The following is a 72,089-nucleotide window of genomic DNA, read 5'->3' as shown; positions in this document are numbered from 1 at the left end:
TTTATTTCAACCAATACTTGGCTATTTTCATCCCCTCATCCCAATTTTCCAGTTTATTTCATTCAGGCAAATAATGGGCAGGTCAAGTGTCTGAACTAGCGGTCATGAATCCTTGCTGCCCTCAGCTCCCTGCTATTTGGTGCTTTTCAGCACTGTATATTTGGTTTGCTTCCTTGTTCTCTCCTGACAATGCAGTTTTCCCGCTAAGGTAAAAATGGCTTGTTTTAGCTATGTTGAAGTGGTGCAGTTCCCCACAGAGCAGGACCCAGCACTGTAGGGTTGTGTGGGTTACACCAGACATTAGGGCCTGATTTTCAGAAATGCTGAGCTCCAGTGAAAGTCAACGGAACAGCTGGTGCTCTGCATCTTTAAGAAGCTGCCCAGCCCTGCCCTGAGTGGTGGGGAGTGCACAGTCTCGGAGGAGGAGCTCTACTCCGAAAAGCGGCGCTGTGAGGATGGCATTGCGGGTTTCAGTTTTCTTCCCTCTTATTGACTCCACGACCAGCTTCACCCTGTTTACAGGCAGTGATGGTCTTTCTTGCTGCCTGTCCTGCTGAGATTGGTCAAACCAAGCTGGGCCATTTCTGCCTTCCACATCACCAGCCAGAGAGTCACCATGGATCTGAGCTGGCACTTCTGTCAGTTGAGGCAGAAGAGAGGCCAGCATGCTCCCCTGCATCTCTAGTGGCCCACAGGGCTCACATGTGTTACAAACAAATAAAATCAACCTAGTCCTTTGCAGTACAGTCAGTGCAGAGGGAGCAGCCAGCTCGGGTCAGAAACTGATCATTCTGAGTCACTTTTCTGGCCTTACTGTGAGGTTCAGGGTCGATCCACAGCTGGTATAAAACAGGGCAGTTCCACTGAAGTCAACAAAGTGGCACAGGTTTACAGCAGCTGAGGCTCTGCCCCTTGAGCCCTATGCCTCCTTTTGCCAGTGACGAGGCAAGTGTTACTTTCACGATTGCTAGCTGCTTAACCCACCGCATTTCAAAGCGAAGCACACAACATAACGCAGGCAGGTCAGCACGGATTTTGCTCGAATAAGGAGGCGAGTCGCAGAAAGACAGACTGGTGCAAGCAATTGCATGATGTCAATGCATTGTCCCATACCTTGAAGTTTAGCAGCAGCCGTTTCTCCTCCTGTTTCTATTCAAATATCCTTATGAACAGACAGCCAATGATAAAGAGGAGAACATGGCTGTGAATGGCTCTGCGCTGACAGACTCTGTAATGGGAGCTGCAGACCCCAGCTGCGTGCACTGTAAAATTCTCTTTGACACTACCAGAGTCTGTGTTCTGCTCAAAGCCCTGGAAAGTTTTCAGAATTTTTCAGACAGTATCATATTAAGTTACCCGAAGTATTTCAAAGAGGGTGTTCACTTGCCTAAAATTTTGTTAGAGTTAATAAAAAGTGGCAGAATTGGACAGAAAGCCAAGCATACGCACTTGTGAAAAGAAAAAGTGGCCAGTCAACAAAAATGTGACCCAACGGAGGACAAAGCAATAGAAATTATTCTGAAACGTCTGCAGTGTGGGGATGGGTGGAGGAGGGGGCAATGCAGAGTGCAGGGAGTGAGGAGGAAGCGGGGGGCAGGGGGAGGGCTCAGCTTGTGTAATTCAAAAGCCGTCCTTTGTTCCTTCTAACTGCTGCCATTTCTTAGGATATGTCTCTATGCAATGAAAAACCCTTTGGGCTAGTGGGGTTCGGGCTAAGGGACCCTTTCATTGCAGTGCCCACGTTCTGGCTCAGGCTGCAGCCCGACCTCTGGGACCGTCCCACCTCACAGGCCTGACCTCATTGGTTTATTTAGATTTAAATAACTCCAGTTAGTTATGGGTGCCCCGACAATTAAACTCAATGCTCGTAGGAATAGCTACGTACACGGACCCCGCAAGTAAAGTCACCCGATCTGTATTTTAAAGAAAGGGGTTTTGGAACAGTGCTAGCTCTGACTACGCTAACGCACGAAGACTAGGAGGGGAGCTGCAGGAAGGGCTGGCTGCACTCAGTGTGAACCCATCTGAGATGCTAGGCACACGCTTGGGGCAGCGAGCCCATCCCACCGCTGCGGGCGGCTATCCTCCATTTTTAGTGCACTAGCTCAGTCAGAGCTAGCATGGGTATGACTCCTTCAGCTCGTAGTCTCCCCCCCTTCCCATAGACGTATCCTCAAATCGCTGGGCCTAGGGTGACTAGACGTCCCAACAAAATCGGGACTGTCCCAACATTCAGTTGTTTGTCCCACGGTGCTCCGGCTTTTCTTTTTTTTTTTTCTTGGGCCCTGCCCCCCCCCCCCCCATGTGTCCTGATATTTTATTCTTGTCATCTGGTCACCCTAGCTGAGCCCCAGGCCCCCATCCTCCTTTCGTCTGAGCTGTCTTGTTAGATTGTAAGATTTCCGGGACAGGGACTCTCTCTTAGTTTGTGTACATGCCGTGGCTGGCTAGCACAAGGGCCAAGATATTGGCTGGGGCCTTCAGCATACTAAAACCAGACACATGATAACAGTAATAAGCAGGGCCTGTCTTAAGATGAGAAATGAAAGGACTGATAGCACTCTGAGATACCACAGGCCTGATCCAAACCCTTTTTAACCTTTCTATTGGACTTCAGAGCAGGCCCTAAGAGTCGTCTATTTTGTCTGACCATAGTCACTGTACAGAGCAGCAGACTAGGAATGTACTTGCCCCTAGAGGTGGTCTCTCCAGAACAGGGTTGAGATGCACTGGCAGGGAAATGTGGGGAAGTTTGCCCTGTCCTCAACCAGACTGTACCTGCTCTCCAGGATTGACAGTCTGGCACCTTTCAGCAGCACTAAATAAAAGTTGGTGGGGAGAGGAGGAGGGGATTCTTTTATTTTACTTTAAAGAGCCAGAGACCAGAATTAAATTTTATGTTATTTTTAAAGTCAGACACACATTTGCAACACCGAGCCAAGTCAAATGTTAAATTACCACTAGCAGCTAAAAAGAAAACTATGATAAAAAAATGTTCTCACCAATAATTAAATTAAGTTTCTTAAAGTTACTTCATTTCTAGATACACAAATGGGACTATGAAGATTTGCTAATTTTCTGAGTTTTAGTTTATTTGTGAGATGCTAACAACACTTTTCTGCCCTGAAAAACTTTTCTTCATCTCCCCTTGTCACAGAGGGACCTTTAGAAGTATGAGTGGGCAGTAAATCCCAGTGTTGCAGTATGCCAGTCATATTATTCCCCTTACTATCGTTATTTGTGAGCCCCCAAAAGCCTGCCTGGCACTTCGCAGAGACAAGAAAGAAAAAGTCCCTACCCTGAAGGGCTTGCAAACGAAACTAGACATGCATGAGGAACTGCAACACAGAAAGCTTAACTTAGGGCATCTAAATGGGAGCTGAACTTTTTTGAAAATCTGGCCTTATGCCACTTGCGTAAGGTGACATAAAAATTCTGCCAAACCAGGAGTTGAACCTAGATCTTCTGAAACCCAAGACAATGCTTTAACCACAAGAACTGCCCTGCTACACAGTGAGTAGATCTGCAGAGTACGACGTTTCCGCCTAATTTTAAGAACTCCCACTGCCTATTTGCTGCAGAAATGTTGCATTTTCAAAAACCCTTTAGTGATACTAGAAATGGAAAACCAGCAACCCATCTTTTCTTACTTTATGTTAGTGTTGCCACCGCCCTCTACTGATTGGAATCGGAACGGATTAAGCATGTGCCCTGGGAACTATACTGCTATCCGGTAACAGGAATTCTGGTCTAGTTGATGTAGTAAGGGCCAGTGCTTCGGCAGCAGGATGATCTCCATGCTCTATCTGCTGTGACCATGAAGTTCCAAGAGGGCATGCTGTGTAGCACAGTCACCCCGGTGAGGTTGCCTGAATGGCCACAATTTGTGATTGTGTATTACATGTTTTACACACACACACACACACACACACACACACACACACACCCTCATAACTTTTAAAAGCCACTATCTGCTACCCATGTAGCCCAGAAACGTTAACACACACTAACGTACAGCAGTATGAACAAGGCTGCCCTAATAATGTGCCTCTCTGGATTCTTGTCATGCTGCCCTAGTGATATTCGGCTCAGTAATGAAGGTGGCAGGAATCCTAAGAAAGGAAGAACAGAGAAAATAGCAAACACACTTGGAATAATGTGGAGTTGCCATGAAGCATCACAGTTTCACTTACAGGAATTTAGAGAAGTTTGATTTTTCCTCTTACCGCTCCCCCCCCCCCCCCGTGGTCCTGCTTGTTGTAGCAGGAGCAGCAGAGTCAGTCAATGGGAGCAAACAGAGCGAAGGCCATTGGTGCACAGCTGAGCACGGCTTCCTAAAAGGTTGTAGAGGACTGTCCATCATCAGGTTCAAGTCAAAGTCACACTTCATCTATTAGACCTGGCTTTTCCAGCCTTGGGAATCAGAAGGCTGTTTATAGCATCAGGGGGAACAGGGACATCACTTCACAGCTCAGAGCCATCCTTATTTAGGATGGGATTGTCAAATCACCAAAGGGTAGTCGGGTGGGCTGGGGAGGCGTCTACCTCCTGGGACCTGAGAAGAGCCCATACAAATGACTCAAGAAGATACAATGCAGTTGGAAGTGGCAAGGAAGATAAAGATACAGGTGGGAGCAGCAGAGGTCGAGGTGAGGGGGCTATGAAACAAGGCATCAAGGAAGGAGCCCATGCTCTTCAGGGGAGCAAAGCTGAGTCGCTCCAGAGAACTTGTCTCTGGGGATATTGCAGTGTGGGTGAAAAAAGGGAGGAAAGGACAAAGCAAAAGAGGTGGGACCTTTCATTGTGGAGGAAGAAGGGGGGTGAGGAATAGCACAGGCTCTCTCCCCACCCTCAGCTCTGATAATGCATCACAGTTCTCTCCTCCATCCAGGGGCACTGGAACTACAGTGCACCGTGGCTTGAAGTAATAGCAGCAACTGAATGCACAGCTTCCATCATACACAGCATTTATACTTTGGGTCAATGGCTTTCAGCACCCCTGCCTCCATCATGCCTCTATTCCAATCCTGCCCTCCACCACCACAACCTACAGCACGTCCTACTAGCCCAGCCCGGGGGTTTCTCATTTGTGCCTTTTGCTGAATATACTGGGCAGATTTATACTGAACAATTTATAGACATCATAAAAACTAGCTGCATACTATACAACAGGCAGTGGAATCAGGCTAATGCCCGCAGGTCAGGTGAGGCACATTATCCTGACTCAGATTATAGCCAGAAGGGTGCAAGATCCCAAGACCTTGAATTCCCCTGTGCAAACCTGGAATGAAAGGAAAGAGTCTGGAAGACAGAATTATGAGATTTTCATCTCAGTCTTTTTTTGGAGGTTGATAAAAGGGACCAGAGCAGGACTCTTGGCAACAGGGGGTGAGATACTAGGGAGATACACCAACATGCTTATTCCACTTCCCATTGTAAAAACAAAGCGCCTGTCGAAAGGCAGCAGGGATGGGACAAGTCGGAACCTTCCATCCACCCTTCCTCCAAAATGCTGGCCGTTTGGATACAATGGAACCCAGGTCTGAACCATCCCTGCTTGGGGAGCCAATTGCAGAGGGAAGAGGCAAAGTAGGTGTCCAAGGTACCATTACGCTAGCTTCACTCCTGCTGCAGACATGGCGCTAGCTACCAATGGACGTGACACGAGACAGCCGATATGGGCCAAGCGGCAGGATTCAGTCCCAGATCCAGAGCCCTGCCCCCCATAACACTAGAGCGTCTGTGATCCCAGCACCCTAGTTTAAGCCCATCTCTGACGGTAAATGAAATGAGATGGAGGAAGGGTGCAACTAATGGACATGCATATCCCTCTGTCCTGCGGACAGAGCCAAAACCAGGAGGTCAGAAGCTATTTCAGCGTCACAGCTGCAGAGTACTGAACAGGTTAGATGGGTGGTTGCTGTGTTCCTTTGTCCACGGGGGCCTGTGTGAGCTAGTGGGCACAGGCGCTGTGACCCACTTCCAAAGCAAACCCTTTCTGAGGACCTGGGGGCGATAAGGACTCAGTCTGCTTGAGAGGGGAAACGCATACTCTGAAGGGATAACAGGAAGCAAGGGAGTGGCCTGCTACAGCAGCAAGCAAGGAGGGAAGTGAATTTCAGCAGAGGAAACAGAGCAGCTTTCTGTTCTAGTGCAAAGGCAATGATTTATTTGAATAAAAGTAGGGCTTTCTTGCTATCTTCTTTCCTGCCCCTCTCAGCGTTGGCAGGCTCACGTGGCTATATTCTGTTTGCACAAGGCAAAGGGCCCAGCCGTACCAGCACCGTCTGCTGTTGCCAGAGCTCAGTGCACACACCAGTTCCTCCAGCATTTTCCAGTCGATCACCGGAGTACAGCCCTTCCCCCAGCTTGGTCCTGTGCGGGAACCTTTGCACTCCGTGCTCTCAGCAGAGCAGCCCCACGGCGAGGCCATCAGGCAGTGCAGCCCATCGGAGTCTCAGCTGATGGTTTACACTCGTGCAAACTCGATGCACAATGTGAGCATTCTGACTGGCTAGTATGTTGTACCCACACTGCACAGGACACTGTGCAGCAGCAGAAATGACGAGATACGGGGCAGGGCTGTAGACAATCAGACCTACTGAATATATTAATATCTTCAGCTTGGGGGCCATTCGGAGGAGGGCTAAAGTGAGACCTGCCTGGTGCCAAGGCCTCTGGCACTGGGGTGAATTCCACCCTTACTCATTCCATCTTGCACAGTCACCTGATGGAATTCATGATCCAAAGAATTCAGCCACCCTGTCTCAGTTAGAATTCGTTCCATGAGGTCAAGATGGCTGGACTGGTGTGTCTAACGGGACAAAGCTACAGAAGCAGAGGAATACGTGAAGACTCTTTCCTCTTTCCTGTAGACGCTCCCTAGTTCCTGTTTTAGTGATTTGTGAGATTATTTTTTAAATCTTGGCATTTGTTTGGAGTCCTCTGTAATAGACACAGATAATGTTTAATTTACTTTAATTAAAGATATTGTGTTTTAGTGGGTTTTCTGTCAGTTCCCATAACTCATTTTGATGGGAACCCATTGGATTTTAATGGGAAACCTATTAGATGAACATATTGTGATCTTTAATGAAGCTGATGTGCGATTATACAGGGAACCACCTAAAGGTAATTAAAACCTATTGAGGCCACTAAGGAATAAAGTGAAATGAAGTTAGTCTTGTTTAAGACAATTAATGTAGACAATGATCTGAGAACAAATTAAATGATCCTTGATGAAGAGAAGCAGCGCAGGTGGCTACCCCAGAAAATATAGGACACACGAGCAAGGCTTAAGAAAAAAACAAAAAACATAATAATGGAAATATATTTGTTTATATTACAAGTCAGGCCTTCCCAGGGAAGCTCAATCTTTTCCTTTTCTGGATGGCATCAGTTCCCGATCCACTCACTCACTTCATTTAGAACATATTCAGGGTTTCAGGAGAGGGTTTGCACCCAGCTAACAGTAAGCACAGAAGCTTATAAAGGAATATTGCCAAGTGGTGAATGCACAGAACTGGAAGGTAGGAGGGCTTGAGTGAGATGTGAGTGGTGCCTGGGCCTTGCGCTGGCCCTCTGTCACAGTGGATGCAGTTCCCGGCCTTGTGCAGATAATAAACATGACTTTTGCAGAGTCTCAGAATGCTAAGACGAAATGATGGCTGCTCTCCCTGCACACAGGTTCCACTGGGGAGTGTGTGCAGGGATCGCAGAGGTCAGCATCTGTCCTTGTCATCTCTAAACTCTCTGCCTACAAAATGCTGCTGCAGCTGCTCCGTGGTGTTCGTGTCTCGGCAGTCTCGGCAGGTGATATTGCATACATGACAAAGTAGACATATTTTCACGCCTGTGAGGCTTTTTCTGGCATTGGTTTTGCACTGAGGGTCCGTCTACTCTGCAGCAAGAGTAGACTTACCAGAGCTAGCTTCGATCTAGCTCACTTGAACAAAAATATCCGTGAAGCTGACGGACAACACGCGGCAGCCTGGGCTAGCTCCTCGAGTAGAGACCCAGGGTCCCAGATGGGGATGTCCAGTCCCTGCTGCTGCCTGAGCTGCCACTGCCTCACTGCTACTGTTTTTGGATCTAGCTCAATTGAAGCTCACACAGGCTGTAGTCACACACCTGATCGCAGCGCAGACATGCCCAGAGAAGGGCAAGCGGGTGCCCAAATTCAGGACAGTGGACTTGAAGTGGTAATAGTGAGGCACAGCCTCTCACCATAACAAACCACATCGAGTCAGATGTTCTCCCAGGATTATTTTGAAGAGCTTCAAGGTAATTGCAAACCATCACACCAAACCACACCCAGCCGCTACTGTAAGTCAGATGACTCACGTAGACCCAACGCTGCTGTCAGTGACCTGCGTGACACCAGGACATACCGTGCTTTGATGCAGAAAGGTCCAAGCAGTAACATAATTAACTGTAGGTATTGTCCACTAAGTGTTGTTTAACAAATCTGATCCCTGTTCACCAGCCTCGACAATGAGGCTGCCTCCCCATCCGCTGGCAGAGGTGTTTGCCAAGATTTTAGAATTCAACAATGAAATGGGTCTGCAACTAAAACATTTATCTGGCAGTTTTCCCTCTTTAAGTCAAAGTGTTAGGTTGGCACACTGCACTGCAGGTGGCGATTTGCCAGAGGAAAGCATGTGTTGGAAAACCTTGCTCAATATTATAGCAATCTCGTGCTTGTGCGCCTCAGACAACTCTAGGAGGAACATGCCAGCAGGGCTAGCAGCAGCCAGCCCCCCAGGCAAGTGGTGAACAAGGCTCAATGGTGGCTCAGAGCAATCAAAAAGCAAGGGGCTGCCTAAAGCCACTCTCCATGGAGCAAGGTGGATGCTGGGAAAAAAACCCATTGGTGTGAGTGACACGCAGTGTTTCCACTGATCTGCATTAGCATTATGGGCACCTCAAAAAGAGCGAGATTTGTAGGGGATATTGAGGCAAAGACATGTTATCGATTCACAATTATTTCCCAAGATTGGCTACAAGTTGCTTGGAAGCAGCCCAGATTTCAGACAGTTCTGCTGGGCTATTTAGTTGCAGGTGGACAGTGCCCGAGAGATTAGGGGGTATTTACATGGAACACATGATTTGTGAAGACTCCCTTACCAAAGATGAATAGTCACCTGTGTAACCTTCTTCCCCACTAGGCAATGCAAGTGGAGCCTGGGTTCAGAAGTCAGGATGCTCTTGACCTGCTCTGTGGCATTGTCCTGTTAGTAGCAATTAGAGCTCAGGTAATCAAGCTCTGAGCATCATGCTTCCGCCTGTACACAGAGGGAGTCATGGCTTCTCTAAGATCACTTCCAGCGAAGTCAAGGAAGAAGTAAGGATGAAAACAGGAAGATGAAAAAGGGAATTATTGTATAAAGCAAACAAGATCAATCACCACCTTTCACATCCCCAGTGAGTCAGGTCCCTGAGGCCTCAGTCCAGGACCCTGGTGGTTTCAGTCGAATGTGCATGCACCACAGAGTCCTGAGAGCTCTGCTTTTCTTTATGCCTAGTGCTGGCAGGTGAGGGAGACTGGAAGGTGCAACAGATAACACATCGTCTTAAACCATAGCAGGAATTCAAACAATGGTAACAAGCGCTTCCCAGAAATGCACAGGCCAGTGCAGAGATCCAGTGCCAAAGTTCAGGGCGTTTGAGTCCTATAGAAAGCAGAGTCCTGTGAACAGGGTGTCTCTCCCTTCGGGGTGCCCTGAGCCTTACTAGAAATCTAGACAATCTTCTGGGGGGTACTTGTAAAAGGAAGTTCTCCATCACTTGAAGTCTCTACACAGAGGTTGGATGGCTCTTTCTAAAGGAACTGCTCTAGTTCAACCACAAATTATTGGGCTCAATGCAGGAATTACTGGGTGAAATACAATGGCCCTTGTTATGCAGCAGGTCAAACTGGGGATCTTAAAGGTCCCATATGGCCTCTCAGTCTACGAATCTACCAAAAGCAGTGCAGTGCAATACAGTTACAGGGCAGCTGGGAGCCTCAGAAATAGGGGTTTCTCGGGAACAGGAACACACTGGTCAGATCACAGTGATCAGTCCATATTCAATTCCCAACAGGAGCTAAAGTATAATTTTTTAAAGGCGTTGTTCATTTTTTCAAGCTATTTTCCAACCACAGGATACATGCCCATAAATGCCCGGCTATGTCACACATCAAATAAAAGCCCTGGATTAAGTTGCCATTCCTTTTCTCATTACATTTGCAAAATTAAAGATGTCAACAGTCATAGCCTAGGGCGTCAAGCATATATTTACACACAAAAAAGTCAAGACCAGACATTCACGAAGGAGAGTCATCCAGCTGATCCCTAAATCCAGTCAATACTGGCAGCTAGCAGCTTCTCTACATTCATTGACTTCTGTCCCTGTTTGACAACTAGAGAAACAGAGTACTTCTTAAAGCCAGCTAGTTAATAGAAGATAAAACTGAGCAATACCGTCTGCTGCCGCTGGAGAACATTGCCTGGTTGCAGCTCTACTGGGGAAGAGTCAGGATTGGGGATGTTCTTACGTGGAAGTCAGTGCCATGTGCAAGAAGCACAGTTTTAAGTCTGTAGTTCCAGGCCCTCAAGTTTGGGGTTGTGTTTTTAAACTCCAATATTCAGGGGAGCTATTATGCACTCACACCACTTTATAGGCGCATACAACCTTCACTTCACTGTAACAAAGCTTTTGGAAGCAAGCTGGTATGAAAGATGTTCTGTAAATACAAATGACGATTGTTTACTGTGCAGCACTCACAGAGCTCAGCCAAAAGCAGGCTGGATGGTCTAACCTGGTGCAATTAGAGCAGAAATGATTTCCAAGTAAAAGATGCACAGAAATTGGTTTGGGTTTTCTAGCATCGTCATCTTCTAGGTCTTGTGGTTTTTAAAAAAAATACCAACTGAGCAGACTTCACACAGGAAACCTCAGTGCTGGGCAGCTCATGTTCCTGCACAACCGTCTGCAAGCAATAAAGCCACTGCTCTCTGGAGTAGCACAGAAGCAAATCCTGGAATCTAGCACACCTCAGTGGAAGTCAGCAGAAGAGCCCCAGTATCACAGCTCCCCAGCCTGGTATAGCAACTGCTCTAGCTATCAGCGAGAGCACAGGAGCCTTTTAGTGTCACAGGCAACCACCTAGAGAAATGGGTCGGAGGGTGAAATTCCTGGGCAACGGGTATGCCACAGGAACCCCCGCTTCACCTTCTTTTTTTTAAAAGAGTGCAAGGATTAGCAGGGGAAAGCAATGTAGCTATGATTACTATTTCACCCTTATTAATAATCTTTTGTCGGTCTAACTGCTTCAACCTTGCTGACGTCAGGAACTGTTGGGCATCGGTTTGTGATGTAGAGCGCATAGTTTTACAAGTTTGCTTGGGGAAAAAATACGTAAAAGTTAATATTATGTATGTGCCAGTAATGCAGAGTGGTCCTTCTGTCGCACTTCAAAACGCATCCATCCAAATATAACCAAATGCAATATACGTGCCCACAAACCTCCCAAGAGATCAGAGCCTGATTCCTATTTTTCTAACTACTCCCTCCTACACGCTAATAAAGACACGTCTGGTTGGGGGTGGGGGAAGATCTTGTCATTTTGTTTTTTGGCTTTTGGAAAAACACCAGAGGCCACCAAACGGCAGGTACAGGATTTGAAAATATTTCTCAGATGGAGGGCTTCCCTTCTCCCCTCCACTAGGGTTACCATACGTCCGGATTTTCCCGGACATGTCCGGCTTTTGGAGGCTCAAATCCCCGTCCGGGGGGAAATCCCCAAAAGCCGGGCATGTCCGGGAAAATCGGGAGGCTCGGCCGGGGCCTCTTTGTGCGGGGCCGGGGTCGCGGGGCCGGGGGCATGGTGCCGGGCCGGGAGCCGGGCCGGGCGCGCAGTGCCGGGCCGGGGGCCAGGCCGGGCCAGGGTCGCAGTGCCGGGCCGGTCCCGCGGGACCAGGGGCGCGGGGCCGGTCCGGGCCCGCGGGGCCGGGGAGCCGGGCCGGGGCCGGGGGGCTGGGAGCCGGGAGCCGGGGGTGGTCGGCCGGGACCGCGCCTCCTCCCCCCCACACACTCCCCGTTACCTGCTTCAGGCTTCCCGCGAATTAAATGTTCGCGGGAAGCAGGGGAGGGGGCGGAGACTTTGGGAGGGGCGGAGTTGGGGCGGGGGGGCAGGGGCGGGGCTGGGGGCAGGGCCCCCGGGAGTGTCCTCCATTAGGAGGCACAAAATATGGTAACCCTACCCTTCACGCTTCCCTCGAAAAGCTTTATTTTCTCTTCTCCTCCCCACAACCTTTGAAAATCCTTTGATTTTAATGCCCTACTGCCCCTCTGACTGGTTCAGTAACTCATTTGCCTTCAACATTTTTACATGTCTTATAGGAAACCCAACAACCAGTTTCATACAACTTCAGGAGCCCCTCCCAGGTACTCTGCATGGCTAGGACTCCTGAACAGCATTTCAGGTTTTGGAGCTACATGTGGATAACTCAAGCAGATCAGAGGTGTAGAGACATGGCAAAACTGGAATGCAGAAGGGAGGGGAAACTGGAGAAGGGTTGTTTTTTGTCCTTTATTGTGTAGCTAATCTCCACTAGACAGTCGTTGATCATAGTTATAAGCAGGATCTGAAACCATCAGCCAGAGTGAATTGATAGCACAGAATCCATGTAGTAATGTCCTATACATGATGCCAGTCTAACGTATATAAATATGGGGTACACTAAAGTTATTTTTGGATGGATTTTTTTGATGTGTGCTGAGTATAAGGGAATTACACTTAGCCTGCAAGAACCATTTCGAACCAGTCCGAGCTGGATGAACCCACAATGGACCTTCCCAGCTACTACTATCAAGCCAGAACTATTTCTAACCTTCTACGACCATCCCAACCAGCACCACATTGAGCCTCTACTCTCCTGAGACACACTATTCCTCTCCACTAGCATAACACACAAATCACACTTGTGTATCACATTAGCACTGCAATAGCCTATTTTCATCCTGATCCCCACACTTACTCCTGGCTCTAAATTGTTCTTTATAAAGAGATCTGCAGGGACCTTGTTATTTTTATTGCTGCCATAAGGCAGATCTACAGGAGAGAAGGAAAGTGTTTAGAAAGATAGCAAGGGCCCGGAAGGCTGCCTGCCTGCATGTCAGTGAGGGCCTCGCTGCAGGGGCCAGGTGACCCAGGTGCTTGCTTAGGTGAGCACTAATCAGCTCAGCTTGCAAAATGTGCATCAGAAAATAAAATACAGACGCCGCCTAACACCACCGTTAACCTGTTCGGAGATCTCCTTCTGCCAGCAGAGGCAGAACAGTGATTTACAATCTCCTCAGAGAGAGTCCTGGAGTGATGATCTTGGCCCTCTACTCCTCTGGGGTTGGGTGCCTTAGATATAGGAGAAAGAGCACGTCCACACACTGAGCACATCCAGAGAGGGCTTCTTGCTAAGAGGAGCTTCCCCACAGCCTATTCTTACATCCCAGGTGACAAGCTCTTTAAATCAAGGCACTGCAAGTTGACAGAATAGAATGACACGTCAACACTGCCAGGCTGTGTGCACAGCACCCACTAAACTCCCAAACCCCTGTCCCAGGATGCACTAGACCAGAGGTCGGCAACGTTTGGCACGCGGCTCGCCAGGGTAAGCACCCTGGCGGGCCGGGCCAGTTTTATTTACCTGCTGACGCAGCGGGTTCAGCCGATCGCTGCCCCCACTGGCCACGGTTCGCCGTCCCGGGCCAACGGGGGCGCGAGAAGCCGCAGCCAGCACATCGCTCGCCCGCGCTGCTTCTCGCCGCCCCCATTGGGCCGTGACGGCGAACCGCGGCCAGTGGGGGCCGCGATCGGCTGAACCTGCCGCATCAGCAGGTAAATAAAACTGGCCCGGCCCGCCAGGGTGCTTACCCTGGTGAGCCGCGTGCCGAACGTTGCCGACCTCTGCACTAGACTGAGTTTACGACCTGGGAAAGGCCCTCTGGAACCCATTTCTTTGGTTGTTCAAAAAGCTGTAGTCAAGAATCTGGAGGGGAAGCCCCTAAGAAACGGTGTATCTATCAGGATTGCTCACATGCCACTGATTGCCTGTTTAGATTCAACTCTTCCCATGCAGAGCCCTACATCCAGCCCATTAGTTTTCTCCAGCTGGAAGGACAAAGGGGTTAATATTTTATGTAACATTGGGAAACAGTATGACACCTTTTAGAGGGGAAAAGGTGTTGCATCAGCGAGTATTGAAACAAAGTCCAGCTTGAAGAGATTGCAATGCAAATCTACAGAGCCTGCAAACACGGCTTTTTTAATCAGCAGGCAGGATCACTGCTACTGCAGGTGATGCAAGGTACTCAGCACTCTCCTACAGGTGAAGAGTGCATGGCCTTGAACATACTCCCAGCATGGAGAGCAAGATACGGAGACTCATACATACATGGCAAGGAAGAGCACGACCACCATCTGTCAAGACTCAAACAGGATAAAAAGTTTTTCCAAAAACAGCTAGAGATAGACAAGAATCTCAATGGATGGTGCGGAATTTTAGTAATATATTGACCCAGGAGAAATGCTGATCCGTTGGCAGAGCCAATGAGTTGCTGAAACAAATCGAGCAGCTCCTGAGTTAATTGGTGATAATGTCTCACTGAAAACAGGCCCTCAACACTTTGTACACTAGAAGGGCATGGCCTGGAAGTGGATCTATTTCCAAATCATTAGTTAATAATGTTGAACTAGAAAGTGTTATGGGCAGGGGGAAAAATCAGTCAGAACTGGGACAGCAGGTGTCGGAGACCCCCAGGACTTGTGCCCAAAATAAAACCAAACACTAGGTTTGAGCAGAACGTGTTTAAGCATGCCCATCCTTGGGGCTCCAAGCCTCTTGCTGAGTGGAGCTGGCAGAAACATTTGCAGCTGAAGTTTTCCATCAGAAATTGCTGTATCGTCAAAATGTAAATCTGACATGTGAACATATTGATTTCAACAAAACTTCATATGGAAAAGTTGTGTAACAATTCATTTAGACTCATTTCATTCGGATTCATTTCATGTATATTATTAATTTTATGATTTAATATTCATATTTAGTAGGGTTTTCACATTATCAACGTGAAATATTTTGATAAGCTCATTTCAACGTTTCAGTCAGTAAAATATTTCAAGATTTCATCCTTTTGACATAATTTGGGACAAAAACAAAATCCAAGGTGTGGTAATACCGTAATTTCCTGAAGAATGTAAATTCTGAACAGTTGTTGCTGAGAAACTAAAGGCCTAGCGTCTTGAGAGGAGATTGTGCAGCAGCAGCAGCTTAGACAGGAGAGTGCACGGCGCTAACCAATGAGGCTGGTGTATGATGCCAATATGGAAACTAAAGCTCCGGCAAACAGTTCATCTCCCTGGTGAGCAACCAAGCTTGGTAGCTCACTGCTGTTTGCTTTGTAAGCTCCCTTGTCATTGCCACAAGGCCAAAACACACACATCCAGTTCCCTCACCATTGCTGCAAGACTTAATACCCCTTCCAGGTTCTCTCTTGGCATGGAGAATTCACCAGTTTGGTTCAAGCAGTGAATGTAGCTTTTCATATCGCAGGCCCATCACTTTCAGCAAAATGGCAACTCATTCTTCACAGCATCTCCTGACTGCACCGGATTGACAGGACAAGCTCTCAGACATCTCTGTGTAACCCAGAAGGGCTGGTCTCGGAAATTAGCATTGAGTCATTCTGCTGCCATTATCTCAGAGCTTCTTTTAAGATCTTAAAAGGCAGTGATTGATCTGCCCATTGCAATGGGCCTAACTAATATTTCATTACCTATCCCCACTAAAAATGTTGTTTGATTTAGGTTCAAAGAGCTCATTATTTAGTTTTTCCCAGACAGGAAAAAAAAGTATCAAATTCAGAATAGCTCAGCATTTGATATTTTCTTAATTACAATTCGCCAAGTTTCAGTTGGTGTACAACTGAATCGGAGATCTTGCTCATTACCAGTTGTATAAAATAATTTCCACTGCACTGTTAATTAGTGCCAAAAAATAACCTAAGGAATTCATACTGGATAAAACTACAAGCACACGTGGAGGACAAGAAACAGATAGCTAAAGAACCAGCCTTTAGTGAAACTGTCCTCGTCTGAGAATTTCTAGGGATTCATGAACCTCAGAAGGATAGAAGTTTTAGGGGAACGAACTTAGCTAGAAAAATCTCAGGAACAGACTCCCTTTTTTAAATTAAATTCAGGGTCCTTACAGGAGTACTGGGCTACTAACAGCCCTTCCTCTGTACTCAAGCACACATTCTGACCACGTGAGCAGGAGAGAGAGAGACAGACAGCAGTTTGGCAATGGCTCAGAGACTATCCACAGACCTATGGAGCTGAACCTCAGCTGGTGTGAATTATCATAGCTCCATGGAGTTATAATTTACCCCAGCTGAAGGTCTATAAACTCCAAGGTTGTTACCCAGGCTTCTTCTAGGGAAGAAAACCCTTGTAGTTTTATGCACCAAGCTATGACGTATGACCATTAAAGTAATCTTGCCTCTTCTATAATGGCCTCATCTTGGCCAGTGCTGCCATTCCATCACATGAACCTTTGGTTTGGAGGCAGAAGTGCAGGTGCAAGGGCTGGGTTTTATTGTGTGTGTGTTCTTGGGTTTGGGCTTGTTCAACAAGTTGGCTGAACTATTTTGAACCTTTAGGTTGAATTTTTTTTGGAATGTTCAGAACAATTCTGATTTCCATCCATACGAAATTCACACATCCCTACTTTTAAAAATATACTTCTGCAGTTTTTAAACTTGTCCAGTTGTCGTCCCCTCCAATGAGGAATAAAAACAAGTATAAATGAAGTATACATTCTCTAAGACCTCTTCCAGCAGCTCGGCAAGAAATACAGCCAATTGGGATGCATTAAAACCAATGATAGCCCCAGACTGTTTAAAGAGAAGTCAGGTACCAATAACCAAATATGTTGCTGTAAAATTTATTGGTCTGTCTGGATCAAACTGTATTTGCCATCTTAGTGCAGCCAGGAAACGATCTCCCATTCCTTTGAACCTGAATGCCTTGTGCTTCATGACTCGCCGTTCCTCCCAAATCTAGTGAGATCTGCAACTACGAAATCTTTCTATGTTCTCAGCCAAGTCTTTCGTATAGTAGAACAATCAGAAAGACCAGGACCCGCCAGTGCAGTCTCCTACGGTACACGCTCCTTTATTAAATTGCCTTTCATCTTCAAAGGCTTCTATTTATGCCTCCTTTCCCCACTCCACTCCTGTCCTCTGGCCAATTTTCAATCAGCCAATTCCTCCCCTTCCCAACTCCCCACCTTTAGACATTAACCTCCGATGTGGGACCCTGTCAAACACCGTCTGAAGATCCAAGCCTCTCCTGGCTGTTGCTTTGCCTCTTGTCTACACTGACAGGAATGTGTGTTCTAAAAAGGACATTTCCAAAAGTTAGTGAGGCAGAAAAAGTCCTTTCCGGAAGCCACACTGGCTATCTTTGGTCAAGCTGTGCTTTTCTCAACATGCCACCTTTAATCTATTAAACCATTTTCTAAGACTTCCCTTCACCTGAAGGGAAATGAACTTGTCTGCAAGACCCTGGTGCATGTCTAGGTCGATCCTTAAATAATGGTGGGAGGTTGGATGCCTTCCACCTTTGAGGAATCTCCTGCAAAATACTCCAGCTTTGTGAAGTGCCTGCAAAAACCTTTCCAATTTAGAGCAGCAGTTCCTTTAACCTTTCTAATAAGAGAACCGTAGGGTAGGAGGGATTGGTCCCAACCGTATACTACATGCTTTCCAGCTCTGGTCCCTGCAAGCTTCATTTTCTACGCTCTCTTTTCTTTTCAGGAATAAAGTCTGGTTTCCACCTTCCTACTTAAAACTTTGGTCCGGGTGGCTCTTCTCCAATTCAGATGTATTCTCCCTGCTGATAGCTCAGCCTGACATTTCCCTTTGCCTCTTTCACATTTGTCTCTTCCACGTCCACTAGATTTAAAAAAAAAAAAAATGTAGCTTCCATCTTTGCAGCTAGCCCTCTCCTTCCTGCTGAAATGTAGACTCCACCAGCACTCTCTCATCTAACTCAGCTCCATTGCTAACATGTCCCCAATTATCAAAGAATCCCATATATCCTGTTCTGCGTGAGCATCCGTACACCATTATCCTGCTGCTCAATTCATAGCCTCTACCTAGAAAAGGCAGTAAACCTGTCTGAACAGACCACTTTACATCCACATTGACTCTCCCTGGTCTCCAGAGGAGATATCTGAAACCTCAGCTTCACTATCTCCTTTGCCTTGTGTCATTCATACAGATGTATACACACACAGAATGGCTTCACTCCTTGCATGCTCGATGAGGAGATGAAGTAGCAATCTCATATTGCATCCACAGCCACATAAACAGGCATTTTCCCAGGCCGGCATGTTGCCTTGCATTATTAGAAATAGCTGACACACACATTCAAAGGACTACGGCTGGGCTAGCTACAATATACTATGCAAGGGGCTTGTAATTTCTTTATCCTCTATGTAGCTGTATTTCCTTCTGTCAAAAGAGCTGCATCTTTTACACTGTAAGGAACAAGAACAGAACTTTATTGGTCTAAGTTTGGAATCACTGATGGAGCTGAGCAGGAAGGGGGTAAATGATCAGCCAAGAATAATTTGTGTTTCTAAAGCAGAGAGTAAATCCTTCTCTAACTGCCAAGTAAATATGTAGAGGCCTAAGATTTATTAAACTTCAGAGAAAATGAAAACCATTCCACTCAGGCCACTCCAGCCCCAGTGCTATTTGCATAATACACCTTGGGTCCCAGCCCCTCCCTTTGACTTCAGCAGTTTCATTATTTTGGTTTCAATCCATTCACTGCAGTGCTAATTTCTTGCCAGGATCTTTTGGATGAAGACTGTGTAACAACAGCAGCTCTAAAGTCAGCTGATAGAGTGGAGCAGAAAGACGTCTGCCTCCCCCAGGTTTTAAAGCTAACAAGAAACGAAACATAGTTTTGCCCCAACTGCGGGGGGTGGAGGGGAGAGGGGAGAGAAGGGGCAGAGCCCAAGGTATGAAGCAGCCCCATAGAGCTCTCCTGTTCTACAGGCTATTTCCAGAGCAAGTCGCTGTTCTCCTTGGGTCTCCCTGCATTCCCCCGAAAGCCTCTTTGATCCTGCAGCCCCAATTCCACACTGTACATTTTCAAGGGGTCTAAGCATGGTCTTAACTCCTTGCTTGCTGGAAGTAAGTCAGGCTTCTGCCTCCTGTCACAAATGCTGTGTACTAGTGGAGCGCTTGCTCTTTGGGTATCTCATAGTGCCACACAAACCTTAATGCATTAAGCTCTGTGTGGCAGATGTCGAAAACAGAAAGATGAAGTGACTTACCCAGAGTAACACAGGGAGTCTATGGTACAGCCAGGAGCAGAACTCAGAGCATATGCCTCCCAGCCCTGTATCAGAACCATCCGACTATCCCCACCCTCCTGGTATAAAAGGACTGTTCCAGCTACTTGCTTCTGGCAAATTCCCTTCCCTTGCCTCCCTGCCCTGACCCCCAAAGATACTCAAGGTCACAGCTACTGAGTTATAAGCTTCAAAAGAGGCTTGCTTTGTTTCAAACAAGCAGGGAAGTGGACAAGACAGAGTCAGTCAACGTTATCACAACTAATGCAGCTCATTAGAATAGTTTTAAAGTCAAAGCAAATGAATATCTAATGAGATTTCCCCCCAGGTGTAATTAGTGATAAGCTTTACATTGCTCTAAAAATACCCTCCATTTTTTTTGAAAACTAAATGCAGATAACTGGAAGCTCTAGTTACACTTAATGAAGAGAACAAAGCATATTGAAAAGTAAGAATATTTTAATTGTGTTTATTTAGCCTTCAGCAAAGGAGCCAAGACATTTTCACAATCATCAAATTAATTCCGAACTGCTCCCATATAAGTTGTCCAGCGAGCAGTTACATCCATGCTGATCACATACAGTGGGCTATTTACTGATCAGGCAGTCAATTGACTAAACGAGGCATTATCCAAGGAAATGAACCCGTCTCTTTACCAAGCCTTTTTCTCTTTCCGGGGCTCTTCAGCATAAAAGAGTTTATGAAGCCAAGAAGAAACACTGCAATTACGATGAGTGAAAATAATGATATTTACCTATCTCCCCTTCCGTTCCCATTCCCTCCCACGCCCCTTAAAAGGCATGGAATAAATATTAGTTTTCCTTCAAAACTCTAAATTACTAAAGTGACATTAACTTTCATATTCACTGCAAATGAGTTGGCAAGATGAATATTAAGTAATTTTGGATGATTGATTTAGTTTTGTGACAATCAGCCAGAGCTGTCCAAATGCCTGACCTCTATCCCTTGGAAGATGATCGATTGCAGTTTGGTACATATATTGTGCTTCCCCAACCAGGGTCGCAGAGACATTTTTGGGGCCCTGGGGCAAAGATCTGAAACTGAGGCCCCCTACCCTTCCCAAAAAAGTGCTACCACTCAGGTTGGGGGCAGGGAAGGGGGTGTAAGAAAGCAAGCCTGCCCCATACTTATCCCACAGTGGTGGCTCCTGTCTCAAGGGGCTGAGCCCAGCTCCCTGTTCCAGGCGTTACGACCTGGCACACCAGGTCGCAATGCCACTCCTTATGGGAGCTTTCTCAAATACGGGCGTGGGGAGTTAGAGCAAATTGCTCACACACAACGCCCCCCCCCAGCTCTGCCCCCGTGAGAGCGGGGGAGCCAAAGCCTGGTCCTGATAAAGTCAGCAGGTTTTATAGAACATTCACGATCCACTCATGGATGTGAGCGCTCCTGGGGCTGTCGCAGTTGTGGGTTTGAGGTCTAATCCAGCGCTTCATGGGCTGTGGGTACCCACTTGTATTCAGGTGCCTTCAAATGAGCCTCCTTTACCCAGGGCTGGAGTCACCAACTAAAAAGAAAGTCACTGTACATGGTGGAGAACGGACCCTTGGATCACTGCAGCACTGAGAGTCACAGTGCTCTGAAGCAGGGGTTGGCAGCCTTTCAGAAGTGGGGTGCCAAGGCTTCCTTTATTCACTCTGATTTAACGTTTCGCAGGCCAGTCATACATGTTAACGGTTTTAGAAGGTCTCTTTCTACAAGTCTATAATATATAAACGAACTATTGTGGTATGTAAAGTAAATAAGGTTTTTTCAAATGTTTAAGAAACTTCATTTAAAATTAAATTAAAATGCAGAGCCCCCCGGACCAGTGGCCAGGACCCGGGCAGTGTGAGTGCCACTGAAAATCAGCTCGCGTGCCGCCTTCGGCACACGTGCCATAGGTTGCCTACCCCTGGTCTAAAGATTAGTCAGTCCCAAAATACTGCAGCTCTTTCACACAATTAGCTCCCACTGGAGTCACTGGGAGGCCAGTATATGGGGCCCTGTACAATGCCCCTTAAAATCAATAGGCAGACTTCCATTGGCTTCAGTGAACATTGGATCAGGCCCACGTAGAGTCTGTAGAGACCAGGTAGTAGAATCCATCCCTTTCAAAGGGTTTTCTGTTCTACATTCCTAAACTGGAAAGGAATAAGGGAAAGCACCAGGTCCAGGTTAAATAATTTAGTTATTAAATTACTGCCTCACCTGGGCATAAGATGTATTTTTAATGTGGCCACTTACTTCCCTCGAACCTAGGTAAGGAAAGCACTGCAAATTCCCTATTGCTACTCTTTCTCCATCCCTGCACAGGATGCTGGGATTATATTAAAGCATGCAGGGTGACCAGAACAATGGAAACCACTCAGGAAAGCAAAATCTGTGTATTGATGCTGGTGGGTTTTTAATTTCAAATGATTACCAGAAGGAGTAAGGGGCAGAGGAACCCAGACAGACTCTATACAATGAAAAACACATGGGACTGTAACTTTGAATCTTTTTAGAAAATATTTAAATAATCTGACCAAAGTACCATTAATATTTCAAGGAGGTAGGCTCCTCGGTACCTGTAATGGGACCTCACAAGCCATGTTGTGTTTGGATAATGGGATGGCTGCTCTTTGCAGACAGCATGCAAGAACTTCACTCACTTGGCCTTCAATGACCATGAAAGATTAGGACAGAATGAGGGCTCCTGGCAGCTCTCCCTTACGCTTCTGCTGCTCCTGTTCCATAAAATGTTTCTGGGAATTTGGTCTTGGTCCAGGAATCAGAATAAATGGAGCAGATCATCTCTTCACAGAGCTCCAGGTAGTCAGATCCCATCGATGTCCTTTGCGCCCCTATGCCTGGATCGCTGCCTTCCTCCAAAGCTCCGCCAAGGAGAGTTAATTAATTCTGACCATTCCTAATAGTCTTCTGGGTCAGAAATTGGTGATTCAGCTTCATTAATTTGATTTCTAATGTTTTCATCCTTTGCACTCTCTGCCCGATTAGCTTCTTGAAATTTAGTTTCAGTAAGTGGGATGAGCAAGGCAGAAACTTCCAAAGAGATTTTCCTCATTGACACTTGGAGGGCGAGTCACCAAGCTGCCCCCTTGGACATGAGAGGGGAGGGGGGTGCTTAGGGATTTAATTGGATTTCACAAGCTGCTTGATGGGTTTTGATGACCTTGGTACGGCTGCAATCTGGGTTGGTCGGCAGACAAAAGGCTTCGGTTGCCTTTTTGCTCAGGCGGATGTAAATCGGGAGTAACGCCACTGAAGGCAATGGAGTTAATTACACCAGAGTAAAACCAGCTGGGGAGGAAAATTAGGCCCAAAGTGCATTTGAAAAGAGGAAGCTGCATGAATCCCTGAATTTCACCCCACACTCCCTTTTAAATAAAGATTTGCATTGATTCACATATATATGAGCACAGATTATATTATACAGAAATGTATCTTATTTCTCCAGACGTATATCCATGCAATGCTAGGGAGGCAACAAAGCAAGTGATCTCAGCTGCACCATCAAAGGATTCTTATCTTCCTAGTCTCCAAATGCTCTTCTTCCTCTAGTTTCACATGTTTAAACGGGTCATTGCTATAAAATCCCCTACAAAGTGAGTTATGGGAGAGAAAAGTGAATTTACTTTCTTACTCAGGAGATTAAGACCTGCTGTACAGGAATTCTCTGTACAGTCATTTAATTTCTTGTGTTTTTGATCAGGGAACTTTTTCCACATGTACTAAAGGCATGGGAAACACCTCTGATTTCCAGACAAGCAGATGTTAATGTGACCTGTTCCTGTTGGACAGTCTGGTGTTTGGAGGATCTATTCATAGATTAGAAGGCCAGAAGTGGCCATTGTGCTCACCCAGCCTTCTGGGTTTCCTTTCTATTCCCCTGAGTAGCCTGCCCGGTCTCCAGGAGAAGGTAGGACCCTAGTATTCTAGTCAATAGGACAGGGCCAAGCACAAAAACAATTGCCTGCTGAACTGCCATCCAGACACCTTGCAGCCATGTGCACGTAATAAATCTGTTAGTCTTTAAGGTGCCACCAGACTCCTTGTTGTTCTTGCAGCCATGAGTTCTCAATGATCAGATGTTCATCTGCATACTTTTGTAGATGGTGACAGCGAGCCCAGTTCAGCTCAGATTGGAACTTGAATGCTCAGGGTCTCTAGGCAAATGTGATGTGGAAGAAGTAAAAAGGACACAGTCAAACCCATCCTGAGCTCATTTCCGCTGGCGGTTATTCTTCACAGATTTTGCAACACTTTGCATTAAAACTATTCTGTACTTTTCTTTTTCCATCCATGCCTGGGCATTGGTTATTCTCTAGACCTGAGACAGAACTGAACTCTTGGGGCACCAGAAGTCTCTAGATCTTTTTTCCTCATCTTAACTTTTATAACCACTGCACAGACTGTCAGAATAACCAGGAGTTTGCCCTTTAGCTTTATACAGAAAGCTGCCTAACCTAGAACATTTCTCATCTTCCATTCACCACAAAACTGGTCTAGACTTCTAGGTTACTTTAATTAGATCACACAATAAAACGTGAAAGGCAAAGTCTTTTCAACAAAATTGTGTTTCCACAAGCATGAGCTTACACAATAAAAACATACCTTGTGTCCTAAAGTGTATTAATTTAGAGCTACATCAGGTCCTCTCCTGGACAAGAAAGAAGATGGAAGGAGCTAGACTGCATTCCCCAACCTCATTTCCACATGGCCCACCAAATAGATGGTAACCACTTTTAGTTATCACTGATAAACACAGTGACCTGGAAATGAAAGGGTCCGTATCTTATTTCCACTCCCCGGAGCAATCCAGGGCTGGGTGCTCCCCCTACTGCTAACAAAGAACTAACACTTCACACACACATGACATTGTATAAATGAGAATGTCCTGAGGATTCCTGAGATGCTGCACTACACTGAGTTGCCAAGGTACATGATAACAGAGTAACGATCCCTTGTACTTCTAAAAACCATCATTTCAACTGTGTTCAATGCACCACAAGGGGCAGAAGAGAGGAATCAACATTCGTCAAATGCAAAGAACATTTTATTTTCAAGTTGCTAACAGAGAGTTTGATGAGAAAGTCAGAGGAAAACTAGAAAGAATTCTGGGGCTGTAAAATTCTCATACAGGGAAGCTTGTTTTCATTCTCCATCCACGCTGGAGAAGTACCTTTATATTTAGCTGAATTAACCCGAAAATTCATTGTGAACTTCAGCCTAACCCACTGACTTTTCATTTCGGTTTGTCTCAGGGAGTTTCATGTGGTTTCAACATAAAACCACAAAGCGGCCCAAGTTTGGGGATAGTCTACTGAACCTGGACTGTGTTTAGAGGGTTGTGGAGAAAGACCAAAGCAGTCACGTCACACCTGGTTTGTGGGTTTCACTGAAAACACATCACACAGTTCTAGCTACAAAACACACACACACACACACACACACACACACACACACACACACCAAAAACATTTTTGCAGCCAAAAGGATATCTTGGGGGTAAAAATATTTTCTAGGAAATGAGCAGAGCACACACAGAGCACAACACAACCCGAGAGAGGACGCAAACCCACAGCCGCGGCTGACAAATGAAACGGCCATCTCTGCAGCTCAGCTTTTCATGTCACAAGAGCCAATGAAAAAGTGCTCGAGTGTTCTCACTGCTCAGACATGTGCAACCTGGACCCTTCGCTGGGCTTATTGTTTGCTCGCAAAAGGCCCATTTAAAGCAAACCAGGCAAGGTCTGAGGGGGGAAGAGAGGACAATGGGCAGCCTCTCTCATTCACCACCAGAGGCCTAGGAAATATTTGCTACTCCAGGAGAGGAGCAGCAGTCTCTTTTCAAAGCTCCCTTTGCTGGATGCTGAGTGACAGCTGAATCACAGTGCTGCTTTCCAAGAGCCAGATCTCACTAGCATTGCCAAGAGTGGCCCGTTGTATTCAGAGCCCCGACACAGCTGCAGTTACTGGGAGGTCCCGCCATTGTCCTGCCCCAGCAGAAAGATGCGTCTCTCCTCCCTTTATAGGCTTCGATCACGGCCCGATACTGACAGACTGAATAAAAATATCAGTAATAAGCATCGAGCAGATGTGAAGGGAGCGCACTCTCTGACCTTGATTCACCTACCACGTGGGGTCAACACTGCTTTGAGAATAGCTTCATAAAAGACACAGTCTTCAGAGGGATTCGGCCATTTTAAACACTGTCAGCCTGAAACTGTGACCCAAGTCCGATAAACTCAGCCGAGGCCCAGGGGAGGCAAGGGAGAAACTCTTCCAGGAAGACCACCAGGTAAAGGACTCTGCGTTCTAGACATTTAGTGTGCCTCCTATTCATGTTCTCAGAGTTCATTGCACTCACCCACCCCCAAAACTCTCTTTCACCTCCCTCCTGCACTTTAACTGTTTTGTTGTTAAAGTCACCGTTTTTAAAGTGACAATCTTAGATAGTTTGGGCCCACAATTTAGGCTTTTGGTAAAATGTTTTCAAAACCCTAAAAATCAACAGAAGTGTCTCCATGAAATATAACAAAGAGAAAAGAAAGCAGTCTTTGGTTTTGATGCAACATTCCTCTGCATGTTTGCAACCCAGCTGTGGCAGCAGGGTGCTAGTGCATGGGAGCATGGAAGTGAAACCGACAAGAAAACAAACATGAAACTAACTAACCTAGTGTCACTGTCCAAAATAAACAAAATACAGAGAGGAAGAGAACTCTGGAGGGGAGATTGGGAGGAAGTGGGGGAGGAATCCACGTATGTTCAGAAAGGAATTGGAAAGGAAAATTTTGTCCCAACTGTGTTTGTGATACTTCTGCATTTATGCTCCATGCATGCTCGAGTGGCAGAGATTCATTAGTAGGAATACTCACATTTTAAGTTTGAATATTCACCAAAAGTGAATCAAATCTTGTGACTGTAGCAATCTAAAATTTGCACTGTGTCAGTACATATATTGTCCAGTCAGGAAACTGACATGTGACTTATGTCATTAATAGGGCTGTCAATTAATCACAGTTTTAATCACATTGTTAAACAATAGAATACCAATTGAACTTTATTAAATATTTGTGGCTGTTTTTCTACATTTTCAAATATATTGATTTCAATTACAACACAGAATACAAAGTGTACAGTGCTCACTTTATATTATTTTTATTACAAATATTTGCACTGTAAAAATGATAAAATAGTATTTTTCAATTCACCTCATACAAGTACTGTAGTGCAATGTCTATCCTGAAAGTGCAACTTACAAATGTATAATTTATTTTTTTTACATAAGTGCACTCAAACAAAACAATGCAAAACTTCAGAGCCTACAAGTCCACTAAGTCCTACTTCTTGTTCAGCCAACCACTCAGACAAACAAGTTTGTTTACATTTACGGGAGATACTGCTGTCCACTTCTTATTTAGAATGTCACCAGAGGGTGAGAACAGGCATTTGCATGGCACTTTTGTAGCCAGAATTGCAAGGTATTTACGTGCCAGATATGCTAAACATTCGTATGCCCCTTCATGCTTCGGCCACCATTCCAGAGGATATGCTTCCATGATGAGGACGCTTGTTAAAAAAATAATGCGTTAATTAAATTTTTGATTGAACTCCTTTGGGGAGAACTGTATGTCCCTTGCTCTGTTTTACCCACATTCTGCAATATATATTACATGTTATAGCAGTCTCAGATGATGACCCAACACATGTTGTTCATTTTAAGAACACTTTCACTGTAGATTTCACAAAATGCAAGGAAGGTACCAATGTGAGATTTCTAAAGATAGCAACAGCACTCGACCCAAGGTTTAAGAATCTGAAGTGCCTTCCAAAATCTGAAAGGGACGAGGTGTGGAGCATGCTCTTTTAAGACTTTTGAAAGCAACACGCCGATGAGGAAACTACAGAACCCGAACCAGAAAAAAGAAAATCAACCTTCTGCTGGTGGCATCTGACTCAGATAATGAAAATGAACATACTGCTTTGGATTGTTATTGAGCAGAACCCATCATCAGCATGGACGCATGTCCTCTGGAATGGTGGTTAAAGCATGGAGGGACATATGAATCTTTAGTGCATCTGGCATGTAAATATCTTGTGACGCCGGCTACAACAGTGCCATGAGAACGCCTGTTCTCACTTCCAGGTGACATTGTGAACACGAAGCGGGCAGCATTATCTCCTGCAAACGTAAACAAACTTGTTTGTCTGAGCGATTGGCTGAACAAGAAATAGGATGGAGTGGACTTGAAGGCTCTAAAGTTTTAGGTTTTATTTTTGAACACAGTTTTTTTGTACATAATTCTACATTTGTAAGTTCAACTTTCAGGATAAAGAGATTGCACTACAGTACTTGTATGAGGTGAATTGAAAAATACTATTTCTTTTGTTTTTTACAGTGCAAATATTTGAAATAAAAAAAATATAGAGTGAGCACTGTAGACTTTGTATTCTGTGTTATAATTGAAATATATTTGAAAATGTAGAAAACATCCAAAAATATTTAAATAAATGATATTCCATTACTGTTTAATAGTGTGATTAATCACAATTAATTTTTTAATCGCTTGACAGCCCTCGTCATTAACCTATGCAGCAGCTGTTAGGGCCGGGATGTATGCAGCAGGGCCTAGCGTCAGGCGGGGGGCTGGGTCCCCATGTCAGCCGGGGTCAGAACCGCCGGTCAGGCACTGAGAGTTAAGATACCAGGAAACAGGCCGAGTCAGGAAACCAGGTCATCAGGGTCAGGAGACGAGGTGGGTAGTGCTGGGTGAACAGTCAGAAGCAGGATGGAACCCAGTTGTACAGACAACTTCCTGTGCCACCTCCTGGTTTAAGTAGGGTGACTGGGACAATCAAGAGCTATCCAGTGTTCCACCAATTGGAGCCCAGAGGTGGAGCCTTCTCTCTGAGCTGGCCTTCAAGAAGTCTCAGTTCCAAGTTATGCCAGTAACTGTTGGGTGGTGAGTTGGAGGCAATGACCCCTGTGGAACCAGGTTTGAGACCCCGGGTCATGACAGCAGCTTACCTATGGGCACAGATATTAGGGATCCGAAGAAAGAACCAAATTAAATGGTTGATCCTTAGACACAATGTAATAGAAAAGGAGGGGAGGGGAGAAATACAGGTCTGTCACTAAGGTAGATGCTGTAATCTAGGGGAAATTTCATGTCGTTTGGGAACCACAGCAGGAGTCCTAAGGAAGGGGCCACACTCCTGAATATGGAACAGGCATGCAGCTTCCTTCCACCGTATGTCAAACAGAGACAATTCTGCATCCATTAGCTAGATGTGAGCCAGTGGTACTAAATAAAGTTGGAAATACCTGAACTGTAGTGATGATAATTTCTCATCAGGTTTGAAATGCAGATGAGGGTCAAAAGTCAGGGCAGTGACACAAATATACTGGAGCGGAGAACAGCCGACTTTGGAGGGATATGAAACAAAGCTGAAGGAAATTGGCTGGGATTCAATATAGCCTGAGAAACGCACAATGGGGAGGGTTTAAAATACAGTCAGGGAGTAATTACTTTAAAATAGTTAAAAAAAAAAAAAAAGTTGTTGAAGTGGAATTATCAGAATTCTTTCCACACTCTTGCTCAATCCGTGGTAAAAAACCAGGAATGTTCAGAAGGAAACAGTGTTGCAACCCCCCCTAAGTGCCAATGGTACAAAGACACTGGATCCACAACGTGTGATAAATCCAAAGAGGAGACGGCCATGGGGTGAAGCAGAGCAGGCACTGCAGGAGTGACAGGCACAAGTGGAAGTGCCGGGGGAAAGTGGTCTTTAGGCAGCATACACCTCCACTGCTGGGAAGAGAAAACCGCTCAGGTCAAAAAGCTCCTGGCTGAAAGGCCAGTACTGCCAGGGACAGACTAAACTGGATGGAATGGGGAACTTCTTACCCACACTTCAAACAAGTTAAGTGCCAGTACACAGAGCACAACTGGGCTATTGAAACCACAGTCTGAGAGACAATGGGAGGGAAGGAGGCACCATAAAACTTAAAACCAAAGCGTATTCTTCCCAGAACTGGCTCCCAGAGGCATTGCAAACTGAAGGGAAAAACAAGAGGGTAAAAATAGATTCAACTCTGATCCACAGTAATTGCATAACAGGGATCATACAAAGCCGAGAGATGGAGATAATAAAGCGTCAGAGTTTTTAAAGTGAAGATTGTGACCACTGACAAATCAAAGAGGGGCGGGGGGAAGAGGTTGGCGGATTTGGGAAGTTGTTTCCTTAAAGCTGCTTCAACATAAGCTGGGAAGAGCCCTCTCGCAAGTGGATGGGGTGTTCGCGATAATTATTACCCCGACAAACAGGGCCCACTCACTAGCAGGATGCCATTTGGCCCAGGCACACTATGAATTTTATATGGCTTAAAGCTAGACTCTTGTAAGTTCTCTAAAATCCAAACAGTTACTCAGATTGCTTTGAAATTGTGTGTGGCTCATGGGGATACAGAATAGCACCAGTGAACCAAATTAGGAGACATTTGAGCAAGGGGTTCTCAAGTTACAGCTCCCCCCACAAAAAAAAAAACAGTTTCTTTCTGCTGCCTGCTACTAATAAACTGAGAGGTACTAAATGACTTGAGTCACAGACCTTATTGAGCCTGATGGCTGTGAACTCATCCATCAATTAACATCACTAAAGCTAATATGTCTACACTACCACTTATGTATCAGAGGGGTAGCCGTGTTAGTCTGGATCTGTAAAAAGCAACAAAGGCCTTGGCTACACTGGCAATTCACAGCGCTGCACTTGCTGCGCTCAGGGGTGTGAACCCCCCCCCCCCCCCGAGCGCAGCGCTGTAAAGCGCCAGTGTAATCAGCGCCTGCAGCACTGCACGCTCGCTCGCAACGCCGCAAGCTATTCCCCTCGGAGAGGTGGAGTACTTGCAGCGCTGCGAAAGAGCTCTCGCAGCGCTGGCGGCGCGACTACACTCGCGCTTCACAGCGCTGCCACTGCAGTGAATCCACGAGTGTAGCCAAGGCCAAAGAGTCCTGTGGCACCTTATAGACTAACAGACGTATTGGAGCATAAGCTTTCGTGGGTGAATGCCCACTTCATCAGACGCATGTCATGATGCTCCAATACGTCTGTTAGTCTATAAGGTGCCACAGGACTCTTTGTCACTACCACTTATGTCACTCAGGGGTGTGAAAAAACACACCCCTGAGCAACATAAGTTTTGCCAGCATAAGTGACAGTGTGCACAGTGCTGTGTCGGTGGGAGAGCTACCGCCACTCGTGGAGGTGGTTTTATGTCGTCGACGGAAGAGCTCTCTCCCATCGGCACAGAGCAGAGACACGAGCAATCTTACAGCAGCGCAGGTGCATCAGTACAGCCATGCCATTGTACGCTCGCTACTGCAGAAATGGCCTAAGTTAGACTATGTCCACACTGGCGCTTTTCATCGGTGAAACTTTTGTCTGTCAGGGTGTGAAAACACACACACACCCCTGGCCAACAAAAGTTTTACCGATGAAAAGCGCCAGTGTGGACAGCATTTTGCCAGCAGGAGAGGCTCTCTCACCAACAAAGCTACTGCCCCTTGTTGGGGGTGTTTTATTTTGTGGGTAGGAGAGCTCTTCCCCGCATTGGCCTAGAGTGGCTACACTGCGTAACTTACAGCAGCACGGCTTCTACCGGTGTCAGGTGTATAGTGTAGACATAGCCATAATCACAAGTGACAAAAGGAGTTTTGGACCCAGTGGCTGTAAATTGATCTAATTTGAGAGTCATGGCTGGCAGGTTTTTGGGAGTTCAGGGAGGGGTGAGGGTGGGAATTAAACATGGGAATGCTTTCTGGGAGGGGAGGGGAAGAAAGCGTGGGGTTGCAGTGTGGGGAGGGGGATACATGAGGTGGGTAGTAGGGGAGGAGAGAGTTTGGGGGCTCAAGTGAAGGACACTTGGAGTTAGGGGGTTTAAAGTGGTGGGACAGTGGGAGGTGAGTGGCAGAGGGACTAGGGAGACTAGAAATAGGGACACCTGTCAGCCCCATATTCTCTCCTCCTGTGTGTGCGCCGAGAGCTGGGGGACTCTTGCCCCTCTGGACATGTCTGAGCCCCTCTTGCTGCCCGGGGGGGGGGGAGGGGCTGTGCCCATCTACAGAGGTTGGACGCCTCCTCCCTTTCATATGAGCTAAATTAGGAAGGCGCTTGCCCTTTTGGGAGAGTCCCCAGGTTGGGGAGCTGAGAACTGGTATATTTAATGCATATCACACTCTAAAGTACTCAGGAGAGGGATGGGAACACCCCCTGAGATGAATGGAGCGGTTCACAGGTCTCAGAGCTATTGTTTCAGGCTGTATTCATCTCCATGAGGTGTTCTCATTCAGATGAGAACATCACATTGAGATAATGGGCCACTTCACACCTCTCAGAGCCTACTATGCTGCAGATGAATGTGTAGGGGAGCCCTTTCCCTCCTCTCCCTTCCTGTTTAAAGGATGATGTTTCTAAGTGCTAAATCCACATGCTTCCATGGCTTTTCTTGAAATTTACTACGCCCCGTGCGAGTGCAGAGTAAGGCTAGCGAATCAAATTTGGGGTCATTTGAGCCAGTTTCTGGATATAAAAGCCCTGAAATAAAATAGCCATTTTTCAAGGTTCTGGGTGGTTGTTTGGGATTTTTTGGGTGTGCAGGAGCTAGAGATCAAACTATTGGTGTGATGCATGTCACAATGGTCTCAAGTGGCCAGGTTTTACCCAGGCTAGTGCCTGACATGCACTAAGTCAAACTGTGAACAGCATTTAGGAATACGTTCACTTCCTCACTTGCACAGATATGTAATCCTTCCAGACTGCACATGTGCCAGTTAAGAAAAAAATGCAGGGTTTCTATGCAACCACTTTACATGAGTCTGGGTAGGCCGAGGGACTAGGCCAACAGCATTGCCCCCAGTGGATGCCCTGCCACTGCCACTTCTAATCCAAACTTTTGGACACCTGTGCAATAAAGTTTTAATAACTCATGTTGCTTGCTACAAGTTGTCCGTTCTAACGACATGTTTTTATTTTATGGGGAAGTTTACTGTGAACACAGCAAAAGTAAGCAGCCATTCTTGTTCTATTGTGTGGGGAGGAACCAAAGAGAGAGGACTGTGGGTGGGAGCAGGGATGGGCGGACGCCAGACAGGGAGAGGCAGTATTGCGGTGGAGGGAGTGACAAATTAGGATGGGTGGTAGGCAAATCTTGGACTGGATGTTTGAGAAAATCTGAATTTTACTAGCCGCTGAGAGAGAGTGGGGGGGGCAAGTGACTACTTCTTGATCTCTGGGCAGATTAATGGGGCATTTCCAAAGATACTCCGTATGGAGGTTTGGAATTGACAGCGCAGGTACCTTGACTGCTGAGGGAAACGAAATGTGTGTGGTGCCAGCTTGAGGATTCTGGGTGATTCGTGAATCAGGGGGTTGCAAACATCGATGGGAGAGCAAGGAAGGAGTACACCACAACATGGTGATTGCTGAATACAGGCGGATTTGGCTCAGTATGCAGACTGAGAGACATGATATGGACGATTGCTTAAATGAACTAACAACAAATCTTATTCTGTTAAAAAAAAAAAAGCTAGGAAATTTAATGGCAAAAAACTATGTTCATGCACCCTGAAGGTTGCTGGTGGTATGTTGTGCCTTGCAAAACGCAAGTTGAGCTAACCTCAAATTTCTGAAAACCAGGAAATGCACAGTTAAGGTTGCCCATGCAACCCTAACTCTACCCTCTTTCTGCAATGTCCCACTAACACACACAATTTACTCTGACAACCCCACACTTACTGAATTGTACGAACTCTTCAGCTCCTTTTACAGCCCATTCACTCACCCACAGGATTCCATCTAACACTTCTAAAGGGGGGTGGGAGGGGAAGGTTGCAGGTGTCCAAGGCCTTGAAGGTTGGCTTCCCAGTGGAGGAGAAGTCAGTGACACAGCAGTTAGGCATATTCTAAGAGTAGCTTGTTTTATTTACTCCACCAGTCCTGGAACAGAAGCCATGTTGCCAACCTCAAATGTTTAAAAATCACCAGTCAGACCCCCCAAAATCACGAGATTGGCTTAAAAAAAAAAGATTTAAAAAATAATAAATTTGAGTTTTTCCTGCTCTGACTTCTGGTTTCTCATCCATCAGGCTACATTTATTTCATGTTTTCAAACTTTCCCCCATAACCATACGGACTAAAATCCTCCTTTTCTTAAATGAACAATGAGATTTCATGAGGCTCTCTTTCTTCCAGCAGCTGGGGCTTTAAGAAAACCACCAACCATTACAAGTGTTGGCAACACGACAAAGAGGATGCGGGCAATCCCATCTTACAGGAATCTCAGCCCAACACCATTGCCTTGTTCCCAGGCACATCTCTGCCCTACTGTTGTGCCGGGAGGTGGAGGAGACCGCTCAAGTCAGTCTCTCCCCTACCAGCATGTTTGCAGCTTTTAACTGGACAATTGCTTTTATTTAATGAGGCCAAGACACAAAGTAGCCAGGAAAAATAATGAGGGGAGGGGGAAAGAAGAACTCCTAATAAATGTGAGCCAGTTTTAGGGCTAGAAAATTCACTTGTATTGTCCGGTAGTTTGGGGTTTATCTTCTAGAGACCCAGTAAGTACAGAGACCCCTGTGCACCCCTCTCCCTTCCCTCTCCCCCAAAAAGTCCTCTTGTATCAGCAGCAGGGAAAGGTAGGCCTAACTCTGAACATTTGAGAATTTAATCGTACTGGGTTTATATTTCTGAGTAAAGCCATATGTCTTTTCTCTCTGCTTACCACATTTCTAATGGAATCCAGAAAAGCCTGTGTGGGGGACGGGGGCGGCAGAAAAGGCGATGATGTCGTTTTGATTGGAGCCCTGGCTTCCATCAGAACACTGCAGCCTGATCAGTTTCTGTGGACGTCGTCATTTCAGAAAGATTGTTTTAAAAATAGTTCAAAACTCTGCACTACATCGGGAGCCAAACGAGAAAGCAGGGAAGTGTGGGGGCACCAGGACCCTGCAGGCATGTGAGTGAGCTTGGGGTGGGGACGGCTGTGGGTGGCATGTATGCATTGGGGAAGGAGGGTTGGGAGTAGAGGGAAAGCTGGTGAATGCTAGTGGAGTTGAATCAGACTTGGGTGGGGCTGCTGGGGCAGATGCAGAGCGGCTTCTCCGAGGGTCTGAATGCCCAGGGAGGCTGCTGGGCTAGTCTGCCGACAGCGGATTTTAACTCCTTTAGACACTGCAGGCCTGTTGGCTAATAGGTCACACGTTTTCAGGGTGCTAAGGAAAGGTTTAGGGCTTGTCTACACTGCAATGTTGTCGACAAAACTTTTATCTTTCACAGGTACTTTAAAAAGCCCCCCCCCCCCCCCCCAAAAAAAAGGAAAAAAAGGACAAAAGTTTTGCCGACGGAAGTGGCAGCGTGAAGGGGGCTTTGCTCCTGCCGACAAAGCTAACACCACTTGCGGGGCTGGAAGTATTTTGTCTGAAAAAGTGGTGACAAAATACCAACAGTTCACCCATGCTAACTTTTAGCGACAATTGCCACATGAATCCCAAAGTGCTTTAGGGAGAACCTTTGCCCCTTGCCCGGTACGCACTCTGGCAGCGTAAAGTTGCCTTCAAGTGAATATGTGCACATAGACTTTATACCCACTGCCAGAGCAGCATAAAGGAGCCCTCCCATAAGGGAAAATCTGAATTGCTGCCATCGCTGGGGCAAAATTTAGCAGCTGTTTCACAGCACCTCTGCACAAAACCACCACCGAAGGAATTTGAGACAGACAGAACGCGAGCGGTCACAGAGCAAGGGTTATTTCAGCCCAGTGTCAAGTGCCCTGGGAACTTTAGGGGTATGTCTACCCAGCCCGTGCCAGCGAGCTTCCCAGCCCACTTTGACAGATGGGCTAGAAGGGCACACACTAGCACTCTGAAAACAACCGATGTGGACAGAGCTTTGAAGTTGCGTCTCAGGATGGAGCTTGGGGTCAACAGCCCACTCCCTCCACAGGCTTTAGTGACCACAGGTCTAGAGCTGGGTTTTATGTCTCAGCTAAAAGTTGGCTCCCCTAACAGCCCAGCACCCCTCCCACCACATGCCAGCATTGGCTACGGCCTGACTAACTGAATCACTCAAGACCACTGCCTGTGTGAGCAAAGCCTGCCTGGAGATCTCCCCCCACAAGGGAAGAGACAGAGCAATCCTGCCTAGCTGGAGATCTGCTAGGCTCACAGTACAAGGCCGTCTGGCTGGAGGCATATGCCCATAAAGACAGGCAAATGCATACACAAGCCAACAATACATTTCATGTCCACCAGACTTTTTTTTTTTTTTTTAAACAAAAAAAAAAATGCAAACTGCTTCTCTTTGCTGCAGGGAAGGGCAGGGAAATGGAGACACATGGTACAAGTTTGCATCTTGAGAACGTTTGTCTTAAAATGTTGCTATTAAAAAGAAACCAGAGACCTTAACTGCATGGTCACAGATCCTTGTGTATCCTCTGGTGTATCCCAGGGAAAGTGAGGGATTTGGGCAGAGAGACTTGAGAAGCCCAGGCCAGTTTCCTTTCCCCCTTCCACAAGCATTTCTAAGCAGCTGTCATTGCAGTACCTAGACGCTGTAGATGGGCTACAGGACTGAGCGGGATCTATCCAAAAGGGACAGTCAGTCTGACTCTTGGGGCTAAGTGGTAGTTTCAGCCCTTAAAGAGCACAGCCAGGTTGGCAGCTTCGGCATGTCAGAGAACGTGATGGGGAAGAGGCTTGAGCGGGAGGTAGAACCGTCTGTTCTCCTTTGCTCCTGAACCATCCCTGCCTCCAGCTCATCAGCGAGTGCTAGACTCGCCCAACTCCAGCACTGCAGTGTTTTGCACAGTACAGTGCAGGTCTCTGGCAGTAACGGCAGCCGTCAATGGGCTCTCTCAGTGCCCAACATTGCCCTTCGGGCCCCACTACTCACTCTGCTGAGACAGTGTTGTTTTTATATTTAAAACATGGGGCATTTGCTTTTTCAGGAGATTTCATAAGGGTTTTGGACACATCCAGCCTCCTGAACAAAGCCCCTGGATGGGCGGCTGCTGCTCTTGGCCCCATTGCATCTCTCCTGAAGGGCCCCATTCCTTGGCGTCAATTGCCTGTTGTGCTGCCTGCTGCAGCAACTACTTCAACTGCCTAGTAAATATTGCAAATGTTTCCTGAAGGCAGTTTCATGCATTAAAATCCACGAACCTCGTCCTGGGATAACAAGCTACCCCTGGCTGTAAAGAGCTGAGCAGAAGAGAGAACTGTAGCAAAAAGCGTCACTGTTCTTAGCTAATTTGGCACTTCAAGGAAGGATGGGACTTTGTCTCATCATGTTCTAGTGGAAAGGGAGAGATGAAACATTAAATATAAGTAAGATACTAAGCTGGTTGCAAAGGACAAACAAATCCTTGCAGACTGTTACTTGGTAAGTGATGTGCCTCTTTGGGCTGAGTCATCACCTGTAGATTCATACATGAGATCACGGAAGTGAAAGTCAGTTAGAGAGACTTCTGCTGGTACCTGGGACAGGTCTAGTCTGCTATAATCACCAGCAGGTGCAACTGCCATTAATTCCCAATAGGACATGAAGCAGGTAGGTCGGTGGATTTGATCTCATCACTTCCCTCCCCCTCCCACACAAAAATTTCTCTTTTCTACAAATCATATAACCCCTTGTGTTTCCATACACACAGTCTGCAGATATCAATGTGCAGCAGCCATTTCAAATAAAGCATCAGAGTTACATATCCCGTGTGTGTGTGTGTGTGTGTGTGTGTGTGTGTGTGTGTGTGTGAGAGAGAGTGTCAGAGAGAGAGAGAGAGAGAGACAGAGACAGAGACACACACACAGGAACATTTCTTTGGTAGGTAGTTTGGACAGCCAGAGCCGCACAGCAACTTTGTTCTTGTCCACTAAGCCAGTTAGGAAGGGAAGAAAATATCCCACAGCAGGCAGCCGCACACTGAGAACCTGCAGCTCTGAGGTTTTGGCTCAATGTAAGGAAAACACAGATGGCCCAAAGCACTACTCAGACCAGGAAGCAAACCTCAAAATCCTTCTCCCCACCCCCTCCCCCAGCAGAGTTTGTGATGCTGAGCCTGTCCCCACACCTCTGGAACTAGGGATGAGCCTACACAAACACCCCTGCAACCCGGAGAAGGTTGGGATTCAGAATCTGAATCCTGACCCAGTGCTGCATCTCACAGCCAGCCACTGTCTCTACCGGGCTGAACCCAAACCCTGGATGCAAACCTTGGGTAGGTTCAAGTTTTCTGGCTTGGGCCTATTTCTGCCCTGAAATGACCTCGTATATCACACTGCCGTCCTGTCAGCAGCATGACAGCCATGGGAAAGCTTAAAACACAGCCAGGTCTAACGGGCTTATTCAGGAGCTAATAAGAAACACAGCAGCCACTAGATGGCAAACACAGCCAGAACTGAATATCATTGACCCCAATAGGATCCCCAAAAGCCAAAATAAATAAATTAAAAAAAAATCATCCAGATTTAGGGGCAAATAGGCAACAGGGAAACACAAACACAGGGTCGCATCCTTGGCTGGGCTCAGGCTTGGTGTGTCTGTGCGGAGTCCTCACCTCCTGCACAGACATTAGCAGCAGCTACCCTAGTCTGTGCTGCAGTAACCCCTCCAAGTGTTAGTGGCAGGGTTGAAACAATACAGACAATTATGTCCGAAGGGACAAAATAAAATTCCAACACAATTAAGGGAGAAAAACGTTACCTAAGCCAGCAAGAACTGGCGCTGCAAGAGGCACAGATTGCAAACAATGTATTATTCATTGTTATCATTGTGAGCCTCTAGCTGATCTAGATTTATGCAGTTCAGGCTGGGGGAGAAGTGGGACTAGTATGCAAATCACTAATATCTGGTAAAGGAGTCTTACAAATTAGCTGCATGTTTATGAAAGGCCATGCATTGCATGGTATCTAATGCTTTACACAAACCACAACCTTTTGTATTTTCTGTCAGTTTGTTAGGGGTCAGTTCTTGAACAAACATCAAAGCTAGTTCATTCATAAGAGTCCTCACTCATTGCAGCATATGGATAGTTCTTCTGAAAGTAAGAGTGAGAATATTCTCCAGTAGCTGGAGTCACAGGCAAAGCAGCAAATATCCTTAGTGATGTGTGTAGGTGTTGCAAACAAAAACAATGTTGGGTCATATTGCACCAGAGTTCAGCATCGATGCAGGGTATGGCCTTCTTTCCTCCACATTTATCATCAGGTCAAGATGACAAGCAGTGGTTGATGGTTCAAGTTCTCTGTAGTGTTTCCTGAAATGCATGGGCAGCAAAGCCATCAACCTGGGGGTGATATTACTGAAAGCTTCAAATTTGTCATTTTGCAACACGAGACAGGATCCCTGAATAGAAGAAACAGCAAATGCCCATAATAATATCGCTGTACAGAATCCAAAGGGGCAACCTGCTACTAGGATCATGTGACAATACAGGACACTAAAACCTCTAGGCCAATGTCACTGCCATTTGTTTTGCTGTAGCAAAGAATTGATCGAAACAATCTTCATTTTCAAGCCAGACTTGGAAGTTTGTTTTCATCATTTCTGTACAGTTGTTTGCCATAAACAAGTCAGATATAGTACCCTGCAGTCCAGTTTTCACACTGGCCACCTCACCCAAGTTGCTTCAAGGATGCAAGCGAAATGATAAACTCTGAATCCTGCAAGGTATTACAGAGAATATTTGCATCTTCAGCTGAGGTTCAGATTTTTAAGTCAACCAGATTTTATTTTTTTTATATATATATATATATATATATATATAATGTAATTATTAATAATAATATATAATAATATATATATAAAAACAGAGCATTGATCAACAGGATGCACTGAGGGTCTCTAAATATGCAAAGCTGTTCATCAGGAGCATTCTCGACACAAAGCCTGAAGCAGGTTACTCCTTGGTCTGGGTTACTGATGAACATTGGGCTTTTTGTCATTATAAATAAAAAATTACCAATTGCAGGAACCTTGCTAGATTTGCCGATCACCATCAGAGCCCAAATCCAGATACCCTGAGATCCACTCCTGTGATTCATAACTCTACCAATACTCTGCCTGTTTCCGTCATACCAAATTGTGCAAGCTAGAGAAAGCCCTCTCTGGTGACATTATTGTGCAAACATCTTAAACAACTGCCATATTGTTCCTTTTCCCCCTACTCTCTACTGTTTCTCTAAATTTGCACTCACAAATTTTGATTTATTGATACATCTCGTTAGGGTGTACATTATTTCTTGACCAATATATTCATTCATCTGATTTGGAGTAGTTCTGCTGGAGTTCTCTGCTGTCTATTTTATGGACCATATTTTAGATTTTCAAACTCCTTCCAGCCAATGTCAACTAATGCATGTAAATCTCACATGATTCCATCACTCTGAGCAGAGTCATGCTCTCAGACAGAGCTGTCACCTCTGTGACCACAACACAGTGCTCTCCACAGCGCTCTGGAGCAGGTGTTGCCTCTACAATTTTACAGAAATTCTTTCTGTTCCTCTTGATCCCATTACACTTCATCAGGCTAAGTTGCCTGTAACTAGCACCCACCAGGAAGTCCTTTGCTTGCTTGGCATTCTGTTTGCCATGCTCTCCTTTGCTGTGCGGACACAGCACTTTGCTGAAGTTCCTTATGGGCTCTCTCACTAATCTCCCTGATTTTTGTGCATCTCTTGCCTGCTGTCCCCATGTTTGCTTGCACCACATCAAAGTCAGCTGCATTACCATGCTTTTGAAGGTGCTCATGACAAAAATAAGGTTCGGTTATGACCCATTGGAGGTTGTTTGAGTCACAATCCAAAGTCCCGGCACCCCCAAATTCAAAGGAGTTTGGATGAGAAAATAACCTGCAAAGTGTAGTGAAATGATGAGCTAATGGGGAGTGCTGCCTAATGGCCACAGAACTGAACTGGGAGCCAGGAGACTGGAGTTCTATTTCCTGCTCAGCCACTAGCCTGTTGTGTGACAGTGGGCAAGTCACTTATCTCTGTGACTGTTTCCCCTCCTGCCCTTTGTCTTGTCTGTGTAGACTCTAGGCTCTCTCTTACCATGTGCTTGTACACCCAGGACCCTGCAATCGCCAGTGGGGCTTTAATAAAAATACTATAAACAATTGATACACAACAAAGGTGTAAGCAGATGAGAAGATACTCCGTGCCTGATCCAGAGCCCATTGAAGTTGATGTGAGTCTCCTCATTTACTTGAATGCACTTTGGATCAGGCCCTCAGAAGGTGACAACAGCTGAGAACACTTAACGACTTTACAGATTAGTCTTGTTAATGGCAATAATGGATCAAATGACCAGAGGTGCCAACAACAACAAACAGGCTAAAGGGCTGAACGAATTACAGCAGTGATAGAGCCATGACCCTTGGACCAGTGTTTTTGAAACCAAGACTCAGGAATCCAACATCCATCCTAACATCCAGAGTTACAAAAGGGGGATTAACACAACATCAGTGTCCCGGTACAGTGATGGTTCCAAAGAGTCCTGGCAAAACCAAGGGTTCATCCTCCCAGGGCACAGGGAAAACAATGCAGACATTAATTCCCCGGTAATTTGTTTCTGTCTGTCGTGCTGAAAATGTTGCAACAATAAAGGTTTAACTGTGAAGAGAGATTGCAGAATTTGGGGCTGGAGTGGAAGCCTATCTCCAGTGAACCCAGTAACATTAAAGGAGCGGTCAGGCAGCTAAAGAGGATACTGAATATCTAACTCATCAGTTACCGCTCAGATAAAGGTAGGGGTGCGTGTGTGTGTGTGTGTGCGCACGCACGCGCACGCACGCGCACACAGCAGATTTTGAGAAAGCCAGATTGAGGTAGACCCAGGGGGCAGCCCCTCAGGAGTGATGTGCTGTAGTGCATGGACACAGTAGGTAGGTCCAGCTTGCTGACGAGTGCACGGGGCCCAGCACAATTAGACGCAAGAGAAGTTTTGCGTCATCTTTATAAGAGGAATTCATGCGCTCTCGATCTCTCAGTAGCAGGAAGGGACGCCTCTGTCTTACTGAGTTTCAGCTGAGGCACTCTAGGCTAGCAAGGAAATACAACATGGCAGAACGTACCTGAAGCTTTCCTTGGGAAGGACATCTGGCTCCCAGGCTCAGTAAGATGCCAGTCCTGTGTCCAGGTCTACATAGCGCAGCTCAACAAGCAACTCGAGGCAATTTCCAAATGCTTAAATTCCTTTTTCAGAAATAATGAAGGGAATTAATTAGGTATGGGCGATTAGGCCTTCAGAGTTATTATGGCCCAGGAAGGCCAAAGCCTCTGTGACTCTCTCTGAAAAGCTATTAGAGATTTCATTTTTATTTCAGACACTGATGGGTTATTGTGCTATGGACAACATGCCCTTATCTGGGGCATGAAGAAGATACAGTGCCACCTTCTTAAAAGGGACTGGCACAATTCAGTTGCTTCACAGTGGGGTTGGGCTTCTAATAAAGGTGATTGGAACAATACTCCATACATATGGGGATACTTAGGGATGCTCCCTAAAAACAGGAGGTGACCTAACAAGGCAGAGACAACAAGGAGTCCGGTGGCACCTTAAAGACCAACAGATTTATTTGGGCATAAGCTTTCGTGAGTAAAAAACCCATTTCTTCAGGTGCATGAAGAACAAGACAGAGGTTCACTGCAAGGTTCTTTTAGTAAAGGTCACCAGGATAATCTCCAATATCTCATTGCCATTGCTTCACTAGCTGCAGAGATGGGCAACACACCTTACAGGGGTTGGAATATACAAAGTACAGTCCCTGCCCCAAAGAGATTACAATCCAAGGGTGAAATTCATCCCTTTGTAGAGGGCTAGCTCAAGGTCCACGCACTATTCAAGTCCCAGTTAAGACTTCAAATTAGGGCTTAAATAATATATGGGCCCTGTGTTGCTCCTGATTTTCACCCACTTTGATTAGGTTCATATTTCCCCCACATGATCCTTTGAAATAGGATGTATTTTAGCAGCAATTGAATGAATATAAATATTCTGAGCCAAATTCTTTGCTGATCTAAATAGGCAAAACTCCACTGAAATCAATGGAACTGCATCTGCAATCTAAATACTCCTACTTCCACCCTCCTTCACGGAAGGCAGGAACGCCACTTCCCTCCTGTTAGATGACTGCGTTTTTCATTCCCCAGAGAGAGAGTCCTAACATTGTTTACACCCCAGAAGCATTGAATCCTTTGCTCCCTTGGAAGCCATTCAGGGCTGTGATACAAAAGCACTGGAGGGGATTTCTTGCTTCTCCTGAAAGAAGCAGCTAAATCCCAGAAGGTAAAACAGGAGCCAATAATTTTAGAAAAGCCATTTAATGGGGCAACTTGCTCACGAGACATGGAAACATATATGATGCCCTTCAATTCAAAGAGCACTTGTTGAATGCAAAACATATTGAGCAGCTGCTAAGGAGACAGAGATGATCAAATCAGTGGGGGTGGGAAGGGATTATCCACAGGCTCATTGGGGAGTAGCCACCAACACCAAGACTATTCTGGCTATAAAACTGTAATTGGGAAATTACTAGAGAACCATAAAAATTAATGGTGTCAAGTATCAGAGGGGTAGCCGTGTTAGTCTGAATCTGTAAAAAGCAACAGAGGGTCCTGTGGCACCTTTGAGACTAACAGAAGTACTGGGAGCATAAGCTTTCGTGGGTAAGAACCTCACTTCTTCAGATGCAAGTCTTGGATCTTGGATCCACAGGACCCTCTGTTGCTTTTTATAAAAATTAATGGCAGATTCTATGACTCTGATAGAGATGTATTTTAGACCATGCATATGAGCAGACTGACAGCAAGGTGCAGGATTTCTTAAGAAGGAAAGAACTTATGGGGTGAAGAATAATGTAAGTTCCCAGCAGGTTTACTTATGCCCAAACTTTAAAGAGGGATGAAGAGGGAAGTAGCACTAACTCAAGAGTACAGGACCATGCTGCACTATTCCAGGATCAATTGCCTATAGAAGGACAACAGAATAGAATGCACACAAACCCTAAGATAGCGGAGTCACACATCACCTAGAAGTCCAAAGAAATTGGTACACTCTCTTCTCAGGAGACAAGTGTATTTTGAGATGCTTGAAGGTTCGAGTTTGTGTGGCGTGTACAGTTTAAGACTCAGATGCCTTTTATATTCCTCTGTATTGCATCTGCATGCTTCGAAGAACTCTCCTGTGTACAGAGTTCAACAGTTATTTTTGTTTTTAGAGCATCTGCAACCTGTAACAGAGGGGACACATGTACACACAGCACTCTCTATGGGATCTAGACTTTTGTTCTTTCTTGCTATGGTTTACCTAAATCTAAAACATAAGTCATTTTATGCTGTGCTCTTTGCAAAAGGAAGTATCACACAAAAGTGTTTATTTGCCTATGAACACTATGATCTTCATAGATCGATATTAAAACCCTCCACACTTCTTTTCACTGCCTAGTTCAATTGAACTTTGAAATTCCAGGGTATCCTGAGAGAGTGCTGAACAGCTGCAAACTAACCAAGGGATCACATTCCCACAGATGGTATTAAAATCCAAAGCCCTTCATGTTTGTGGGATGTGTACAGGGCAAATGAGAATTTACACAGCCACCAAACAACGTTTCAAAATCCTTGTGAAGAGAGTTAATATAACTGTTCTTTGATTTAATGGAGTTTGCTTTTAAATGCTATCTTACAGCTTCCATTTGGGGAAGTGCTTGCCTGAAGACGCGGCCAGTTTCTGTGTAAGCTCTGCTCTCTCCAAACTTTTATTAGCCCTCCCCACTAAGTGATCAGTTAAACAGAAGATTTGTAGCATTGTTTTCAACACTAATCTAACTGATGCCCAAAGGAATGCTATGCACCACACTACCTAGTGGTCTGAGCACAGGACTAGGAGCCAGGAACTTGAGTTCTAGTTGAACTCAGGATTATTAATTATGCTCAGCCAAATTTCCCCATCATTTACAATTCCATATTTCAAAGACAGTGTTACCAGAGCAGGGCTGCAATAAGATAAGATAAAGGCTGCCAAGAAGAGTAATCTTATGAAGAAAGCAAACAGTGTGGCAAAAATGATGATGCTATATAGAGTATCTTCATCATCCCTGCAATCAATGGTACTACAAAAGCTGCTATAAAGTCCAGCGATACCAAGAGACCCAAGGACCCAGCATCTATGCCTAACTGAAGTTCGCGGCAGATGCTGGCGACTGGTCTGAAAGTGCTGTGCTGATTTGCAGAATTTACCGTAGGAAGGCGGTGACCTTTCCACATACAGCAGTCAGACAGAAAGCAAAGCTTAAAAAATGAAGTATCTTCAGATCTGAAGGAGAGTTGTTTCAGCAAAAGGGTGACCAAAGAAGGTGCCCAGCCAGGCGCTCCAGTTTTTGGAGTGCAGGCAAGACTGCATGTACAGCCTGTTACAAATTCCTGCTTAGTTAAGATGGACCTCTTTTCAATTAGCTAAAAATCAACAGGTGTTGCCAGTGCAAGAGTGTGTTCTCCTGTACACGACCAAGAAGCCCAGCCTGTTTCTGCTGAAATTCAACTTGTGCACATCGATGGGGCCAGCTCTTATTCCATTACACAAGCGAGTCCAGCAGTATGTATTGCAGCAGGGCAGCAAGCAAACCTTTTAGAATGGCACTGATCAAGGTGGCAGCACATCAAAGTAACCAGGCTAATGAGCAAGCAGGCTTTGGAAATCAAATGGGGGAGAGAATAAACTACCAGTTAAAGTGAAACTGTAACAATGACCTTATATTTATGTAGCACCTTCCATCGCAAACCGGTGTCATAAACTACATATATTTTCTTAGATTGTAAACAAGGTATGTATAATCTCTTTGAGGCAAGAGCGGTCTCTTCCTATGTGTTTGTACTGCATGGTCATGGGTCCTTGTTGGGGACCTCTGAGTGCTTCTACAATATAAATGTTAAATAACTGCTAGGGTGACGATGATGGAATGCCTACACATTTTACTGATATTCAGCCACTTCTGAAGTGAACATGAGTCGAATATTAGTGTCCTGTTTGACACCAGCATCACCCTCTGCAGAGCAATGGTATATGTCCAGGGCCTTACAGGTTGGCTTCCCAGTGAAGCAGAAATCAGTGGCATGGAGTCTGGGTATACTGTAAGTGTAGTTTGTTTTATCTACACATATGCACCAGTCCTGGAACAGAGGTGGTCAAACAGTATGCAGTCCCTGCTTCCAGGAATCTCAGCCCAACATCAGTGCTGGTTCCCAGAAAGAAACTCTGCCTCAAATATTGTCTGTAATCAAAGCCCAAGGCAAAGAAACTCTCCAGCTGCTCACCCAGCTCCCTCTCTGAGGACCAGTGTCTTTGCACAGAGCCTTGCATAACAAGATACGAAACACAAGTCTTAAGGTATGTTTACACTACCCGCTGGATCAGCAGGTAGTGATCAATCTATAGGAGATTAATTTATCGCGTCTAGTGTAGATGCAATAAATCGATCCCTGATCACTCTGCTGTCAACTCCTGTACGCCACCGTGGTGAGAGGCGGAAGCAGAGTCGACGGGAGAGCAGCAGCAGTTGACCCCGTGCCATGAGGGCGCAAGGTAAGTCGGCCTAAGATAGCGTAACTGAAGTTGACGTGTTCTCGTAGCTGAAGTTGCGTATCTTAGGTCGATTCCGCACCCAGTGTAGACCAGGCCTTAAAATTTGTTCATGTGCTAAGAAAGACCATGTGGAATGGCGCCATCTGGCGACACCTGTCATAACATTAACAATTGACCCTGCGGATTGTTAAATGACCCAAATCAATCAAGATCTCAGTTAAGTCTCATTGAAAATTGTCACATCAACAGTTGAAGGAAGGAACCAGATCAGAGCTGACTCAAAAGAGGACTGCTACCTATTGAGTCTCCAACATACCTTTCTACAACACCTGACATTTCCCTGGGAGGTTTTCCATCAGGTACTGAACATCCGTATTCTAGAAGATCTGGCCAGATTACAGCCAAAAACTGGCATGACCATGACACAGAAAGGGGAGAAATATTTAATCAAATCTGGATATTACACACTTCAGACACAAAAGCTGCTTCTGAAACTTCATGTGTAGTGAATCCATATTAAAGAGATAATTCCACTATTGCTGTAAGTTTAGATGTACCATCATTTGCAGCAGGCAACACTAAAAACTCAGCATTCAATGGCCTACATGCCTTCAGTATTTTCCTATACAGAGGACAGGAGATGCAATGCTATGTTCACTGTGGAGTGGCAAACATTGAGTGTTTCAAGGGCATCCACTGTACCTTTCTGTGAATGGACTTCCAGGATTAATCATCAGTGCATAACTCTAGAGTTTGGCTATACATTCCTTCTCCCAGCTGACAAGAATTGATTGAAACAAGTGCCATCATCAGGAAAAATAAATGATTTTTCAGCTAGCAAGACACACACCAGCAAGAAGAGGAAATCTGATCATCAAACTTGCTTGCTTTGGCTTTTCAGTAGGCAAGAGGCTGTTTTTCTCAGAATTAGAGTGACTGCGACAATCTGCTTTTAGACAGAGTTAGAACCACAAGATAAAAGAGGCAGGAATCTTCTCATCTGCATATTTATCAAAATGCAGCTACTGCATAATTTAAGCTTAGTGTTAAAAATATTGTACATTATTTTAAGGTTTTTCCTATTCAGGTGAAAAGGAGACATTCTTTCACTAAAGTGCTTAATTATTTCAGAATGGTGTGAAAACAACAAAGAAAAAAATAGAAATCAAAAGGAAATTTCTTACCTTCCACCCAGCCATGAAGCTAAAAAGTCATCACCATCCATCTCTCTCAGACGCATGGAATAAAGAGGACCCTGGGTGTTCCAAGAGGGATTGGGACAGTTACACACATGCACAAGTTCATAGTGACCTCCAGGGAAAGTTGTGGACTCTCTTCATTATTCATTTGCCCTTTCATCGGGGAATGCAGTGTGTTTGTTCCTCCATCTTGGGGGGGAGGGGGGAGAGAAGACAACTGACTGGGTGGGTAGTTGTGCCACTCAGCAGGGAGTGCTTTCCGTGCTCTTTGCCCATCATTCTACAAAAACATGATACCCGTGAATACCACCTCCACCGACTGACTGTGCCCCAGAGGAGGGTACCATATGCCAGGTGGGTTCCAGGGCTACAGTAAAGCACATACTGCTCCTGCTCCCCTATACATACCCATGTAGGGAGGGGAGATACTGCTTCCTGGCCCATGTTCTGTTGGGAGGGAATGAAGTAAGCATGGACTTTTCGGACTGGCGATTAGGAACCGAGTCTGCTCTTTTTTTGGCATTAGGAGATGGCATAGAGAAGAAGGGTTCTCCATATTTTTCTCCATACCCCTGAAACAGAATTGACTCTTTGAAAGCTATTGATACTGATGCCCCTTAGTTGGAGGTTCCATCCTCTCAGGAGGCTGGGCACTCTCAGCTCCGGCTACCCCTGGAGAGAACAAGGGTCTATGGCCAGGCTTTGCATCCAGGGCTCTCATAGGGCAGGACAAAGTCGTCCTACTAGTACTAACAGAGCTTCATTTAATAGGAGTCCAAGCAATTCTGCATCCATAACTTAGAAGCAGGTGAATGAGTCTTGCAAACACTCTGCAGGGGAGCTCGATTGGTTTGTTCCCTACCCATTGTTCACCCCAATTATTTCTCCCTTTCTTATGCCCAGTTCTCCTTCCCTCCTAGCTGCTCCCTCGAGATGCGGCTTCTTTGTATGTCTTTGCCATCCCTACCCACGCTCCCAGGCCTTTGGGAAGATCCACCTGGTCTGTTTTGCAGTCCCTCCTGAGGGACCACTCATTCCTTTCCTCACCATTGCCCAGGAACCCATCTCCAGCTGCCCTCCTGCACTCTGCAACACAAGCCGTGTGCCTGCTGCATGATCAGTCACTGCTCAAACATCTCTATGAACTTGGCATTTCCCTGCGCCGAGTACTGCAGAGCTGGCAGTCTGGCCCTCCAGAGTCAGCAGGTGCTCAGTCGGCGGACATAGCTTTCCCATGCTGTCAACTGGCTGCATCCACATCCTTGCACAGCCCCGGATTCCCCAGCACTCTAACTGCCTCATCTCTCAGATCCACCGTTCCCCCTTACTCGCATATATAAATATCGGGGGGGGGAGAGGGGAGGGGTTGTAAGAAGAGCTGAAAGGACATAGTAGGGACAATGAGACACAATCTGAAGACAGCCAATCAAGCTGGTAAATCCCCACTCATTCTCCAACAGCTGTAGCCCAATTAAACTCAACAGTTCACAGGTGTTCTCAGTAATGACTAACACAAAAAGCACAGCTCCCTTTAGGGCCCTTTAACAAAAATTTAGAGCTCTTTAAATTTTATATACCAACAACAAACCATAGTAGGAAATAATAAAGGAGGAAAGGAGTCACAGCGAAGAACACACAAAAGTGCGGCAGCATCAGACTAATTAAACAATAGCCAACAGAAAAATACACATGCTATTCACCCAGACAAACCTCCTTCCAGGAACTTGGGATTCAAATGCACAGTTCTCTTTCTTGCTCTTCAAATATTTTTGCTCCATTATCAGTTTTATTCACCAAGTCCCTCCCAGTCCCCTCAAACTCAGCCCGTTAAGGGGCTCGTTCCTTAGCAACGCAAGGAAACATGGAACCCAGAGGCCAGCCATCTGGACTCGGCCAACACACATTTTTCTGTGCCTCTCTCAATTCCCTCCTTATCAGAATGTTAAGATGGGGTTAATCTTACTGGGATACTGGGGCAGGCAGAGTTACCTGACTGTGAAAGTGACTAATGGTCTTCCTGTGGCTCTCTTGTCCTTCGGTATAGTAGGTGAGTCGATCTAGTAAGGGCTGGTGTTGCTGGCTGCTTCGCTGTTCAGACTACGCACTGTCTGTCTGCAACACTAGCAGCATGCTTTCATGACTTTGTGCCCCCCTTTCTTAGATTTTGAAACACCCTGCTAGCAGGGGCCCCAGTGACAACCACATTGTCTTGTATGCGCTCCCTGTCAGTTTCAGGCCATTTTTTCAGCAAAGCAGCAGGCCCAGTAACATCATGAGGTCAAAGAGCAGCTACCACCTCTTCACCAGCTAAAGGAGGGGCTAGGAAGGGATGTCTTCTGCTGTGCACCGAAACATGCTGAGATAAGCACTGGGTTCAAGACAGAGCAGAAATTCCCTTTCATAACTGGGTTGTGAGTGGAGTTGGGCCCAGGCTAGGCCATGGGCTTAGAGCTCTATCAAAACACCTGGGAAATTCAGATCTAGGTCCAGCCCTGAGCTTTCTAGCTCCAACCCTTGATGAAGAATTAACCTGTTGGTTCACTTTCTCCTTTCCACTGCATGATACTGACTTTGAAAGGGATTTGAGGATTCTGTTTTGAAGCCATCTGGGATCTAGCTTTAGATTTTCAGTAATAAATAGAATTTGTCTGAATTTTTTTTTGAAGGGGGTGGAGGGACAAAACTGCCTTTTTTCTAAAAAAAAATCTTTTGTCAAAAAGGTTAGTTTCTTTCAAAATTCTCCAGTTGAAGAAAAAACATTTTCAGGAACCATTTTTTTGTTTCTATAAAAGTTGACAAGACAAACGAAACCATTTTGAATCTTTTCAAATTTTTTTTGAAAGTTTCCCACAGAAAATATTTAAAATTAGAGCTGGTTCTGAAGTGTTAAGTAAATGCATTGACCTTGTTCTAGGTCTTAGCATTATTATTGAACTATATATGACCTGTCTACCTCAAGGACTGTCTGGTGTCTTATGTCTCTCATTGTGCAGGGGAGGCTGGAGAGGTTGTTATTGCTGATGGTCATAGAATATCAGGGTTGGAAGGGACCTCAGGAAGTTATCTAGTCCAACCCCCTGCTCAAAGCAGGACCGATCCCCAGACAGATTTTTGCCCCAGATCCCTAAATGGGCCCCTCAAGGATTGAACTCACAACGCTGGGTTTAGCAGGCCAATGCTCAAACCACTGAGCTATCCCCTCCCTCAACTCGTCTGGGAGAGACAGGTCTCACGGCCCTCTCTAGAAAGCCTGCAACATAGAAACGCTCTCCCAGCCAACATACCTCACACCATACCTGAGGCATTAGCTCTCATGAGCCAGGACCAGGCTCTCTGGTGTTCTCAAGCACATAGCAGGCACTACCGGAAACAAATACACCTCTACCCCGATAGAACGCTGTCCTCGGGAGCCAAAAAATCTTACTGCGTTATAGGTGAAACCACGTTATATCGAACTTGCTTTGATCCACCGAGCACGCAGCCCCGCCCCCTCGGAGCGCTGCTTTACCACGTTATATCCGAATTCGTGTTATATCGGGGTAGAGGTGTAATAGTAAATATTTTAAAGGCAAGACTCTGGACTTTGTTAGCTCCCTCCTACATATGAATTGAAATTAGTGGTTGTCACTGTATGTTCGGAGAATCTGTCCTCCCCTCACCAATTTGTGAAACAATTAGGACATGTTGCCTTTCACTCTTCTTTGATTGCCTTGTTTTCAATTATATTTTATTTCCTGAGACACCCCTGTGTCCCAGCCCTCACAAACACATATACTGGTAATTTTATTAACGGTGATCATGGCTTGCCTTTGTGGACTAACTTTTTTCCCTTTCTGCAAGCACTGTTTTGGAAGGAAGAATTCTTACATGGCAAAAGTGGAGGAATCCTCTCCTCTTGCAACTTGGTTGGAAGGTGGAGATTTAGTGACCAGAGAATGAGCTCTAATAATATTGATCCTTAGTATAAACCATAACACTATCATGTCAGCGCACTACCTTAGAACAATGCATAGGGGTTTTTTGCAGAGTTCTTTTTTGTATTCTGCAGAGGATTGGACTTGACAGACCTGGCTACAGAAGTCCTCTTTATCTACAGTAAAAAGACAACTCAGACAACATAGGTGCAAACTTCCCCACCGTGCCCTTGGCCAATGTGCTAGATCAGGGGTGGGCAACCTGTGGCATGCATGCCAAAGGCGGTACATGAGCTGATTTTCAGTGGCACTCCCACTACCCGGGTCCTGGCCACCAGTTCGGGGGGGCTCTGCATTTTAAATGAAGCGTCTTAAAACATTTTTAAAACCTTATTTACTTTACATACAACAATTGTTTATTTATATAATATAGACTTGTAGAAAGAGACCTTCTAAAAACAGTTAAAATGTATGACTGGCACACGAAACCTTAAATTAGAGTGAATAAATGAAGACTCAGCACACCACTTCTGAAAGGCTGCCGACCCCTGTGCTAGATCCTGACCTGAGCACACTACTTGCAGAAGCAGGAGGGTACTGGTTCCAGGTCTCACTCATTCCTTGTCCTCCCTACTTAGAGGGCTATTGAGGGTGCCCGACGATCATGCTGGGTCTGTGATGTGGAAAGCCATCTGCCAGGAACAGACTAAGACCTTTTCACAGAGCTCAGTGAAACTTTTTGGGGAGAAGGGGTTGTCATTTATTATACATTTGGGCCCCATTCTGCTAGGGCTTTACAATCTGGTTGAGGCCTTTAGGGACCACTGCAATATAAGTGTTAAAATGTAAAATAATAATAATCAAAGGGTGACAACTTTAAGTCATAATCCCAACCAGTAGATACAAAAGGCAATGCCCTTATCTTGAGATAACCAGTCAGACTTGCTAGATGGCTGAAGAGAGGTGCAAGCTTGTTATAAAGGGCAAAGCCTTGGTTATATACAAATCTGATAATTCTGGAATGATGACACAAGAAATTGAGAAAATGCCCAGGAAAAGTTAAATGACATTGCTGAAAAAAAGGTTAATTCTTGAGATTATTTTGTGATTTTGACTCTCATAAAAAACAAAAATAGTTAGACCTTTAATAGCACCAGCAAGAGTCAAACCAGACATACAACCTAAAATGAATACAAATAGAACTACTGAACTGTGGAAGCATTATGGCAAATATCACAACAGTTTCATTTTCTTAGCATAGTTTCCATTTATAATTCACACAAGTAGCTTAAACGCATCTATCTGAGATCAAAACAGAACTGCAGGTTACATAGCATCTGTTCTATAGGAGGGTGCTGTGTGCATTGAGATAATTTTAGATGAATGTGTTATAAACAAGATCTGTGGAACTTCACAGCATGGTGAGTTTTGGGAGGGAGAAACATACAGTTTAAATGTATAAATTGTTTAGAATGTTTAGCATGTAGTTGTGAAGCGATCATCCAAGTAAATTCTGTTTTCCTGCACAGGGAGGCTCAGATATATAGAACAGCTGCTTTCTAACTATTTATCATGAGGGTGGATCAAAATCTAGAGAAACTGCATCCTGTACTATGCAATGTGTGTGATGATAAATCAGCAGTTTTCAGTTTCTCTCATTTTTCAGTGTTTCTTCATTTTTAAATGTCTCTCTCAAAAATTTAGAAGGTTATAGAGGCTGCCACAGCATTTTGCCTGTGTGCAATTTGGTCTGGCTACTGGAAGTTGGGTTGGAAAGTAGCTTTCACAAGGCCTTATTGGACAATGTAGTGAAGGCTGAAGTTGTGATATTACTATTTCAGGGTAATGATTCTTAAGCTATGAATTTCTCATGTCACAGCTGTGCAGAGAAAGGTTTTCTTCCTAACTGGTGGTACAGTTGAACTATAGCTATGCACCAGTGGAGGATACAAAATGCCCAGGAAAACTCTTGTTTGTATTGTTTCCATTTTATAATGTAAGTGCATTTATTCAAACATCCTGCAAACCCTCTTTCACAGAGAGCAGTCAGGCTGCCTGTGATACACAAACATTTTAACACTTAGGAGTCACCATACCGTCTCCTGGATTCAGAAGGCTGCCAATGCTCCTCAGTCCTGACCTTCAGCACCTCTTGTTCTAGACCCTCCACAGAGCTCTGCAAATGCCTCTCAGGCCTCCCCACTCCAGTCCTGGGTCACTCTTCAACCTACCTCAATCATGAGAGTCTGATATATGCTTAGGTGGGGAATAAGAATCTAAAGCAGATTCCACACACAGAAGTGAAAAGTTTATAGATTTATAGATCTTAGGTACTTTGTCTATTTTGTGAAGAGCAGTGATACATAGGTATTTCTGATACAATAGGTATCAGAATACCAATAAAGAAGTAGTCTTCATTTCAAATATATATGTAGCCAACCCTGAATAAAGATTTACAGGAATGGCGTTGCTAAGATCAGAAGATAACGTTCATTCTATGAACTTGCATAAAAGGAGTTTTTCCTTTTTCAATAGAATCATAATGGTTTTTTTTTTTTAACATGACTATCCAATGAGGTTACAAAAAGCAATTCAAGTGGAGGCTGATATTCCTGCTAGTCCTGTGCTGTAATGCAATGTCAGGGATGGAGCAGGACATTTATCTGAAACATTTCCTGTTTTACCATGTTATTCATATGTTAATTTTCTAATCTTTAGGCGAGTGCAGCAGCTGACACCCCCTGACGGGTCAGGAGGGACAGGGGAAGGACTGAAGCAGACTCCCCCATGAGGCAGCCTGTCTGACCCCAAAGCAGATGTATCTTCTCACTGAGCCATCCCCACAGCTCGCTACATGAGCTAAATAGTGTTTTAATCTGAATAATAGGTCACATGCACCGAGTCTGTTACTAAATACAGAGCATGTATTGAAACTGCAGATTGATGGTCATTTGAAGAGGCCTTGCATCTTGAGTTGGCTTTATTTTGAAAGGGAGGGCCAGGAAATCTCATCTGAACATGCTCAGACTTCAAGTGCCCTATGAACTCTCACCCCAGATTAAGTTTTTGCTGAACTGCAACATCTCCCAACGAATACAGGAAGAGCCTAATTTCCAGAGGGCTGAGAATCCAACTGGAATCTGAGGATCAGAACTTTTGTCTTAACATGCTGGTCCGAATCAAGTGCAGTAATTATAACCCTTTCCATCCAAGGACTGGGACTGCCAGCTCCTTCTCTCTGCTGCACCAGCCTCTCCTTCTAGGGATATGTCTATACGTGAAGCCAGAGGTGTAAGTTACAGCTCAAGGAGCTCTCCCACACAAACTCAGCTTGAGCTAGCATGCTAAAAACAGAGTGAGCTTAACTGTGGCAGCACAAGAGGCAGGAGGGACTAGTCACGCTAGTTGCGAGACATTCACCAGTCTGAATGTGCTGATGCAACATGAGACATCCCCATGGAAGATACTCGCTTTGCTTCAATGAGCAGGGACGGCTCATTCTGCTGCCATTTGTCTCAGCAAAAGGTTCAGACACTGCCCCAGCAGTAGAGGGGCCCCCCATCTCCTGAAAATGGGTAGGAATGGAGATGACTGCCTCTGTGGCTCTCCTAAGGAACCCTCAATGCAGCTGGAGAGGAGACACGCTGGGAGTAGAGCCCGGGAAACATCAGACCCAGCACAGTCCGAATCCTTATTATCTGTTCTGTCAACCCATCTCCTCTCTTCTGGGAGAAACTACCCGAAGGAGCATCTCAGAGGCAGAAGTGGGCAGGGTAATTTCTGGGGGCACAGCTCTAATGGGCGGAAGAGGACACTGGGACTATTGTGGAGGCACAGAGCCTCCATGCAGGTAGCTTTGGCCTTTTGCAGTTCCCCTTGGACCCACGGAATGCTGGGGGCAGAACTACTCTGTTCTGCAAAGGGGTGGAAATCGCACCCACCCCCCGGAACAAGTTAGGGGAAACTGCAAGGAGATCGTCACAGGAACAGGAGAGCTAGGCTTACATTAAGGCAAAGCTCTAGTTATAGGGCCTGTACCCACTGAATAGATCTCCAATTCTGTCTTCACAAGTGTTTCCGCTGCTAGCGCACACCATGAGTCAGAAAACAGTCTGAAATGTGGGTGAGTTTCTCTGCCTGCTGTTGAGCAGGATCACTCGCCAGGCATGCTCTGACCTCCTCGCTCTCTCCAGACACCAGCCGCTCCCACACGTTAGTCTCGCGGTATATTCAGCCAATGTGCTGTCAGTCACAACACTTATATTTAAATAAGCCCTTACGTTGAACTCAAATTAAATATAACTCCCTTGACCCTGATACCATGAGAGAAACCAAGACAGGAGGCGAGAGAGAGATCACAACTGAACAGAGACATTTAAAGCTGCAAAATTAACAGGCAAAACATCTGACTAATATTGGGGTTGTTTCATTTTAGCTCATTTACAGTATTAGCTGCTGGGGTGTCATGCTGTTCCATTCCTTCTCACATCCCTTAATAGCCACCCCAAAAATTCACCACCTTAATTTCACTCTGTTTAGAAGTTTAAACAGTTTGGATTTGGCTGCCTAATTCTTCATCTAGGCACCTAAATAATGGCCTGATATGCAGAAGGGCTGGAATTCATAGACTTTAAGGCCAGAAGGGACCATCATGATCATCTAGTCTGATTTGCTGCATATTGCAGGTCACAGAACCTCACCCACCCACTCCTGTAATAACCTCTGGCTGAGTTACTGAAGTCCTCAAATCTTGATTTAAAGACTTCAAGATACAGAGAATCCACCATTTACTCTAGTGTAAAAAAAAAAAAAAAAAAAAAAAAAAAAAAAAAAAAAAGGGGGGAAGGAGGAGGATCCGGGGAACTACAGGCCGGTCGGCCTCACCTCAGTCCCTGGAAAAATCATGGAGCAGGTCCTCAAGGAATCGATTATGAAACATTTAGAGGAGAGGAAAGTGATCAGGAACAGTCAGCATGGATTCATGAATGGGAAGTCGTGCCTGACTAACCTAATTGCCTTCTATGATGAGATAACTGGCTCTGTGGATGAGGGGAAAGCAGTGGATGTGTTATTCCTTGACTTTAGCAAAGCTTTTGATACGGTCTCCCACAGTATTCTTGCCGCCAAGTTAAAGAAGTATGGGCTGGATGAATGGACTGTACGGTGGATAGAAAACTGGCTAGATCGTCGAGCTCAACGGGTAGTGATCAATGGCTCCATGTCTAGTTGGCAGCCGGTTTCAAGCGGAGTGCCCCAAGGGTCGGTCCTGGGGCCGGTTTTGTTTAATATCTTTATTAATGATCTGGAGGATGGTGTGGACTGCACTCTCAGCAAGTTTGCAGATGACACTAAACTAGGAGGCGTGGTAGATACACTAGAGGGTAGGGATCGGATACAGAGGGACCTAGACAAATTAGAGGATTGGGCCGAAAAAAACCTGATTAGGTTCAACAAGGACAAGTGCAGAGTCCTGCACTTAGGACGGAAGAATGCCATGCACTGCTACAGACTAGGGACCGAATGGCTAGGTAGCAGTTCTGCAGAAAAGGACCTAGGGGTCACAGTGGACGAGAAGCTGGATATGAGTCAACAGTGTGCTCTTGTTGCCAAGAAGGCTAACGGCATTTTGGGCTGTATAAGTAGGGGCATTGCCAGCAGATCGAGGAACGTGATTGTTCCCCTTTATTCGACATTGGTGAGGCCTCATCTGGAATACTGTGTCCAGTTTTGGGCCCCACACTACAAGAAGGATGTGGAAAAATTAGAAAGAGTCCAGCGGAGAGCAACAAAAATGATTAGGGGTCTGGAGCACATGACTTACGAGGAGAGGCTGAGGGAACTGGGATTGTTTAGTCTCTAGAAGAGAAGAATGAGGGGGGATTTGATAGCAGCCTTCAGCTACCTGAAGGGGGGTTCCAAAGAGGATGGAGCTCGGCTGTTCTCAGTGGTGGCAGATGACAGAACAAGGAGCAATGGTCTCAAGTTGCAGTGGGGGAGGTCCAGGTTGGATATCAGGAAAAACTATTTCACTAGGAGGGTGGTGAAACACTGGAATGCGTTACCTAGGGAGGTGGTGGAGTCTCCTTCCTTGGAGTAGGGTGACCAGACGTCCCGATTTTATCGGGACCGTCCCGATATTTCCTTGTTTGTCCCGCGTCCCGACCGACATGCGGTCGGGACAACCGGACAAACAAGGAAATGCCCCGAGCCTCGAGCCCGGAAGTGCTCGCGCCCCCCCCGCCCCGACTCCGCCCCCTCCTCCCCCGATTGGCTCCCTCCCCGAATCCCCGCCTCTTCCCCGGGCTCACCATTCCCCCTCCCTCCACAAGCGCTGGAGGGAGGCCCGGGAGACGCAGGGGAAGCGCGGGGCCGGGGTGAGTAACAGTCCGGCCTGGCCCAGTGCAGGCAGGACTCGGGTGGTTGGGAGAGGAGGGGGGCGACCCGCGGGGCCAGGCGATGGGGGAGGAAGCGGCCATGGCGCTCGGCGGCTCTGGCGCCCCCGAACCCCCCGAGCCGGGGCCTGCTGCGGGGACCCAGCAGCGCGTACGCTGGGCCCAGCCCCTGGCTAGGCACGTCTGGGCTGCCCAGCTGGTGCTATCCCGCGGCGGCCCCGGGGCGGAGGCATCGGCAGCCCAGCCCCGTTCGTTCCCCTGCGGGACGGGGGGGCTGGGGCCTGCTGCCCCCACTCCGGGGCCGCCGCGGGATAGCACCAGCTGGGCAGCAGCCCAGACGCGACTGGCCAGGGGCTGGGCCCAGCGTGCGCGCTGCTGGGTCCCCGCAGCAGGCCCCGGCTCGGGGGGTTCGGGGGCGCCAGAGCCGCAGCCGCCGAGCGCCATGGCCGCTTCCTCCCCCGCGGCAGTGGGAGCTGCAGCAGCGGCTGCTCCCGAGTCCCGCTGCCCGGGGGTGAGAACAGCCACCGCCTGGCCCCGCGGGTCGCCCCCCTCCTTGCCCTACCACCCGACTGAGTCCTGCCTGCTCGGGGCCAGGCCGGACTGTTACTCACCCCAGCCCTGCGCTTCCCCTGAGTCTCCCGGGCCTCCCTCCAGCACTTGCGGAGGAAGTGTTTTTTTTTTTTTTTTTGGCCCCGCCCCCTGCCACGCCCCCCCCCCCCACGCCACCCCCCCCGCGACGCCCCCCTCCCCCCCGCGTCCCGATATTTTTCTTTGGTGATCTGGTCACCCTACCTTGGAGGTTTTTAAGGCCCGGCTTGACAAAGCCCTGGCTGGGATGATTTAGCTGGGAATTGGTCCTGCTTTGAGCAGGGGGTTGGACTAGATGACCTCTTGAGGTCCCTTCCAACTCTGATATTCTATGATTCTATGAGTGTAAACCAGCAAGTGACTCCTATCCCACACTGCAGAGGAAAGCTGAAAATCCTCAGGGCCTCTGCCAGTCTGACCTTGGAGAAAATTCTTTCCTGACTCCAAATATAGTGGTCAGTTAGATCTCACCCACATGCTCAGGGTCTATCAGCCAGACACCTGGGAAAGTATTCTCTGTAGACTGTAGATACACAGGGGTTTCTCTTCCATTTTTGGTACAAAATCTGATTAACATAAGAACAGCCATAATGGATCAGACCAAAGGTCCATCTAGCCCAGTATTCGGTCTTCCAACAGTGGCCAGCGCCAGGTGCCTCTGAGGGAATGAACAGAGCAGGTAAACATCAAGTGATCCATCTGGTCGCCCATTCCCAGCTTCTGGCAAAGAGAGGCTAGGGACAAGGTATGGCAGCTTCACATGACTCATCAGATGCTTCCTTTCTAATCAAGATGCTTTTTTGCTCTTAAACTAAACCGCAGGATCATCTGAAGGGCCATGAGCTAGGCACGAGGGGAGTGAATGGTGCTCTAAGCAAAAACCCTGAGACGGCAGCTGTTCTTGTGAATGGCTTAAGGGGAGAGACTGTGCACAAATGCTTCATTGCTGAAATAATGTCTGTGCTTGAAAAGAGGTGCTTAGAAATGGGGCCCTAGTGGACTGCTTTATGGCCCTCTCACACCAGGCAGATTTTCTCACACACAAAAGTTTAGTTGATATCATATTGTACCCTAGCGCAGCTATGCTCTCTCCATGGTAGACACCAAATCACATTTACTTTCTAATAACTTCTCTTCTTGGTAAGTGACTATGGAGTAATTCAACTGTGGGGTGCTGGAAGGATGGATATATAAGGAAAGATCAGAGTTTAACTTGTAATTCTGGGCAGAGCAACAACTAGAGCTTGGGAACACAAAAGCGGCCTTTCAAATCTTTAAAGGTGGTGTGAGCCCCCAAGCAAGGAGAAGGGCGCCTTAGCAGAATTGCAGGCGAGATAGCTAGAAACAATGGGATGAGATTAAGACAAACACATCCCTGGACGGGATTGTCAGAGGAGCCTAACAGATTTAGGTGCCCAAGTTCCACTGAATTGAAGCCTTCCTACCCAAGGCACATTTGAAAATCCCAACCTTAGGCTGAATAGGAGGAACAGCTTTGACTTGGTGAAATGTACTAGAGTTGGAATAGTCAACCAAGGAAGAGCAGGAAGCCTCAGCATTAGTAAATAAATATACGAGAGAGAACAATCCTGTGCATTAGGTTACAGGGTATGTACTAGAGAGGGACCAAGAGGTCCTGTAACCTAAGAGTCTGACTGACTTACTGGCCCCTTATTTTACTACTCAAGAGATCTCACAAAACTGGGTGACCAGGCAACAAAATGGCAGACAAAATTCAATGTTGATAAAGGAAAAATAATGCACATTGGAAAACATAATCCCAACTATACATACAAAATGATGGGGTCTAAATTAGCTGTTACTGCTCAAGAAAGATCTTGGAGTCACCATGGATAGTTCTCTGAAAACATCCGCTCAATGTGCAGAAACAGTCAAAAAAAAAGCTAACAATGTCAGGAACCATTAGGAAAGAGATAATAAGACAAAAAATATAATGCCACTATACAAATCCATGGTATGCCCACACCTCGAACACTGCATGCAGTTCCAGTCATGCCTCAAAACAGATATATTAGAATTGGAAAAGGTACAGAGAAGGGCAACAAAAATAATTAAGGGTATGGACCAGCTTTCATATGAGGAGAGATTGAAAAGACTAGGACTGTTCAGCTTGGAAAAGAGATGACTGATGGGGGATATATGATACGAGTCTATAAAATCGTGATTGGTATGGAGATAAAGTGTTATTTACTCCTTCTCATAACACAAGAACCAGGGGTCACCCAATTAAGTAAATAGGCAGCAAGTTTAAAACAAGCAAAAGGAAGCACTTCTTCACACAAAGCACAGTAAACCTGTGGAACTTGTTGCCAGGGATGTTGTGAAGGCCAAAACTATAATGGGGTTCAAAAAAGAACTAGATAAGCTCCTGGAGGATAGAGCCATCAATGGCTATTAGCCAAGGTGGTCAGGGATGCAACCCCCATGCTCTGGATGTCCCTAGCCAGAAGCTCGGAGTGGACGACAGGCGATGGATCACTAGTTGATTGCCTGCTCTGTTCATTCCCTCTGAAGCACCTGGCATTGGCCACTGCCAGAAGACAGGATACTGGGTTAGATGGACCGCCAGAAGACAGGATACTGGGTTAGATGGACCTTTGCTCTGACCCAGAATGGCCGCTCGTATGTTCTTATGATAGCTATGAACTCTAGTACTCAGCTATGAAGGGAAAAAAAGTTTGCTGAGCAGATCATGTGTAGGCTTCCAAGAGTTAAAAGAGCTGTATGTCTTAGTGCCTATAGATTGTCTCCTGCACCAATAACACAGCGTGTGTTAACATCTGCTTGGCAAGCCATGCTTTGTCCTGCTGCAGTTTCTTCAATTATTTTTTGTGTTGTGTATTTTACAAAGGATAAATCAGGGAACATTTCAGGAAGTGTTTTCTCATTCTAAAACATATCAAAATATTGCTGACACTGATCCATAGCTGGGAATGTCATTCCTGAATAAACATGATGTCATTCTCATTCCATTCATACTCCTCCTGGACAGCTGCTGTCAGCATCAGTGAAGAAAAATGCCACCTCACTGGTGACAGCTGCCACTTGAGGTACTTTGTATATCAGCCTCTCTAGAAAAAAAAAGCCAGTCATGCAGATGCTATTTAAAGTATGTTGCATCTTGATGAGAAATGCAAAATCTAATATGTGGCAGGTTGCTCTGTGCCCAAATCCAGACATTGAAGGATGAACAATGTTTCTGGTCTCAACCACCTCACAAGCAGCACTAAATCCTGCACTTTAATTGCTAAAGAAAACTGACTTGCTAAGGTGGGCATCTGCTGGTTTTTTTTAAAAAAAATACAGAAAGTGAAAAGCTGTCTCATGAATGTTCCAAACTGCCACAGCAAGTCATCTAAACCAGAGGGTCTTTGGCAGTGGTCTTCACAGCCATGCGGTGGCCCATGGAACGGACCATTTGAATGCTAAGCAGGGAGGGCTGGGAGAAGAGATGGCACCATAAGAGAATCTCTTTTTACTGAGTTGCTAACAGAAGGAAAAAAAGTCAGAGGACCCCTAAGCTAAGTGTTACAGTAACAGTTTTATCTAACAGCAACAGTTTGTTTTCTGAAGAAGCCTGTAGAATTCACTAAGCACTACAGACTTGAGTCCCAGATAACAGCATTGCCCGTTGTGTCATCTACAAGAAAGGAACCTAGCTATCGCTGTGAAGTGAGCATGCTCCTTTTTTGGGGGGAGGGGGTTAATTGCTTATAGGAGGGTGAAAGCGTCACACATGCAAACTGTGACTAATGCTCAGTGCAACCCTATCCCCTCAGCGTCCATGGAACGAACTTAGCAATGAGACACATTGCTTTCTCAATAGACATGTAGTGAATTAACAAAGCATGCAATTACTTTATTTTGTAAATTTAACTCTATTTCAGGAGCTAAACCATAATGAAGAGGGAACATTCTGCTTTGATTTACATCCTGTGCCAACCCTGTTTGGTCCACAGTCTTCTAAGGTTCACTCATAACTATTATGAATATCTCTGGTAGTTCTCGTTATGCACCAACTACTGGTGCTCATTTGAAGACAGTGGTACGTGCTGGGAGCATATCATGGATTTGAGCCCCAATGCCCTGTTTATCCCTGAAAGAACATAATTCTGAATAGAGATCAGCTTTACAGCTCAGCGAACTCTAAGGTTCAAGAGTTTTAGTGTTAATTCTTGATTCGTCAGCAGAGCCCTGAATAGCTCCTATGGCCCTTCATGTTGTACAGGATCAAAAAAAAAAAAAAATCATCATCATCATCATCATCTTTGGTAGCACTAATGAGAAGGAGATCACAAACATTCCTTCCTTAGAACCCTCCTTAGTGTCTCCCATCTACATGCATCTCCTGCTTTTCTCCACAGGAAAGTAGGATACAGCATAGAAAGAGAGAAAAATATACGTGGACCAACATGTGCAATAGAAGTGAGAGCTGGACTTGTGGAAGGATTTAAGATGGTTCTGGCGGGTTATTCTAAAGAACCAAGCTCAACTGGTCTGTGACATAGCTGGCCTCGAGGCAATCACATAATATAAATGTTAAATAATAATTTCTTATGCTTGTCTCCTTCTGATAGCTTCACCTAGTATCGTGTGCTGATCACTCACTAATGCCCCCCCTCTGATTCTTCAAATAAGGGCTATTCAGATATTTCTAAGTATCAATAAGGCAGGTGAAGTGTTTTTGCTCTAAAACCACATGACCAATAACAGATATGTTATCAACTATTCTTGTATCAACAATGGTAATTTTCTTTGCTAATCTCCAATTGTTAAGTGAAGTGTTTCAGTAAATGTAGCCCTATTGCTTAGAAGTCTGAATAATCATCATTCACACTTCTCTTACGTCACTTACATATGTTTGAATGTAGCTAGGGTGGATTCCATGGTCTTATTGTGAATCTGGTTTGGGTCGTTTATGCCAGTCTCAATTTCCGCCCCCCCCCCCTAAAAAATAAATGCCATTAAGTGAAAAAACTCCACACTTCACCATGCATCTAGTTTTCTGAAAGTCTCCTCAGTTATGTCTCTACTTTCCTTTTTCATATAACATGTAATAAAAGGTCACCTCAATTTATAACATGATTTTTTCTATTCTGCCACTGTGAGCTATTGACTGAATCCAAGAAACAAACTCTCTACCTCTGTGTAAATACTAATTACTTAAGTATGACAAGAGCCAGTTGGGAATTTTCCATCAAAATGTTTTTTCCAACAGAGAAAGCAGTTTCTACAAAATGTAACTTTCCATTAGGAAAAATCAAAATGAAATATATCAGCTTGAGTCAGCATTACTCAGCATCCCTCCTCCCCCAAACTGCTTTGGTGCCTCATGGGAGATATAGTTTGGGTATCTCATACCCCCATTCTCCTCTTTGGGCTGGGCTCTCTAGATGCACTTTATTTCCCATTATGCGTCAGGTGATTCAACCAGAGGGGATACCACAGTACATCTCAGGAAATGTAGCCCAGCCTGGGAGCCTAGCCCAAAGAGGACAATGGGGGCATAAGGCAACAAACTACAACCCCCATGAGGCACAAAAGCAGCACGGGGTCACAATTATCAAACCAAAATGTTTCAACATTCTGCAAAGAGAGAGATTTTGATTTTTCATCTCAATGTGAGATGAAAGCAGATGTTCAAATACTAGGATTTCCCAGAGGATAGAAATTCTGATTTTTGACCAGCTTTAGTTGTGACTAGTTATTGCACTCAAATTTATAGCCAATTTTATGAATGCACAAATATGCAATTTGGATCCTCGGGATGTCAGTTATTGAAATAATTTCTACCTATGAGTATAAGTAAAGACACTTGCTTCTCAATATGCAACATAGCACCACAGAGCTAATGGGTGGGTCATTGAGGGATGACTGGGGTCCCTTGTGTTTGTGCTTCCTAGAAACCATCAGCAATTCATCTGAGCTGTAAGGTGACTGCCTACTCCATTGGAAATTCTGCACACATTCATAGCAGGAGTATGCAATTTTTATTTATACTGCAATAGTACCTAGGAGACCTGTCATTGACCAGGACCCCATTACACTAGGAACTGTACAAACAGCACAAAAAAGATGGACCTTGTTCCAAAATTGCTGACTCACCCTTACACCACATGATTAGGAGACGATCGGATGGTCTATTTCAGATATCAGCTCATCCCACATGCTTTTTTTAAAATTTAGAAAGTCAGTCTCAGGAGAGCAGTGATGAGGCACCAAGTGCCGTTGTTACGCAACTCCCTGCCCAGCTTCCATCCTGGGAACGGCATGATACACACATTCACCACAAGGCATCATCCTATCCAAGGTTCCTGCCATGTTAGCAGTTTGCTGGCAACCAGATTTCCTCCACAGTTGTCCTAGAAAAAGCCCCTTGCTATTTTTATAGTTTAGGTGTGATAGCAACCAAAACATGCTAGGTGCGTTACAACCACTGGGATTCTCTGCCCCAGAGAGTCCACAGTCTACATCTTCATTCCTTTAGGTCTCCAGTTTGACACAGAAGCAGCAACACAAAGGGGCAGATGTAGAACCTGGGAAGCTTTCCAGATGTGTCTTGAGCCAAGTGAAGCATTACACATTGTCAGGTCTAAGAAGGGTCCTTCAGTCTGTCACAATGCCACAATGGCAGCGTTTAATATGTACAGACAATACACCCTGGATGGCAGGCATCTGATGGAAGAGACAGCAACATAGACCAGAAGCAAATTCTAAAGAGAGTTCAAATAAATAAATAAGAAATCTTCCCTTGTGTGCATGGACTTGTGTCATGCAACCTGTGTGCCTCAGCAATGCTACTCTGCTCTGGGTAATATGGCAATGAGCCCATGCTAGGCATATGCTCCATCACAGCCATAAATGTTGCACTAATAGATTATCTTGCTAGTACTGGGCTGTCATTGTAACTGTTATTGCTTCTACTGTCCCATAAGTGCTCTAAGGTGTTGTTCCAAGGAGTTTTGCAGATTGCGAAGCAGAGAAGAATGACAGTGATGTGGCCTCTGGCTCTTCCCCTGAAACAGCAGCTTTTCTGTCATCCCATGGAAGTGCTCTGGTTTCTCTACAGCTCTTGAAATGTGGCTCAAGCAAGGCTGTCAACACACATTCTTCCCTGTCAAACATTGCTCTGATTCTAAAGTCTGCCTCTGTGAGCAGTCTGACAGCTATCACTCCTGCTAGGAATAGTTAAGCCCTTCAAAGTCAGTTCATGTTTGGTTGAGTAAGAGGAGCCATCAGATACCTGGAAAAACAATAGCAGCACTCGCCTTTCATTTGACTGCCCAGCACTGAAATCCCTTCTCACTAACTTCAGTGGGCAGTGAATGAAAGCTAAGTAAGACACAGTGATCCAATTTTCATAAATGCACTAAGATATCATCTCTGCTTCAAACATTGCACTTCCCATATTCTGGTGCAGTTTTCTTTTGTCTCAGAGCATCAGAAAACAGTAGATTTCCAGTCACTTGGAGTTTCCTATTCATAGTGATGTTTGTCAAGTTCTTCACAGGCTACCTAGAATAGGAGTTCTCCTGCTTTTAGAGTCTCTAGTTATTTTTATGCCACCTATGTTCTCCCTTCCAGCAGATTAGCATGCTGCACGTATTCATCCTAGGGTGGCACTGTTATCCGATACAACGCACTGGATGAAGAGACCTGGGGCTAAGTCAGACACCAAGCTATTGCTGCAGAGTCTAGCATATCTGAGACAGGACTGTACTTTAAACAAAGAAAAGCTTTGTGCAGAGGGTCAGGTATTTCTTGACACATGCACTGCATTTGCTGGAGCAGCTTTTCTTCTCCAACCTGCCTACCACACCCATCTGCCTGTCCCGATACACATCTCTCCCCTATTCGTATCGCCACAACAGTGCTAGGTTAAGCCCACTCATCCAGGGGAGCTACTGATGCAGGTTAATGCTACCAGTTATTCTGTTGAATCCATTACCATTGGGGTTGAAACCCTAATGAAGTCTAACGTAGTATGAAGATTATACCTAAACATCGTATATTATCCTGTGTGCACCAAGAGATAGCAGAGAGAGAACAAAGTCCAACAAAGGCGGTGCTTTTCAGCAAGAAGTACATGTGTTACTGAGGATTATCCAGACTGCTTGATAGGCGAGAGCTACTGTCCTGCGGTCATTCTTCACACCCACCTTTCACACTTATGCCAACAAAATCTGTTTCACGGAGCAGTGAATTTTCTCCTCTTCACCTTCAAAGCTCTCCAGAACTTTGTTCCCATCAGCATCTCCATCCTTATATCCTCTTTCCACTTGATCCCCCTACTCACAACCCTCATGCCTAACCAGCAGTGTGCTAACCTATTAGGGGCCCAAAGCAGGAATATCTGCTGCCCCCCCCCCCCCACATAATAAAAGGGAATGGGGGGGGCACACAATTGCTTTGTCTGGTTATGCCTAGTGCCAGCTCTAGGCCTAACCATGTTCTTTGTCTTGTCAGTAGAAGCAGCAGTATGACTCCATGCTGCCCACACAGTTAGTGTACTCCAAACCCTCTCCTCACCATCCAAAAAGAAATAAGCCTCCTAAAAACCCACACTTCAGGGAAGCAGCCCTCTCTGGATGTGCATGTAGGGAATCCAACTCTGTTGTTTTGTGCCCTACCCACTTAGTGTCTTTTCACTGTCAGCTCCTCAAGACAGGAATTTGATTCTTGGTCACAATCTGCCATACCTATGGCAAAGCATCCCCTCTGCTCTGGGATCAGGAGTATGGGACCTAGACAATGCCAGACCACACCTTAATCAACCCGTTCTTCAGTTTACAGCCTACACATTTCTGACCCAAGGGAATAAGACAGAAGAGAATCAAATCCCAAGCTTACCACAGCACACAATAAACCAGTCTCATTATGGCCATGTTACACACAACTCTCATAGTAGGGGAAACTCAAAAGCTTCAGCAAATGACTACTGATTCAAGCCACCAAAACTGTACCAGACCATTCAGTCATCTGTCCCCACATGCAGTCTCTCCTCAGACCTTACCTGGTGCTGTCTTCCTGCAGGAAAGGACTAGCTACCCCTGTCAGCATCTCCAGTAAATAAACTGCTGTGCCCACATTTGGTGTCTATGCAGAATAATAAGGGGGCTTCCCTGTAGTCTTTAGAGGTAAGCACTTGCTTCCTGCAATGAAAGAAGGTACAACTCTGTGCTACTCCCAGATATTTTCAGGTACAGGCTCAAAGAGAGAGCAAGTAAACAACTCAGAGCCGGTTCCTTCGGAGAGCCAAAGCCTCTCACTGTTATTGATTGGGGAATTCCTGGCTGGGCAGGTTATTGTATTTAATTTATTTTGGAACATCCCTATTTTTGTTTGTGAAATAATTAGATGCAATTACTACTTCTAAGCAAAAAAGACAAATGTCTCTGTTCCTAGTCCCAGCTAACTGTTCTCAAAACTGTTTCCTGGTATTTCTATGCAGTTATCAACAAAAATGTCACCAAAAACACTTAGTTCTACTGAAGTTGTTTGTATTTCACAGACTTGTTGCAAGATCAAAAATGGGCAAATTTCAACAACAAAAAATTGTTCTTACAGATACTGCATCCAGGTGCGTGGATGCTCCTGCAGCAAAGGCAAAGATAGGATTCAGTCACCCATTTCCCAGGGATTCCTAGTCAGACCTTCCTGTCCTGCATCAAAGAACTTCTAGAATAGCACACTTTGATCGTATCACTATTTCATCACCAGGCCATTCTAATCACTCCTCCTATGTCTTCACACATAGCTACCTCTCTTGCAGGTTAGCTGCTTGACTTAGGTGCTAGCACTCATTAATCAAGCACAGCTTTGGCCAATTCATCACCTCCAGGCTACAGGTTGCTGCAGCCGTCAGACACCTGCTGTGGATTGTAGCTCAGACCCGGGTGTAAGGAGGAAGTAACAAGAAAAGGAAAGGGAAGGATTATGCAGGTTGGTTAAAGGGCAGTAGATGAGGTGTAATGGCCTGGGGCTGGAAGTAGAAAAAGTCAAGTAATAATTTACTTAGGGAATTCTCAAAGCTCCATCATCTGGAACTCCAGCACCTGTGCTGGGGGGAAGAGGGGTAAATGGATAGGGCTCTTCTATCCATTATTATCATTTATTTTAATACCATAGTGCCTAGAAGCCTGAGTCATAGACCAGGACCCAATTATATGAGGCGCTGTACAGACACAGAAAACAAAACATACGGTTCCTCCTCCCCAAGGAGCTTACAATATAAGTATAAAACAAGAGACACAGAGAGGGGGGAGTCCAAGGAAACAATGAGACAATGTTGGTCAGCGTGACAGGCATTGGTCTCAGCACACCATCAGCCTAACTTATGAGATTCCTCCTAGCCTTCCTTAAAAGAGTTAGTCTACACAGCAGAACTTTAACATCTTTTTACTTGCATGCACATTTTCATGAAACAAGCAGCGCTGAGTACCAAGCACAGGAGGAGGGAAGACAAAATCAGCATGGATACATCCTGCTCCCTCCTCCCAAACAACACATTTGGCATATTCCATTTCATGCAGCCTCCACATCAGCTCTGCTGCCAAGCAGCACAGTACTTCACAAAGCTTACTGGAGAGCTATAAGACAAGGCAGATCCAAGCTATTTTGTTTTATTTTCATCTTGAAGAGCTAGCCTATGCAGTTTGTGAATTGTGTTGGTTGAGAAACAGATCTAGTTGACGTGATACAGCCCATAGTGTGAACACAACTATAATTCTAGGAAGGTGCTTATATTGGTATAGCTTATTCGTATACATTAAACATATGGGAGTTTTTAAGCATGCTGCTGGAAGGGATAACAGATGCGTCAACATGCAGAGACGGACACTCTAGAACTGATTCACTATTGCAGTTAGGGAAAGACATGTTTCCAACACAGATTAAACATTTAGCACTTCTCTTCAGGGGGTGCTTTGCAAGCATTCATTTATTATACCAGGGTGGTGTTGTTTCCTCCTCTTTACAGGTGGGTAAACTGAGGCAGAGGTTCAGCAACCTGCCCAAGATCACAGAAGGAGCCAGTGCCAATGCCATTACTAACAGAATTGGGCAATCTCTGACTCAGAACAGCCTCCTTCCCAGTCTGGAATTTTCCTCTTTCTTCCCCTCTTCTTCAAGAGAGTGTCCCAGAGAACACGTCCTTTGGCTAGAGTCAGGAAGGAGGCCTGCTTCTCTCAGATTCTGTGGGAGACCCCTACAGCTCCTCTATGTGTTTTCATGATACCTGCTGGCATTGCAGGTGCATGAGCCTTGGTATAAATAAATGGTGATTCATCCTTACAGCTAGGAGGCACAATCCCATCGAGAGTATTGCCCTGCACATCCATCACCTGCTAGTTCTGCTATTGAAAACATGGTCGGAAGTTGATAGCAACTCTCCTACAAATGCTTCCTTTAACTGCCTGGTGCCAGACGGCCCAGCACTGTCTGCTAATGTGAAGTACAAATAGATGTTGCATTAACAAATAGCATCTGTCTCATGAGCCAGCACCATGGGGTTCTGTTCTAAGCATAGCGCAGTACACGTAGCTTTTAATATCTCTAAAGAAGAGAATCACTTGGTGACACTGTTGTTCCAGGTAAATGCTAGTGGAGAGCTATTTGTCTGGCTGGAAAACTCTGCTTTGTAACATTTGAGCAATTGCTGAGCAATCTAATTTACCTTCTCTCTACTAACTGAATATGACTTCTTCCATTTCCTTGGGCCATCAGTGAACAGCAACACTTCTCCACCCAAATAGATGCCCCATGGGATGCTAGGTGGAGTATTGTTGGACCAAATATTCAAGGATCGATATAGTGTAATCACCTGGCTTCTCTGGGGATTACACTGACACCGCCCCCACATGCAGCAGACAATAAAATAAATGTGGATTATTTTAACCCAAATCACTATGACAGTCTTGAAAGTATGCTGCAAATGTTAAAACCTGGAGTTGCTTCCTCATGTGCCATCAAACCCTTTTCTTTCTACTCAGGTTAGCCTGCCTTTCTTTTACAATAGGTAATTTGCTTGCACAATGTGGTTATATTAAATAAGAACATTAGTACTTATAAGTTATTCTAAGGCTGACAGGGATTCTTTGAGAGTGTTAAAAATTCCCCATAAGAAGCCTGAGAGCTGTGAACTATTCCTCCAGGCATGGAAGTCTGCTCCAGAGAAGTGATCTTCTGAATCTGACCAGTCCAATAGACTAGAGAGGACTTGACCTTCCAAGTTTGGATAGAGCATGGCTGGCTGCCAAAAGACCCTAATGTGAGCATCTCACTGGAGCATTAATAGGAAGCAGAGAACGTTAGCTGTACAATAGAACGACTGCTTCGAACAAGGACATTCAAAGTCAGAAAGCAGAAAATTAGAGCTTCAACCATAAAGTTCAAAGAATGGGGAAAAGTCATGAAAAATAATTCTGACACTTTTGAGTGGAACTCAATTGTTCCATTAAACTGTATTTTTAATAAAAAATAACAATAACAGCATTCCAAATTTCTATTTTATAAGCTTTACTAATGTATAATTTTTTTTAATACATGTCAGAATTTCTTACTTGAGGCAAATGCAATATTTATAGAAAGCAAGACACTTCAAAACAGCTCCAGAGACTTTAAGCTTTCGGTTTATACACAGATTTAGAATAACTCAGGAATACAAAATGACAAAATGTACATTTTTTATATTGTTTACTAATGTATTGTCTCTTGTCCCTGATCCGTCATCTTCCTGGCTGGGGGAATCACGTTCAGCTTCTCAACTCTCTTTAATGCTATGTATTTCTGGAGTGAAATATTCCCATATGGTGAAAATCTAGCACAAATCTGTCTTGCAGAATATCGTTCCCAAAGAATTGCATGAAGATCATTAATAAACACATTTGTGCAACAACAGACTTTTCTTCTCTTGGTCATTATTTTAATCCTTTTTTTTTTTTTTTTTTGCCCCATCCTACCACAATTCTTAGATGAACTCTCCTCAGATCAGGGAAAAATTGGAAATTTAGTATTTATCGAATTCTGAAATTCAGTGTTTCACAAGATGCAGTCACTGAGTTTGCTGCTCTGCAATGGAGAATTGTGCCTTTGCCTCCACCCCCACTGAATTCTCCTCTTCACTAATTACTAACACCAATTCAGAAAAAAAAAAGCTTGCAACCAAAATCACAAATGGCCAGTGACTGCAAAACTTAGCATGAGCCATGCCCTCAGCAGGTGTATCAGAGGCACACAGGAGATCCATCAGTTTCTATGGGATAACATTTTACCTTGGGTTTGGGGTATGACTGAAGCTGGTTACTGTCAGAAGCAAAAGAGGAAGGATGGTTTTGCAGTTAAGCTGTGGGTTTGGGAGTCAGAAGAGCTGGGCCCTATTCCTAGCTGTGCCATTGACCTATTATGCGACGTTGGACAAGTCAGAGGATCTCATTGTGCCTCAACTTCATCCTCCGTAAAATGGGGAGAATGGAACTGTCTCACCTCACAGGGATGTTGCCAAATTGATTTGTGTGTAGGAGGCACTCGAATACTCTGCTGATAAGCATCAAAGAATGGAAAGAACGAATATAGGAGGGTGGACAAATTATTATTTATTATATAGCATCAGTCAGTTTTGCTAACCCAACACATTCAAAAATAATGAATCAGGCCCCCAAAATTATAAAACTAAGTTTAAAATTATGAGATTAAAAAAAAAAGTAATAAATGTGGGTTATTTTTACTTGTTCATCTAGACACACACAAACTTGTTAAAATCAAAAACATTTTAAAAATCTCAACTATTTTCCCAATTTAGACTGTTTTCTTCTTGCTCTTCACAAAGCAATGAACGATGGAAATAGATGAGCCATTTTCACTTTTGTTGACATAATTCGTGTCTAGTCAGTTTCACGTTCGGTTCTCATTAACTCTTTATTTATTCTTTCCTAG

At 45.4% G+C, this 72,089-nt stretch overlaps 1 long non-coding RNA gene across 1 annotated transcript; it reads right to left on the bottom strand.

Moving 5' to 3' along the window:
- Positions 1-37,574: 37,574 nt before the first annotated feature.
- LOC135976507 (uncharacterized) lies at positions 37,575-67,911 on the bottom strand. The gene is made up of 4 exons (XR_010593680.1): positions 67,723-67,911; positions 67,171-67,309; positions 41,539-41,659; positions 37,575-38,810 (listed from the first exon to the last, which is right to left on the bottom strand). It is a non-coding gene; the product is annotated as an uncharacterized LOC135976507 (long non-coding RNA).
- Positions 67,912-72,089: the final 4,178 nt, after the last annotated feature.

This window comes from Chrysemys picta, chromosome 18 (assembly GCF_011386835.1).
Source record: "Chrysemys picta bellii isolate R12L10 chromosome 18, ASM1138683v2, whole genome shotgun sequence".
Classification (NCBI taxonomy): Eukaryota; Metazoa; Chordata; order Testudines; family Emydidae; genus Chrysemys; species Chrysemys picta.
The sequence above is the reverse complement of the archived record's forward strand: the minus strand, read 5'-3'. Positions and strand labels throughout refer to the sequence as shown.